Here is a 72,089-nt window from a genome sequence, read left to right as displayed (position 1 = left end):
GGAATATGTACCATACTCTTTAGGGAGTTCGGCCTCTGTCCATTCGGTGACGAAGTCAGCCAATACTTGTGATTTAATGGCTCGGCGTGGTTTGTATATTATATCAAATGGCAAGAGCTCAATGGCCCACTTGGCAATCTGGCATGTAGCTTCGCGGTTGTTTATTATGTCATTGAGTGGTACTTCGGAAGCCACCGTGATCGAGTACTCTTGGAAGTAGTGTCGTAGCTTCTGGGATGCCATGAAGACCGCATATGCTATCTTTTGGTAATGAGGGTACCGGGATTTGCATGGTGTGAGGACAGTGGATACATAATATACCGGTTTCTGAAGTGGGAATTTATGTCCGTCCTCTTCTCGTTCGACGACGAGCACCGCACTCACCACTTGGTGTGTTGCAGAGATGTATAATAACATGGGTTCGCCGACGTTCAGTGCGGCCAGGATTGGGTTGCTCGCTAAAAGAGCTTTTATTTATTCCAGTCCGGCTGTTGCCGCGTCCGTCCACTCGAAGTGGTCGGTGCGTCAGAGCAGGTGATATAGTGGCAATGCTTTTTCTCTTAATCTGGAGATAAAATGTCTTATAGTTGCCATGCATCCGACTAGTTTTTGGACCTGTTTGAGGTCTGTTGGTGTAGCCAATTGTGACAAAGCTCGGATTTTGGCTGGGTTTGCCTCAATTCCTCTATTGGAAATGATGAAGCCCAGCAGTTTCCCGATGGGGACGCCGAAGACACACTTTTCTGGATTGAGCTTGATGTCATATGTATGGAGGTTGTTGAATGAGAGACACGGGTCGTCTACTAGAGACTCGACGTGCTTAGTTTTGATGACGATGTCATCCACATATGCTTCGACCGTCTTGCCGATTTGTTTCTCCAGGCATGTTTGAATCGTGCGTTGGTAGGTGGCGCCGGCGTTTTTCAGCCCGAAGGGCATAGTGTTAAAGCAGAAAGGCCCATACGGGGTGATGAATGCCGGTGCGGCTTGGTCGGATTCCTTCATCTTAATTTGATGGTATCTGGAGTATGCATCAAGGAAACACAGTGAATCATGTCCCGCGGTTGCATCGATGATCTGGTCGATGCGAGGTAGTGGGAAGGGGTGTTGGAAATATGCCCTAGAGGCAATAATAAAAGCATTATTATTATATTTCCTTATTCATGATAATTGTCTTTATTCATGCTATAATTGTGTTATCCGGAAATCGTAATACATGTGTGAATAATAGACACCAACATGTCCCTAGTAAGCCTCTAGGTGACTAGCTCGTTGATCAACAGATAGTCATGGTTTCCTGACTATGGACATTGGATGTCATTGATAACGAGATCACATCATTAGGAGAATGATGTGATGGACAAGACCCAATCCTAAACATAGCACAAGATCGTATAGTTCGTTTGCTAGAGTTTTCCAATGTCAAGTATCTTTTCCTTAGATCATGAGATCGTGTAACTCTCGGATACCGTAGGAGTGCTTTGGGTGTACCAAACGTCACAACGTAACTGGGTGACTATAAAGGTATACTACGGGTATCTCCGAAAGTGTCTGTTGGGTTGACACGGATCAAGACTGGGATTTGTCACTCCGTGTGACGGAGAGGTATCACTGGGCCCACTCGGTAATGCATCATCATAATGTGCTCAAAGTGACCAAGTGTCTGGTCACGGGATCATGCATTACAATACGAGTAAAGTGACTTGCCAGTAACGAGATTGAACGAGGTATTGGGATACCGACGATCGAATCTCGGGCAAGTAACATATCGATTGACGAAGGGAATTGTATACGGGGTTGCTTGAATCCTCGACATCGTGGTTCATCCGATGAGATCATCGAGGAGCATGTGGGAGCCAACATGGGTATCCAGATCCCGCTGTTGGTTATTGACCGGAGAGCGATCTCGGTCATGTCTACATGTCTCCCGAACCCGTATGGTCTACACACTTAAGGTTCGGTGACGCTAGGGTTGTAGGGATATGTATATGCAGTAACCCGAATGTTGTTCGGAGTCCCGGATGAGATCCCGGATGTCACGAGGAGTTTCGGAATGGTCCGGAGGTAAAGAATTATATATGGGAAGTCTTGTTTTGGTCACCGGAAAGGTTTCGCGCATTATCGGTATTGTACCAGGAGTGCCGAAAGGGGCCCGGGGGTCCACCAAGGGGGTCCACCTGCCCCGGGGGGCCACATGGGCTGTAGGGGTGTGCGCCTTGGCCTATATGGGCCAAGGGCACCAGCCCCAAGAGGCCCATGCGCCAAGAGATGAGGGAAAGGAAGAGTCCTAAAGGGGGAAGGCACCTCCTAGGTGCCTTGGGGAGGATGGACTCCTCCCTGGCCGCACCCTTCCTTGGAGGAAGGGCCAAGGCTGCGCCCCCCCCCCTCTCCCTTGGCCCTATATATAGTGGGGGGAAGGGAGGGCAGCCACACCTAAGCCCTGGCGCCTCCCTCTCCCTCTCCAACACCTCCTCCTCCTCCTCCGTAGAGCTTGGCGAAGCCCTGACGGAGTACTGCAGCTCCACCACCACCACGCCGTCGTGCTGCTGCTGGAGCCATCTTCCTCAACCTCTCCTTCCCCTTGCTGGATCAAGAAGGAGGATACGTCACGCTGACCGTACGTGTGTTGAACACGGAGGTGCCGCCCGTTCGGCGCTAGGATCTCCGGTGATTTGGATCACGTCGAGTACGCCTTCCTCATCCCCGTTCTTTGAACGCTTCCGCACGTGATCTACAAAGGTATGTAGATGCAATCCGATCACTCATTGCTAGATGAACTCCTAGATGGATCTTGGTGAAACCGTAGGAATTTTTTTTTTGTTTTCTGCAACGTTCCCCAATAGTGGCATCATGAGCTAGGTCTATGCGTAGTTCTCTTGGACGAGTAGAACACAATTTGTTGTGGGCGTTGATGTTGTCAACTTTCTTGCCGCTACTAGTCTTATCTTGCTTCAACGGTATTGTGGGATGAAGCGGCCCGGACCAACCTTACACGTACGCTTACGTGAGACCGGTTCCACCGACTAACATGCACAAGTTGCATAAGGTGGCTGGCGGGTGTCTGTCTCTCCCACTTTAGTTGGAGCGGATTCGATGAAAAGGGTCCTTATGAAGGGTAAATAGAAGTTGACAAATCATGTTGTGGCTTTCACGTAGGTAAGAAAACGTTCTTGCTAGAACCCTTTTGCAGCCACGTAAAACTTGCAACAACAATTAGAGGACATCTAACTTGTTTTTGCAGCAAGTGTTCTATGATGTGATATGGCCAAAGTTGTGATGAATGATGAATGATATATATGTGATGTATGAGATGTTCATGCTATTCTAATAAGAATCACGACTTGCATGTCGATGAGTATGACAACCGGCAGGAGCCATAGGAGTTGTCTTTATTTTTTGTATGACCTGCGTGTCATTGAGGAACGCCATGTAAATTACTTTACTTTATTGCTAAACGCGTTAGCCATAGTAGTAGAAGTAATAGTTGGCGAGCAACTTCATGGAGACACGATGATGGAGATCATGATGATGGAGATCATGGTGTCATGCCGGTGACAAGATGATCATGGAGCCCCAAGATGGAGATCAAAGGAGCTATGTGATATTGGCCATATCATGTCACTATTATTGTTTGATTGCATGTGATGTTTATCATGTTTCTGCATCTTGTTTACTTAGAACGACGGTAGTAAATAAGATGATCCCTCATAATAATTTCAAGAAAGTGTTCCCCCTAACTGTGCACCGTTGCGACAGTTCGTTGTTTCGAAGCACCACGTGATGATCGGGTGTTAGATTCTAACGTTCACATACAACGGGTGTAAGACAGATTTACACATGCAAACACTTAGGTTGACTTGACGAGCCTAGCATGTACAGACATGGCCTCGGAACACAGAAGACCGAAAGGTCGAGCATGAGTCATATAGAAGATACGATCAACATGAAGATGTTCACCGATGTTGACTACTCCGTCTCACGTGATGATCGGACACGGCCTAGTTAACTCGGATCATGTTATACTTAGATTACTGGAGGGATGTCTATCTAAGTGGGAGTTCATTGAATAATTTGATTAGATGAACTTAATTATCATGAACTTAGTCTAAAAATTTTACAATATGTCTTGTAGATCAAATGGCCAACGTAGTCCTCAACTTCAACGCGTTCCTAGAGAAAACCAAGCTGAAAGACGATAGTAGCAACTACACGGACTGGGTCCGGAACCTGAGGATCATCCTCATAGCTGCCAAGAAAGATTATGTCCTACAAGCACCGCTAGGTGACACACCTGTTCTCCCTGCAGAACAAGACGTTATGAACGCTTGGCAGGCACGTACCGATGACTACTCCCTCGTTCAGTGCGGCATGCTTTACAGCTTAGAGCCGGGGCTCCAAAAGCGTTTTGAGAGACACGGAGCATATGAGATGTTCGAAGAGCTGAAAATGGTTTTCCAAGCTCATGCCCGGGTCGAGAGATATCAAGTCTCCGACAAGTTTTTCAGCTGTAAGATGGAGGAAAACAGTTCTGTCAGTGAGCACATACTCACTATGTCTGGGTTGCATAACCGCTTGACTCAGCTGGGAGTTAATCTCCCGGATGACGCGGTCATTGACAGAATCCTTCAGTCGCTTCCACCGAGCTACAAGAGCTTTGTGATGAACTTCAATATGCAGGGGATGGAAAAGACCATTCCTGAAGTATTTGCAATGCTGAAATCAGCAGAGGTAGAAGTCAAAAAGGAACATCAAGTGTTGATGGTGAATAAAACCACTAAGTTCAAGAAGGGCAAGGGAAAGAAAGCTTTCAAGAAGGACGGCAAGGGAGTTGCCGCGCCCGGCAAGCAAGCTGCCGGGAAGAAGCCAAAGAATGGACCCAAACCCGAGACTGAGTGCTTTTATTGCAAGGAAAGTGGTCACTAGAAGCGGAACTGCCCCAAATACTTAGCGGACAAGAAGGCCGGCAAAACGAAAGGTATATGTGATATACATGTAATTGATGTGTACCTTACCAGTACTCGTAGTAGCTCCTGAGTATTTGATACCGGTGCGGTTGCTCACATTTGTAACTCAAAACAGGAGCTGCGGAATAAGCGGAGACTGGCGAAGGACGAGGTGACGATGCGCGTCGGGAATGGTTCCAAGGTCAATGTGATCACCGTCGGCACGCTACCTCTACATTTACCTTCGGGATTAGTTTTAAACCTTAATAATTGTTATTTAGTGCCAGCTTTGAGCATGAACATTGTATCAGGATCTTGTTTAATTCGAGATGGCTACTCATTTAAATCCGAGAATAATGGTTGTTCTATTTATATGAGAGATATGTTTTATGGTCATGCTCCGATGGTGAATGGTTTATTCTTAATGAATCTCGAGCGTAATTCTACACATGTTCATAGTGTGAGTACCAAAAGATGTAAGATTGATAATGATAGTCCCACATACTTGTGGCACTGCTGCCTTGGTCACATAGGTGTCAAACGCATGAAGAAGCTCCATGCTGATGGACTTTTAGAGTCTCTTGATTATGAATCATTTGACACGTGCGAACCATGCCTCATGGGTAAAATGACCAAGACTCCGTTCTTAGGAACAATGGAGCGAGCAACCAACTTATTGGAAATCATACATACTGATGTGTGCGGTCCAATGAATGTTGAGGCTCGTGGTGGCTATCGTTATGTTCTCACCCTCACTGATGACTTGAGTAGATATGGGTATGTCTACTTAATGAAACACAAGTCTGAGACCTTTGAAAAGTTCAAGGAATTTCAGAGTGAGGTTGAGAATCAATGTGACAGGAAAATCAAGTTCCTGCGATCAGATCGTGGAGGAGAATACTTGAGTCACGAGTTTGGAACACACTTAAGAAAATGTGGAATAGTTTCACAACTCACGCCGCCTGGAACACCTTAGCCTAATGGTCTGTCCGAACGTCGTAATCGCACTCTATTAGATATGGTGTGATCTATGATGTCTCTTACCGATTTACCGCTATCTTTTTGGGGCTATGCTTTAGAGACTGCCGCATTCACTTTAAATAGGGCTCCGTCGAAATCCGTTGAGACGACACCGTATGAATTATGGTTTGGGAAGAAACCTAAGCTATCGTTTCTAAAAGTTTGGGGATGCGATGCTTATGTCAAGAAACTTCAACCTGAAAAGCTCGAACCCAAGTCGGAAAAATGCGTCTTCATAGGATACCCTAAAGAAACTATTGGGTATACCTTCTACCTCAGATCCGAAGGCAAGATCTTTGTTGCCAAGAATGGATTCTTTCTAGAGAAGGAGTTTCTCTCGAAAGAAGTAAGTGGGAGGAAAGTAGAACTTGATGAAGTATTACCTCTTGAACCGGAAAATGGCGCAACTCAAGAAAATGTTCCTGAGGTGCCTGCACCGACTAGAGAGGAAGTTAATGATGATGATCAGGATACTTCTGATCAAGCTCCTACTGAAATTCGAAGGTCCACAAGGACACGTTCCGCACCAGATTGGTACGGCAACCCTATCTTGGAAATCATGTTGTTAGACAACGGTGAACCTTCGAACTATGAAGAAGCGATGGCGGGCCCAGATTCCGACAAATGGCTGGAAGCCATGAAATCCGAGATAGGATCCATGTATGAGAACGAAGTATGGACTTTGACTGACTTGCCCGTAGAGCGGCGAGCCATAGAAAATAAATGGATCTTTAAGAAGAAGACAGACGCGGATGGTAATGTGACCATCTATAAAGCTCGGCTTGTCGCTAAGGGTTATCGACAAGTTCAAGGGGTTGACTACGATGAGACTTTCTCACCGGTAGCGAAGCTAAAGTCCGTCCGAATCATGTTAGCAATTGCCGCATTCTACGATTATGAGATATGGCAAATGGACGTCAAAACGACATTCCTTAATGGTTTCCTTAAGGAAGAATTGTATATGATGCAGCCGGAAGGTTTTGTCGATCCTAAATATGCTGACAAGGTGTGCAAGCTCCAACGCTCGATTTATGGGCTGGTGCAAGCATCTCGGAGTTGGAACATTCGCTTTGGTGAGATGATCAAAGCGTTTGGGTTTATGCAGACTTATGGAGAAGCCTGCGTTTACAAGAAAGTGAGTGGGAGCTCTGTAGCATTTCTCATATTATATGTAGATGACATACTTTTGATGGGAAATGATATAGAGCTTTTGGACAGCATTAAGGCCTACTTGAATAAGAGTTTTTCAATGAAGGACCTTGGAGAAGCTGCTTATATATTAGGCATCAAGATCTACAGAGATAGATCAAGACGCCTCATAGGTCTTTCACAAAGCACATACCTTGACAAGATATTGAAGAAGTTCAATATGGATCAGTCTAAGAAGGGGTTCTTGCCTGTATTGCAAGGTGTGAAATTGAGCTCAGCTCAATGTCCGACCACGGCAGAAGATATAGAAGAGATGAGTGTCATCCCCTATGCCTCAGCCATAGGGTCTATTATGTATGCCATGCTGTGTACCAGACCTGATGTAAACCTCGCCGTAAGTTTGGTAGGAAGGTACCAAAGTAATCCTGGCAAGGAACACTGGACAGCGGTCAAGAATAGCCTGAAGTGCCTGAAAAGGACTAAGGAAATGTTTCTCGTTTATGGAGGTGACGAAGAGCTCGTTGTAAAAGGTTACGTCGACGCTAGCTTCGACACAGATCTGGATGACTCTAAGTCACAAACCGGATACGTGTATATTTTGAATGGTGGGGCAGTAAGCTGGTGCAGTTGCAAGCAGAGCGTCGTGGCGGGATCTACATGTGAAGCGGAGTACATGGCAGCCTCGGAGGCAGCGCATGAAGCAATTTGGGTGAAGGAGTTCATCACCGACCTAGGAGTCATACCCAATGCGTCGGGGCCAATCAAACTCTTCTGTGACAACACTGGAGCTATTGCACTTGCCAAGGAGCCCAGGTTTCACAAGAAGACCAGGCACATCAAGCGTTGCTTCAACTCCATTCGTGAAAATGTTCAAGATGGAGACATAGATATTTGTAAAGTACATACGGACCTGAATGTAGCAGATCCATTGACTAAACCTCTCCCTAGAGCAAAACATGATCAACACCAGAATTCCATGGGTGTTCGATTCATCACAATGTAACTAGATTATTGACTCTAGTGCAAGTGGGAGACTATTGGAAATATGCCCTAGAGGCAATAATAAAAGCATTATTATTATATTTCCTTATTCATGATAATTGTCTTTATTCATGCTATAATTGTGTTATCCGGAAATCGTAATACATGTGTGAATAATAGACACCAACATGTCCCTAGTAAGCCTCTAGGTGACTAGCTCGTTGATCAACAGATAGTCATGGTTTCCTGGCTATGGACATTGGATGTCATTGATAACGAGATCACATCATTAGGAGAATGATGTGATGGATAAGACCCAATCCTAAACATAGCACAAGATTGTATAGTTTGTTTGCTAAAGTTTTCCAATGTCAAGTATCTTTTCCTTAGACCATGAGATCGTGTAACTCCTGGATACCGTAGGAGTGCTTTGGGTGTACCAAACGTCACAACGTAACTGGGTGACTATAAAGGTATACTACGGGTATCTCCGAAAGTGTCTGTTGGGTTGACACGGATCAAGACTGGGATTTGTCACTCCGTGTGACGGAGAGGTATCACTGGGCCCACTCGGTAATGCATCATCATAATGAGCTCAAAGTGACCAAGTGTCTGGTCACGGGATCATGCATTATGGTACGAGTAAAGTGACTTGCCGGTAACGAGATTGAACGAGGTATTGGGATACCGACGATCGAATCTCGGGCAAGTAACATACCGATTGACGAAGGGAATTGTATACGGGGTTGCTTGAATCCTCGACATCGTGGTTCATCCGATGAGATCATCGAGGAGCATGTGGGAGCCAACATGGGTATCCAGAACCCGCTGTTGGTTATTGACTGGAGAGCGATCTCGATCATGTCTACATGTCTCCCGAACCCGTATGGTCTACACACTTAAGGTTCGGTGACGCTAGGGTTGTAGGGATATGTATATGCAGTAACCCGAATGTTGTTCGGAGTCCCGGATGAGATCCCGGACGTCACGAGGAGTTCCGGAATGGTCCGGAGGTAAAGAATTATATATGGGAAGTCTTGTTTTGGTCGCCGGAAAGGTTTCGCGCATTATCGGTATTGTACCGGGAGTGCCGAAAGGGGTCCGGGGGTCCACCAAGGGGGTCCACCTGCCCCGGGGGGCCACATGGGCTGTAGGGGTGTGCGCCTTGGCCTATATGGGCCAAGGGCACCAGCCCCAAGAGGCCCATGCGCCAAGAGATGAGGGAAAGGAAGAGTCCTAAAGGGGGAAGGCACCTCCTAGGTGCCTTGGGGAGGATGGACTCCTCCCTGGCCGCACCCTTCCTTGGAGGAAGGGCCAAGGCTGTGCCCCCCCTCTCCCTTGGCCCTATATATAGTGGGGGGAAGGGAGGGCAGCCACACCTAAGCCCTGGCGCCTCCCTCTCCCTCTCCAACACCTCCTCCTCCTCCTCCGTAGAGCTTGGCGAAGCCCTGACGGAGTACTGCAGCTCCACCACCACCACGCCGTCGTGCTGCTGCTGGAGCCATCTTCCTCAACCTCTCCTTCCCCTTGCTGGATCAAGAAGGAGGAGACGTTACGCTGACCGTACGTGTGTTGAACACGGAGGTGCCGCCCGTTCGGCGCTAGGATCTCCGGTGATTTGGATCACGTCGAGTACGCCTTCCTCATCCCCGTTCTTTGAACGCTTCCGCGCGTGATCTACAAAGGTATGTAGATGCAATCCGATCACTCATTGCTAGATGAACTCCTAGATGGATCTTGGTGAAAACGTAGGAATTTTTTTTTGTTTTCTGCAACGTTCCCCAACAAGGGGTCCTTAGGGCAAGCCTTGTTAAGGTCTTTGAAATCGACACACAGGCGCCAGGATTTATCCTTCTTTGGCACCATGACCAGGTTTGCTAGCCAGTCTGGGTGTTTTATCTCTTTGATAAACCCGGCCTCGAGTAGTTTGGCCAGCTCCTCCCCCGTAGCTTGTCGTTTGGGTTCGGAAAATCACCGGAGCGTTTGCTTGACCGGCTTGTATCCCTTCAATATATTGAGACTATGTTCGGCTAGGGCGCATGGGATTCCTGACATATCTAAGGGGTTCCAGGCGAAGATGTCCCAATTCTCATGCAAGAACGCGCGTAATGCAGCGTCGACCGTCGGGTCCAGCTGCACCCCAATGGAAGCTGTTTTCTTGGGATCTGTCGGGTGGACTTGAAATTTGACTATCTCGTCAGCTGGCTTGAAAGAGATGGATTTGAGCCTTTTGTCAAGAATTACGTCGTCTCTATCTACTATGGAACGCAGTGTGATGAGTTCCTCGGCCGCTAGGGCTTTGGACAATGCCTCAAGGGCCAGGGACGCGGTTTTGTTTTTGGTGCGGAGTGCTATGTCCGGATCACTAGAGATAGTGATAACACCATTGGGCCCGGGCATTTTGAGCTTCATATACCCGTAATGAGGTATAGCTTGAAAGCGTGTGAATGCATCTCGCCCTAATAGGGCATGATATCCGTTGTTAAAAGGAGCCACCTGGAAGATTATCTCTTCAGACCTATAGTTTTCTGGTGTGCCAAATACCACGTCTAGCTTAATTTTCCCCGAGCTTCTTGCTTCCCTGCTGGAAAAGATTCCCCTAAAGGATGTATTACTCTGCTCAATGCGGCTCTGGTCCATTTGCATTCTATTGAGCGTGTCCTCGTAGATGATGTTCAGTCTGCTGCCACCATCCATTAGCACTTTAGTAAGCCGAAATCTGTCCACAATGGGGTTGAGGACCAGAGCGGCTGGTGCCCGGACTGAGCGGGATCTTGGTTCGTCATTGGCATTAAAAGTAATTGCCGTATCATTCCAAGGGTTTATTGCTGCTACATGGCACACTTCGGCAAGGTCGCGAAGCACCCGTTTGCGCCGATTATTTGATGAGAGGGTCTCAAAGACTGTGAGTACTTCGGGATCGTGTTCCGAAGAGTATTTTTCTGGTGTAGTATTGGTGAGGATACCCTCACCCTCTTGGCCACCTGCCGGAGTATCCAACATGCCCGCAGGCAGTGAGTTGGTTCGGTATTCGGCGTCGTATGTATTTGACAGGGCCTGTCGAGCCATTCCTCGAAGACAGTTCTATGTCCCGTGAAGGGCTTGAATTTCTTGTCCATGGGATGATGATTAGGTGCCCTGTGAGGGTGCACCCTTTTTGCCCGTCCGGGGGATGGCTTAAAGGCCTGCTATTCCCAGCGGGCTGTCTGAGTTTTCCAGGTGCTTTCCATTGTGTAGTACTTTTGTACTATGCATGCCAAATCTGCGAAGTGCAGGATACGACGGTGATTGAGGGCATTAAGAATTCCCTCGTTTGCATAGTTGTTGCGGAATACTGAAATTGCGTCGTTGTCGCGGTAGTCCTTTATCTTGTTTTTAACATGGAGGAATCTAGCCCAAAAATGGTGGACTGTTTCTCGAGGTTGCTGCCGCACTTGCATTAGGTCGCATATGTCCGGAGAGCTGGAGTTGCTTGGAGAATATTGCTTGTGGTGGGTGGCGGGTTAAAATTTGCACCTTGACCCACCATGGAGTCCAGAGGTTGAAGAATTTCCGAGGTTACCAGCCTAGGATCCAGAGTGTCCCGGGAATTCTCAGCCTCAACGCCCGATTTTATGTTCGGAGGACGGGGAGTGTCCTCTCGGGGGTGGGTATCCGGTTCTCCGGGTTCGGAAATCCGAACATAGTTGGTTCTCAATGTAGGAGAGGAGTTATTGCCAGCCTGTTCCTCCACAACCGCTGCCTGATGGGTGACCGGTAGAGATTTAATTTCTCTCTGATCGAGTTTAAGCCTGATCCAATCATAGTCAGTTGAGACTCCCAGGGCAGCAATGCGATCTAGCAGTTCGTTCAAACACGACAGATCTGCCGGGTCCATCTGGTCGGAATATTTGGAGCTGATGCGAAGGGGATTTTCGATGACTTGGGGGGTTGCCTTCGGCTTAATGGCCGGACGGGCACCCACAGTGAAGTCGCCGAGCCGGAGGATTTTCCCTGGAATTAGGGCTCCTTCAGAAGTGATACTGTCATTAATGACAAGGCGAGCCATCAGTCCTTCAGTTGACGCTACAGAGGAACTCTCAATGAAAGCACCAATGTCGGTGTCAAAACCGGCAGATCTTGGGTAGGGGGTCCCGAACTGTGCGTTTAAGGTTCGATGGTAACAGGAGACATGGACACAATGTTTACCCAGGTTCGGGCCCTCTTGATGGAGGTAATACCCTACGTCCTGCTTGATTGACTTTGATGAATATAGGGGTTACAAGAGTTGATGTACCACGAGATCGTAATGGCTAAACCCTAATTGTCTAGCATGTATGATTATGACTGCCTCTACGGACTAAACCCTCCGGTTTATATAGACACTGGAGGGGGCTAGGGTTGTACATAGTCGGTTTACAGAGAAAGGAATATTCATATCCGCACGCCAAGCTTGTCTTCCATGCAAAGGAGAGTCTCATCCGGACACGAGGGAAGGCCTTCTATCTTGTATCTTCACGGCCCATTAGTCCGGCCCATGTTGCATAGCCCGGACGCCCGAGGACCCCGTAATCCAGGACTCCCTCAGTGAGGCGTAAGACCCTACTCCTGCTTTAGTGGATTGATGGTGGAATGAATGATATGGTGCATAGTACACTTGCCCGGCAAGGTTTGCCTCAGGGCCGCAACGACTACACCCGTATGGTGGCTTGGGGTTGTCAACTTTCCAACCTTCTAACCCCTCCTACGGGTGCCATGGGCCTCCTTTTATAGATTAAGGGGTCACCACAGTGGCAAAGTGGCCATTATCCACTGATATGATAGCGAATAGTGCTATCATACCTAACTCTGGGGGCTGACAGGGGTGCCTTTAATGCGCCGCTGAGTGTCACATCACTAGACACCCGGCAAGGCCTGCCGGGCTATCTTGCCAGCTCCGCACCTGTTCTCTTGACACATCACAGGACGGGTGTCATCTGTAGGTTTCTCCTGTAGGAAATGGCCGCCATGTGGTGAATGGCTGCCACTTAATCATCTTACGGCTTGACACCGCACCGATTGATGACGTGAGTCGTGCTTGAGTGGTTGGTGGGGTGGTTCTGCCCCCACGAGCCCCGGCAGGCTTTGCCAGGGTGCCTCGGTTGCATGCTTCTGGTGGTGGCCTCGCCCCTTGCCGGGCTCGCCTGCCTGGAAAGGGAGGCCCTTCTCTTGCCGATATCTTGCTCCTTAGGTTTGATGTTGGTCCTGCTGAGCTGCATGTTGGTTCTTCAAATCTCTTGGTTCTTCAATCTCTAATTTGTCCCTGGCTTGCCCGTGCACGAGTCAGGGGAAAATGTCTACCCCTATATATTTCCCCCGACATAAGCCCCGGGGCCTGAGCCATACGCGTCGCGTGACACGTTGGGTTAGGTCCCTAACAGTGCGCGGACATGTGGCAGGAGAGGGCTGTGCGCGACGGTTTGCCACAATGACTAGTCAATCGAACGTCACTTTGCACAATTACTGCGCGTCGTGGGGTGCTCGCAGTTATGGTAAAACGGTAACTTTTTGAAGTGTCGTGCCTCTGTCCCACTTTCCCCCTCTTAAGAGTAAGGTAAATCGGAGCGGCACAATTCATCTGTCTCTTGCCCCGCTCCCCCATCTTCTTCCTCCGCAAGCCAAGCGACGGTTCCCCATCTCGCTTCTCTTTCCACTGTCATCCTCTCCAACGAATCATTCTCGTGTTGCCGTAGCAATGGGGAAGAGACCCGCTGACAATAAGAAGTCGACGACCGCGGTGAAGGAACCCTCCGCCGAAGGGAACAAAAGGTCGGGAGAGCTGAACAAGAAGCGGAGCGAGGACGTCGTCTTCGTTCCGTCCACCTTGAGCGGCCCTGTCCTTCAGGCGAACTACGGGTATCTGTGGGGGCGGCCCGTTGAGAAAGGGCACGGAGTGCCTGTGGTCTATGAAGCGGGCGAGGTGAATGCCCCCGATTCTTATTGGTTCTTCTCTGCTTATTTCATCTGTGGTCTGTGTCTGCCCTTTTGTGAGTTCTTTGAGGCAATCATGAACATCTATGGATTTCACCTCCTTGATTTCACGCCGAGTGCAATGGCGACCATGGCCATCTTCGCGCATTTAAGAATTTCGTTGGGGTGAAGCCCAATTTGGATTTATTCCGGCATTACTTCGTCCCGCGAGTGGAGAGCAGAGTTAACCGCTCTGGGATCATCAGCTGGATACCACGGTCGAAGAAGAATTACCTCCCGGGGTACCAACGTGAGAGATGGGATGAATGGAGAGGGGATTGGTGTTGGCTCTAGGACAAAGAAGCCCCCGAGTTCTGTGAGGCGCGGGAGGAGTGCATCAAGCGCGGCAAGGATTGGAGCGCCAAGGGCCTTTCTGATGAAAGGTTGCGCCTGACAATTAATAGGATCATCCGACTCGCGGGTGCCGGGTTAACCATCGAGCATGCGGGAGCAGATTTTCTCCTCCACCATATCTCACTGCTGTAGGAAAGGGATAGGCCTGCGTGGCTGTATGGCGATGCTGCGGATAGGATGAGGCTACCGTTGGGGCTGTCCAATAACTTGTCAATTTATGGCCATGCTTGGTTGTGCGACCAGCTATTTGGTCGCTTCGAGATGTTCAAGCTCTCGGCAACCGTCGTTCCCCTGAACATCCACTCTGCCCGGGATCAGATACTGAAGTGGATGCCAGATTGCAACACTGAGGGAGTATCGGGCACTTGGCAGCTCCCTTCTCTTGATGAAGAGCTCCAGTGGTTGAGCACCTTGGTGGAGAAGGCCACCAGGGCCGAAGAGGGAATGTATAAACGTACCTCTGTTGCGGAGGTAGTGTATATTCTAAAGAGAGTCGCGAAGGACAAGGATGCCCGCCGCGCAAAAATGGGGAAGGCTGCGAAAGCCGAGAAAGGCAAAGGGAAGTTAAGGAATGGGAGCTCTTCCGAGGGCGGCAGCGAGGCACGAGCCACAGAGGATTCTGCCGGGGGAGAGCTTCCCGGGGATAACTTCGCCGAGCTAGATGCTCTAGCCACGACAGCTGATACGTCTCCAACATATCTACTTTTCCAAACACTTTTGCCCTTATTTTGGACTCTAACTTGCATGATTTGAATGGAACTAACCCGGACTGACGTTGTTTTCAGCAGAATTGCCATGGCGTTATTTTTGTGCAGAAATAAAAGTTCTTGGAATGACCTGAAACTTCACAGAGAATATTTTTGGAATATATAAAAAATACTGGCGAAAGAATGAAGACCAGGGGGTCCACACCCTGTCCACGAGGGTGGGGGCATGCCTACACCCCTGGGCGCGCCCCCTGCCTCGTGGGCCCCTGGAGCTCCACCGACCTCAACTCCAACTCTATATATTCACGTTCGGGGAGAAAAAATAAGAGAGAAGGAGTCATCGCATTTTACGATACGGAGCCGCCGCCAAGCCCTAATTTCTCTCGGGAGGGCTGATCTGGAGTCCGTTCGGGGCTCCGGAGAGGGGAATCTGTCGCCATCATCGTCATCAACCTTCCTCCACGGCAATTTCATGATGCTCACCGCCGTGCGTGAGTAATTCCATCATAGGCTTGCTGGACGGTGATGAGTTGGATGAGATTTATCATGTAATCGAGTTAGTTTTGTTAGGGTTTAATCCCTAGTATATATCCATTATGTTCTGAGATTGATGTTGCTATGACTTTGCTATGCTTAATGCTTGTCACTAGGGCCCGAGTGCCATGATTTCAGATCTGAACCTATTATGTTTTTATGAATATATGTGAGTTCTTGATCCTATTTTGCAAGTCAATAGTCACCTACTATGTGTTATGATCCGGTAACCCCGAAGTGACAATAATAGGGACCACTCCCGGTGATGACCGTAGTTTGAGGAGTTCATGTATTCACTAAGTGTTAATGCTTTGGTCCGGTACTCTATTGAAAGGAGACCTTAATGTCCCTTAGTTTCCAATAGGACCCCGCTGCCACGGGAGGGTAGGACAAAAGATGTCATGCAAGTTCTTTTGCATAAGCACGTATGACTATATTCAGAATACATGCCTACATTACATTGATGAACTGGAGCTAGTTCTATGTCACCCTATGTTATAACTGTTGCATGAGGAATCACATCCGACATAATTATCCATCATTGATCCAATGCCTACGAGTTTTTCACATATTGATATTTGCTTAGTTACTTTTCCGTTGCCACTGTTACAATCACTACAAAACCAATACTATTACTTTTGCCACCATTACCGTTACATCCATATTACTTTGCTGCATATATTAAGTTTTCCAGGTGTGGTTGAATTGACAACTCAACTGCTAATACTTGACAATATTCTTTGGTTCCCCTTGTGTCGAATCAATAAATTTGGGTTGAATACTCTACCCTCAAAAACTATTGCGATCCCCTATACTTGTGGGTTATCAAGACTATTTTCTGGTGCCGTTGCTGGGGAGCATAGCTCTATTCTTTGAGTCACTTGGGATTTATATCTGTTGATTACTATGAAGAACTTGAAAGATGAAAGAACCAAGATCTTTTCCTCAACTACGAGGGGAGGTAAGGAATTGCCATCTAGCTCTGCACTTTATTCACCTTCTGTTATGAGTAAACTTGAGACACCTACTCTTGCTATTCATTCTGATATGTCGCATGTTATTGATGATGCCACTTCTGATTTGCATGATGCTTATGATGAAACTACTTCTATGCTTGATAATACTGTACCACTAGGTGAATTTCTTGATGAAAAACTTGCTAGGGTTAGAGAGAATGAAATTATTGAAACTGATAATATTGATGAAAGTGATGATGAAGATTCCCCCCCTAGATATGAATTGCCTATTGTGCCTGAGGGTTATGTTATGGATGAAGAAACCTCTAGATATTTTTTAGCTTGCAATTATAGATATGATCTTAAGAAACTGTTAGCTAAGCTGAAATAAAAATCTTTGAATGCTAGAATGAAATATGACCCTGCTTTTGCTACTTCACCTATTTGTATTCCCGATAAGGATTATGATTTCTCTGTCGATCCTGAGTTAATTACTTTGGTCGAATCTGATCCTTTTTATGGCTATGAATCTGAAACTTTTGTGGCACATCTTACTAAATTAAATGATATAGCCACCCTGTTCACTGATGATGAGAAAACTCGCGATTACTTTATCCTTAAGTTGTTTCCGTTTTTATTAAAGGGTGATGCTAAAACATGGTTTAATTCTCTTGATCCTGGTTGTGTGGGTAGTCCCCAGGATATGATTTATTACTTCTCTGCTAAATATTTCCCCGCTCATAAGAAACAAGCTGCCTTAAGGGAAATATATAATTTTGTGCAAATTGAAGAAGAGAGTCTCCCATAAGCTTGGGGGAGGCTTCTCCAATTATTTAATGCTTTGCCTGATCATCCTCTCAAGAAAAATGAAATACTTGATATCTTTTATAATGGACTAACCGATGCTTCCAGAGACCACCTGGATAGTTGTGCTGATTGTGTTTTCAGGGAAAGAACTGTTGATCAAGCTGAATTACTATTGAATAATATGTTGAGTAATGAAAATGATTGGACACTTCCTGAACCAACTCCTAAGCTGACTCCAAAGAAAAGGGGTATTCTATTTCTCAGTCCTGAAGATATGCAAGAGGTAAAGAAATCTATGAAAGAAAAGGGTATTAAAGCTGAAGACGTTAAGAATTTACCACATATTGAAGAAATACATGGTCTTGATAACCCGACACGGGTAGTAAAGTTAAATTCTCTCTATAGATTTAATGAAGGTGATATTCCTCGTAATAAGTCTGCTAGCCAATGCTTGGATGAGTTTGATAATTTTATTGTTAAACAAGAAAACTTCAATGCTTATGTTGGTAGACAATTGAAACATAATGCTTGTATGATTGAACACTTGAGTGATTATATGTCTAGAGTTAAAGGTGAGCTTAAACTTATTAGTAAACATGCTTCTATGGTTATCACTCAAGTAGAACAAGTGCTTAAAACTCAGAATGATTTGCTTAATGAATAAAATAGTAAGAAAAATGATAATGCTATTAGAGTTGTGACTAGAGGGGGTAAAATGACTCAGGAACCTTTGTATCCTGAGGGCCACCCTAAGAGAATTGAGCAAGATTCTCATAGAACTAATGTTGATGCACCTAGTCCTTCTAAGAAGAAGAAAAAGAAAAATGATAGGACTTTGCATGCTTCTAGTGAACCTGTTGTTGACACACCTGAGAATCCCAATGATATTTCTATTTCTGATGCTGAAACACAATCTGGTAATGAAAATGAACCTGGTGATAATGTTAATGATGATGTTCATGTTGATGCTCAACCTAGCAATGACAATGATGTAGAGATTGAACCTGTTGTTGATCTTGATACCCCACAATCAAAGAATCAACGTTATGATAAAAGAGAGTTTGTTGCTAGGAAGCACGGTAAAGAAAAAGAACCATGGGTTCAGATACCCATGCCTTTTCCTCCTAAACCATCCAAGAAAAAGAATGTTGAAGATTTTGAGCGCTTTGCTGAAATGATTAGACCTGTCTTTTTGAGTATGTGTTTGAGTGATATGCTTAAAATGAATCCTTATACTAAGTACATGAAAGATATTGTCACAAATAAAAGAAAGATATAGGAAACCGAAATTTCCACCATACTTGCCAATTGTACTTTTAAAGATGAAATACCAAAGAAACTAGGAGATCTAGGAGTACCAACTATACCATGCTCCATTAAAAGAATCTATGTTAAAACTGCTTTATGTAATCTTGGAGCCGGTGTTAGTGTTATGCCTCTCTCTTTATATCGTAGACTTGATTTGAATAAGTTGACATCTACTGAAATATCTTTGCAAATGGCTGGTAAATCAACTACTATACATGTCGGTATTTGTGAGGATGTGCCTGTTGTGGTTGCAAACGTTACTATTTTAACGGACTTTGTTATTCTTAATATTCCTGAGGACGATAGTATGTCTATTATTCTTGGTAGATCCTTTTTAAATACTATAGGGGATGTTATTGATATGCAAAAAAGGCAATGTCACTTTTCATGTTAATGGTAATGAGTATACGGTACACTTTTCGAGGAAACAACCTCAAATCCACAGTATCAATTCTATTGAAAAAATTTCGACGATTACTATTGGTGGTTTTAAATTCCCTCTTCCTACTGTTAAAAAGAAATATGATATTCTTATTGTTGGGGATGTGCATATCCCTGTTGAGGTAACTTAGTGTTATTCGAAAATTCTCCAATTTCATATTATTCGAAAAGAGTTTATTAACAAGACTTGATCAACCTTGTTAGTGGATTCTTTTTGATGAGCATGAGATGGATGAAGTTAGAAAGCAAAACTCTCTGTACCCTCCTTTTACTTTCTATTATTTAGATTAAATAAAACAAAAATAGTATTTTTTGTCTGTTTTCTGAATTATCCTTGCAATAAAAAAATACTCCAAAAATAAAAGTTCTCCAAATGTCCCGAAAATTTTATATGATTTTTTCTAGAATATTTAAGAATTATTGGCACTGAGAACACACTAGGGGGCCTCACCACCTGGCCACGAGGGTCCAGGGCGCGCCCACCTCTTGAAGCACGCCCCCTACCTCGTGGACCCCACGTGGTCCCCCTCCACCTATGTGACGCCCCCGATTTGACCGTACACTAATTATACACGCAAACATGTATGATCAAGATCAAGGACTCACGGGAAGATATCACAACACAACTCTACAAATAAAATAAGTCATACAAGCATCATATTACAAGCCAGGGGCCTCGAGGGCTCGAATACAAGAGCTCGATCATAGACGAGTCAGCGGAAGCAACAATATCTGAGTACAGACATAAGTTAAACAAGTTTGCCTTAAAAAGGCTAGCACAAACTGGGATACAGATCGAAAGAGGCGCAGGCCTCCTGCCTGGGATCCTCCTAAACTACTCCTGGAAGTCGAACTCCACGTAGAATCATCCTCGGGATCCTCTGGCTCCTGGACTCCATCATCTGGTCGCAACAACCGGGTACAGAAAGGGGGGAAAGGGGGAGCAAAGCAACCGTGAGTACTCATCCAAAGTACTCGCAAGCAAGGAGCTACACTACATATGTATGCATTGGTATCAAATGGAAAAAGGGGTATCATACGTGGACTGAACTGCATAATGCCAGAATAAGAGGGGGATAGCTAGTCCTATCAAAGACTACGCTTCTGGTAACCTCCATCTTGCAGCAGGAGAAGAGAGTAGATGGTAAGTTCACCAAGTAGCATCGCATAGCATAATCCTAACCGATGACCCTCCCTTCGCCGCCCTGTGAGAGCGATCACCGGTTGTATCTGGCACTTGGAAGGATGTGTTTTATTAAGTATCCGGTTCTAGTTGTCATAAGGTTAAGGTACAACTCCAAGTCGTCCTGTTACCGAAGATCACGGCTATTCGAATAAATTAACTTCCCTGTAGGGGTGCACCACATAACCCAACACGCTCGATCCCATTTGGCCGGACACACTTTTTTGGGTCATGCCCGGCCTCGAAAGATCAACACGTCGCAACCCTACCTAGGCACAACAGAGAGGTCAACACGCCGGTCTAAATCCTATGGCGCAGGGGTTTGGGCCCATCGCCCATTGCACACCTGCACGTTGCGAACGCGGCCGGAAGCAGACCTAGCCTAGCAGGCTTTCCAGTCCAATCCGGCGCGCGCCGCTCAGTCGTTGACGTCACGAAGGCTTCGGCTGATACCACGACGTCCAGTGCCCATAACTGCCTCCGCGTAGATGGTTAGTGCGTATAGGCCAGTGGCCAGACTCAGATCAAATACCAAGATCTCGTTAAATGTGTTATCTTGAAATAACCGCGAACGCCGACCAGGGTCAGGCCCACCTCTCTCCTAGGTGGTCTCAACCTTCCCTGTCGCTCCGCCACAAAGTAACAGCCGGGGCCGTCGGGAACCCAGGCCCACCTCTATCGGGATGGAGCCACCTGCCCCTTCAGCCCCCAACTCCGAACAGTATCATAAGTAATGTAACAGTATGAAGTATATCGAATATGCCCGTGATCACCTCCCGAAGTGATCACAGCCCAGTAGTATAGCATGGCAAACGGACAAGAGTGTAGGGCCATTGATGGAACACTAGCATCCTATATTAAGCATTAGGATAGCAGGTAAAGGTAACAACAGTCGTAGCAAGGACAGGCTATGAATCAGAATAGGATTAACGGAAAGCAATAACATGCTACACTACTCTAATGCAAGCAGTAGAGAGAAGAGTAGGCGATATCTGGTGATCAAATGGGGGCTTGCCTGGTTGCTCTGGCAAGAGAGAGGGGTCGTCGTCGATGTAGCCAATCACAGGGGTATCGGCAACGGTCTCGAAGCCTACCGGAAAGAAGTAACGAAGGGGGAACACAATAAATAATAGAGCAATCAAATGTAACACAAAGCAAAACGCGATAATACGTTGTGCTAAGGGTGACGTAACGCAGGGATATGTGATACCAGCGAAGGGGGGAAACATTCGAAAAAGTATCCTCGGTGTTTCGTGTTTTCGGGCAGATGAACCGAAAGGGGAAAGGTGCATGTTCGCTATGCTAGAGATGTGTGGCGGACGAACGGACTGCGTATTTGAATTCATCTCGTCGTTCTCAGCAACTTTCATGTACATGATATTTTCATCCAAGTTACGGATTATTTTATACTGATTTTTAAAGTTTAATTTATTTTCTAAAATTAACATATTATTCTAATTCGAGTTGACTAAGTCAATTTGACTAGTCAAAAGGGGATGTGTGGCCCACATGTCATAGACTCTAAACCTAACTTATTTAAAAAGAGGGCCTACATGTCATCTACTACTAGAGTAACTTAGCACTAATAAAACTAGCTAAGAAGCAAAAATAATCCTAAAACTAATCCATCTAATTAAACTAGACCTAAACTAATTTTGGGGCAGCCCCACACACATGGCACATCGGCCACACACACTTACACGCTGCACAAATATCACACACACACACGTACACAGCACACGCACACACACATGCTGCTTTGGGGCAGCCCTACACACATGGGCACACCGGCCACACACACGCTGTACACACATCACACACACCTACAGAATACACACACAGAGCACCTAGCTAGGAGTTCTGTTTCCTTTTAACAAAAAAGAGTATTTTGCGATTTTGATAGGATTTAATCCAGGCATCGAAGGAATTTGGTCCGGTGGAATAAAATGGAGTTCGTCATGCAAACTTTCTACTCATATTATTTTTGCCCAAGTTAGTAGTTGGTTAGCCACCGTTTAGGAACTGTCTAAAGTGTTAGTCATTGTAAAACTAGAGAAGCTAGCTAGTAACTACAAAGTACAGTAAGCAGCGACAGTAGTAGGATGCAGCAGCCGAGCTAGTAGCAACGCATAGCAACAACAAGTAGAGAAGTAAGTAGCAGCAGCAGCGCAGGAGCAGGCTGCGGCGGCTCGCAGGGGCGGCCGGGAGCACGGCAACACGGGGGCGGACGCGTGCGTGGAGGCGCAGCCGGGCGCAAGGCAAGGCGCGACGAGGAGCTGCTATGGGCGCACTGCGAGGAGCAAAGGCGCGGGGATGGGCAGGCGGGCTTGCTCTCGGACGCAAAGCGTCGGCCATGGCGGCCAGGCTTGCGAGGACGACAATACGGTGACGGATCGAGCAAGTAAAAGAGGGGGATGGGGAGAGGAGCTCACCAGGGGGCGGATGGTATTCTCGGGGAGGCCGGGGACAGGCCGGAGAGGCTCGGGGAGGACCGGAGGAGCTGAACGACGCGGCGAGACGGCAGCGACCGAAACAGGGGAAGATGCCCGATCGGGCGATGACGACCTCCGCGGCTCGAGCTTGCGGGCGAGGACGGTGTGGACGAACGACGCGGGGCTCCTGGTAGGTTCTCCCGCGGCGGAGAGCTCGTTGGTCGTGGTGACGACGACGCAGCGGTGGTGACGCGGCGATCCCGCGCGGGGCGAAGAGAGCGGGCGAGGGAGAGGGAGATGGGGGATTTGGGGGCTAGGGTTCCAGAGGGGACGGAGCCTGCTGGGGGCGCCCTTAACCAACAGGGGGAGCCGCGGGATAGCCGACACCTGGCTGGGGCGCCATGGATGCCCGCCACGGCTCCCTGCTCCTATAGCGAGATTGGGGATGACCCCAGTTGGACTGGGCCTGCTCCTGCACACTTGAGGTCCAGCCCAACAGTAGTTAGGTTTTGTATTCTATTTTTCTATTTTATTCTTTACTTTTATTAAATTTAGCAACTAAGTGATTTTTGTTAAATGTTACAAATTGGCACCTAAATTCTATGCAATATTTTGAAGAGACTCACAAAGTTTGAGGTCAACTTGAATTGTATGAATAATCGTTTATTTTGAAAAGACCATTTTATTTGCTGCTGGACCACTTATTAATTTCCTAAGAATTTATTTGTGACCCAGATGAAGTTGGTTTCAACATTTCAATGATCAGAGGAATTTATAGAATAACGCGAACATTTTTGTTTTGACATTTGGAAAATATTTATTGTTTGACTTTACTTTAAATTTGAATTTGGTTTGAAATATTTCTGAATTGTTTTTCTTAGGGCATAGTAGTGATGACTTGGCATCATTAGTGGAGGGTCACTGTAGCTAAATTATCCGGGCGTCACAATTCTCCTCCACTACAAGAAATCTCGTCCCGAGATTTAAGAGGTTGAGAAGGGGGGGGGGGAAGGTCTAGTTACGAAATGCTAACAGATCTTCTCGGTCTTGGTTGCTCTTCTCGAAGTGGTCGATCCATAGTGCTGATGTCTTCATTCCTATGCATCAATGCATCATGATGAGGTTGTCGTCCTTTCTTCAGGAACTCCGCCGTACTTACGATAATGCTAAGGGGTAACTTCGGAAGAACATGCCTCTACAAGGTTGCTTAGCCGGTAGATAACACCAGGGAAGGTGGCGGAAAGTAACTCTCGAATTGCAACTTAAGAAAACATCGAGAGCAAGTAAGACGGTGCAATAAGAAGTTTCGAGCGGATAGGCAATCGTTTATTGCCTGAATCAGAGTGTGAAAGGGGTTCAGAGCAACGAGAATAAGTATTGTGTCCGATACCAGAATTGATCACTAGGAGGGTGGCTCGCGAATTACATACGAAACGAAGTGCAAGGGATAACTTCGAAACAGGGATGTACATGAGAGTTAGGTTTCGATCATGTGGAACTATGGGTTATGGGCCCACCATGTGGTTAAAAGTAGGAAGGATATTGACATCTTGCACGGTCATGATAGCAAGACATGTCAGAGGGTAGCCTATCAGTTATGTTGGCAACAATGTCGATACCAAGGGCGAGGGACGAAGAGAACCATTTTCCTGCTCATTGAACGAGGCGGACCATTAGGCAAAGTTCTCGTCCATCGGTGGTTACCGGAATGCTATCAACAAAAGCAACAGGGTCTTACTGACACGGTTGTACACCAAGGTGTTTACATAAACAAAAGAACATTACTGCTTAGATCATATAGGTCATCAGAAAGGGTAAACAAAACAATGGAAAGGAAAAGGTGATCCTCATATTAAACAGAACAATGGAAAGGAAAATGTGTTTAAACACAAATTTCAGGGGGTATATCCTTCCCAAGGACAAACAGAGCATGATAGCCATGACAGGATATAACGTAGAAAACCCTTTAGGAAAGGGGAGAGAAATTTCATGAGATTACCCATACAACGGTGTTTGGATAATTGATAAAGAGAATTTAGCATTGTGCTTAAAATGCTCTTATTGAAAATCGGAGTACCACAGACATGCTTCGAGATAGCATGGACATGGTCAACAGGCAAAGGTCGGATTTTGGATACTCAAGGGATCCATCAGGAACAACTTGTAGAATAAGCCTTACAATTTCCTCAGGGAAGAATGGATAACCTTGCTAAAAAGGATGAACTATAACCATAAGTCCTCCGGCCAGGTGTGCTAGGCATGACATCACCTTACCGGGTCATATAAAGATGTTATAACTCCTGGAAATATGTTCCAACCATCATATCTGACCGAGATTCAGATCTGATTGGTGTCAGGATAACTCAGACTTAGGATGCTTGAGAAGAAAGATGCAACACAAATTGTCGAGATGACATTGTAAGGTTGTCGGGAAATGAACTATGGAAGCGAGTTCCGAACAAGGGTTCACCATTAAATCAAGGAGAGGTGAGGAGGTGACTGATTGACTCAGCGACAATCCATTGAGATTTCCAAAAAGATGGATTTCCACAACTATGTGAACAAGGAGATAACATAAGCTAGATCAAATGACTTAATGATGTATGCTCAAGGAAAACATACACAGTTAAACATTGGTTGAAATGCGCACCCGAAATATGGGCTAGGTAGCACGATCAATGTTCGAATGATGATTCAATAAGCCATAGACGTAGCATGAAACTATAGACCAATAACTTCAAAGCAATAGGGTTGCTAGAAGTTTAGAATTTACACATCACAGACCATTTGTCGGTATTCTGATTAGAAACAACACGGGGACCAAGAAAAGAATGGTGATGATGATCATGAAAAATTCTGTCGAGAGGTTTCATGGAGATGTAATCGGTCGGCGATGACATCAAGTCAAAGGAATGATGAAGCAAAAAGTTATTGGAACCACGAGTACGCCACAAACTCGGAATCCAGCTTGTTGTTCAAGGCAAAAAGATCTAACGTGGAAAGTCGACGTAAGCTTAGCTCATATCGAAAGTTGTGCTCCGGGATTAAGGACCGGGTAGCACAGTTAAAATTTAGCACGATAATGATATAGCCGATCAGGCTTGGAATGACTTGAAGGATTATTAAACTCATAAGCAATGAAGCTTACTTAGAGTTATCGAACCAGAGTGCGGAATCGGTTCACTTACCGGTGTTCTTGAACGACTAACAACTCAGAACCTATGAAAAATTGGAATCAATGAGAATGTAGCACTTGATGAAGAACTCATAAGAAGTTATGCAGTTCCATAATAATCTTGAGATACCAGGGGGGTAATACTCGACGACAAATCAAAGTAGAGGTTGGACTAGGGTATTACTCCGCAGAAGACAAGTGCTTAAATTTGCACGAGAAATGGTATTTAAAGGAGAACATGGTCGAAACCACGATTGCAAAAGGTCAGATCCCAGATATAAGATGAACTTATACCAAAGGAATAATTAATTTAAGAGAAGCTTTAATGATAAGATCTACATCGTGTCCATGGGCATGAACGCAAGGTTCAAGATCGACTCCCACTCCTTCAATGCAATAACTTTCATTCACTGCTCTAGTTAAAAATGATTTCAGTGTCAAAAACCTACCTGGTGAATTACCAGAGGAGCATGACCCGTGAAAAACTTTCGGGTTCACACAGATTAAGAAACGCATAGGTTCAACCCGTCAGGGTATCGTGGAATCATATACCACAAGCTTCAATCGTAAATACCACCAGCTCGAAAACAGAGCATGGTTAAGAAAACAGAGGATACAATTCACCAAAAGCATTATGTATCCGAGGAAAGGCTCACAAGCTTATTGAATAAGGATGACACTTTTGAATGGTAAACCAATAAAGGATCTGACGGTCCATAGCAGAGCTGATGTGAGCATCGGCACACAATCAGTTGAAGATAGGATGCAAGGGCCTCAGATTATAGAACACCTGAATGATTTGATGCTTAGTTATCAAAGGAATTATGATTCCCAAATAGAAGGATCAGAAGTAGACGCTCTGATCAAGGGTGGATAAGTTCAATAGACCTAAGGGTACAATTGACGGCAAACAGATTGGTCAAGAACAAGCTCATGTTCAAAAACGATGTCTGAGCCAGAAAGATAATTTAAAAGGATCAACTGATAATTGCGTGCATTCGCACTCATGTTGAATCATTAGGATCAAAATTACGGTGTCTAAGGATACTAACAAATATTGCCAGACATATGGAAAGCATCCAAAATGCAAGCAGACAAGTATTGCAGAGCAATAAGCTACTAAGGATTCTTGGAGGACCGAATAGTATTTCGAAGACCATTGTGAAACACATGAACAACTGGGGGTGAGCGGATACTCGATAAGTGCGAGAATTATCCATAGGGTTATTCAGGTGACAAAGAACAGCAAGGCAGTAAGCTCAAAGGATTATCAAAACAACGACGAGTATTTCGGGGTATCTTGTAATAACAAGACCAACTGGGGATGAATGTAAGAATAACAACTGCAAGTAGTTATCCATAAGGGTTGACGGTGAAAGGGGAATTGCAAACGCGATGAACACAAGTTCTCGGGTTAACAGCGAAGCGTATCTTCAGGGTCTTCACGTGCAGCAGACGATCATCAGTAATAAAAGGCTCTCCGGGTGAAAGTGATGACGAGCTCCTAATGTTAGATTTAGCAAAATTCATTTAACCCGAATAGAAGAGAGATCAGAGTCCCAGAGTATAGACAAGGAGTAAAAGATCCTAATACCACCCAATGGCGACGTGGGCCCGTAAGGCGCACAGCCATGTTAGTAAAAGTTTTGTAACGACTAGACTCAACTTTCGCAAAGGAGTGTGGAAGAGGGATTCGTACAGGCAGTCGGCTCTGATACCAACTTGTGACGCCCCCGATTTGACCATACACTAATCATACACGCAAACATGTACGATCAAGATCAAGGACTCACGAGAAGATATCACAACACAACTCTACAAATAAAATAAGTTATACAAGCATCATATTACAAGCCAGGGGCCTCGAGGGCTCGAATACAAGAGCTCGATCATAGACGAGTCAGCGGAAGCAACAATATCTGAGTACAGACATAAGTTAAACAAGTTTGCCTTAAAAAGGCTAGCACAAACTGGGATACAGATCGAAAGAGGCGCAGGCCTCCTGCCTGGGATCCTCCTAAACTACTCCTGGAAGTCGAACTCCACGTAGAATCATCCTCGGGATCCTCTGGCTCCTGGACTCCATCATCTGGTCGCAACAACCGGGTACAGAAAGGGGGGAAAGGGGGAGCAAAGCAACCGTGAGTACTCATCCAAAGTACTCACAAGCAAGGAGCTACACTACATATGTATGCATTGGTATCAAATGGAAAAAGGGGTATCATATGTGGACTGAACTGCATAATGCCGGAATAAGAGGGGGATAGCTAGTCCTATCAAAGACTACGCTTCTGGTAACCTCCATCTTGTAGCAGGAGAAGAGAGTAGATGGTAAGTTCACCAAGTAGCATCGCATAGCATAATCCTAACCGATGACCCTCCCTTCGCCGCCCTGTGAGAGCGATCACCGGTTGTATCTGGCACTTGGAAGGATGTGTTTTATTAAGTATCTGGTTCTAGTTGTCATAAGGTCAAGGTACAACTTCAAGTCGTCCTGTTACCGAAGATCACGGCTATTCGAATAGATTAACTTCCCTGTAGGGGTGCACCACATAACCCGACACGCTCGATCCCATTTGGCCGGACACACTTTTCTGGGTCATGCCTGGCCTCGGAAGATCAACACGTCGCAACTCTACCTAGGCACAACAGAGAGGTCAACATGCCGGTCTAAATCCTATGGCGCATGGGTCTGGGCCCATCGCCCATTGCACACCTGCACGTTGCGAACGCGGCGGAAGCAGACCTAGCCTAGCAGGCGTTCCAGTTCAATCCGGCGCGCGCCGCTCAGTCGCTGACGTCACGAAGGCTTCGGCTGATACCACGACGTCGAGTGCCCATAATTGTTCCCGCGTAGATGGTTAGTGCGTATAGGCCAGTGGACAGACTCAGATCAAATACCAAGATCTCGTTAAATGTGTTATCTTGAAATAACCGCGAACGCCGACCAGGGTCAGGCCCACCTCTCTCCTAGGTGGTCTCAACTTCCCTGTCGCTCCGCCACAAAGTAACAGTCGGGGCCGTCGGGAACTCAGGCCCACCTCTACCGGGATGGAGCCACCTGCCCCTTCAGCCCCTAACTCCGAACAGTATCATAAGTAATTTAACAGTATAAAGTATATCGAATATGCCCGTGATCACCTCCCGAAGTGATCACGACCCAGTAGTATAGCATGGCAGACGAGCAAGAATGTAGGGCCACTGATGGAACACTAGCATCCTATACTAAGCATTAGGATAGCAGGTAAAGGTAACAACAGTAGTAGTAAAGACATGCTATGCATCAGAATAGGATTAACGGAAAGCAATAACATGCTACACTACTCTAATGCAAGTAGTAGAGAGAAGAGTAGGCGATATCTGGTGATCAAAGAGGGGGCTTGCCTGGTTGCTCTGACAAGAGAGAGGGGTCATCGTCGATGTAGCCGATCACAGGGGTATCGGCAACGGTCTCGAAGCCTACCGAAAAGAAGTAACGGAGGGGGAACACAATAAATAACAGAGCAATCAAATGTAACACAAAGCAAGACGCGGCAATACGTTGTGCTAAGGGTGACGTAACGCAAGGATATGTGATACCAGCGAAGGGGGGAAACATCCGGGAAAGTATCCTCGGTGTTTCGCGTTTTCGGGCAGATGAACCGGAGGGAGAAAGTTGCGTGTTCGCTATGCTAGGGATGTGTGGCGAACGAACGGACTGCGTATTTGAATTCGTCTCGTCGTTCTCAGCAACTTTCATGTACATGGTATTTTCATCCGAGTTACGGATTATTTTATATTGATTTTTAAAGTTTAATTTATTTTCTAGAATTAACATATTATTCTAATTCGGGTTGACTAAGTCAATTTGACTAGTCAAAAGGGGATGTGTGGCCCACATGTCATAGACTCTAAACCTAACTTATTTAAAAAGAGGGCCTACATGTCATCTACTACTAGAGTAACTTAGCACTAATAAAACTAGCTAAGAAGCAAAAATAATCCTGAAACTAATCCATCTAATTAAACTAGACCTAAACTAATTTTGGGGCAGCCCCACACACATGGCACATCGGCCACACACACTCACACGCTGCACAAATATCACACACACACACACCTACACAGCACACACACACACGCTGCTTTGGGGCAGCCCTACACACATGGGCACACCGGCCACACACACGCTGTACATACATCACACACACCTACAAAATACACACACAGAGCACCTAGCTAGGAGTTACTTCTATTTCCTTTTAACAAAAAAGAGCATTTTGCGATTTTGATAGGATTTAATCCAGGCATCGAAGGGATTTGGTCCAGTGGAATAAAATGGAGTTCGTCATGCAAACTTTCTACTCATATTATTTTTGCCCAAGTTAGTAGTTGGTTAGCCATCGTTTAGGAACTGTCTAAAGTGTTAGTCATTGTAAAACTAGAGAAGCTAGCTAGTAACTACAAAGTACAGTAAGCAGCGACAGTAGTAGGATGCAGCAGCCGAGCTAGTAGCAACGCATAGCAACAACAAGTAGAGAAGTAAGTAGCAGCAGCAGCGCAGGAGCAGGCTGTGGCGGCTCGCAGGGGCGGCCGGGAGCACGGCAACACGGGGGCGGACGCGTGCGTGGAGGCACAGCCGAGCGCAAGGCAAGGCGCGATGAGGAGCTGCTATGGGCGCACTGCGAGGAGCAAAGGCGCGGGGATGGGCAGGCGGGCTTGCTCTCGGACGCAAAGCGTCGGCCATGGCGGCCAGGCTTGCGAGGACGACGATACGGTGACGGATCGAGCAAGTAAAAGAGGGGGATGGGGAGAGGAGCTCACCAGGGGGCGGATGGTATTCTCGGGGAGGCTCCACGCGGCGGGACGGCGGCGACCGAAACAGGGGAAGATGCCCGATCGGGCGATGACGACCTCCGCGGCTCGGGCTTGCGAGCGAGGACGGTGTGGACGAACGACGCGGGGCTCCTGGTAGGTTCTCCCGCGGCGGAGAGCTCGTTGGTCGTGGTGACGACGACGCAGCGGTGGTGACGCGGCGATCCCGCGCGGGGCGAAGAGAGTGGGCGAGGGAGAGGGAGATGTGGGATTTGGGGGCTAGGGTTCCAGAGGGGACGGAGGCTGCTGGGGGCGCCCTTAACCAACAGGGGGAGCCGCGGGATAGCCGGCACCTGGCTGGGGCGCCATGGATGCCCGCCACGGCTCCCTGCTCCTGTAGCGAGATTGGGGATGACCCCAGTTGGACTGGGCCTGCTCCTGCACACTTGAGGTCCAGCCCAACAGTAGTTAGGTTTTGTTTTCTATTTTTCTATTTTATTCTTTACTTTTATTAAATTTAGCAGCTAAGTGATTTTTGTTAAATGTTACAAATTGGCACCTAAATTCTATGCAATATTTTGAAGAGACTCACAAAGTTTGAGGTCAACTTGAATTGTATGAATAATCGTTTATTTTGAAAAGACCATTTTATTTGCTGCTGGACCACTTATTAATTTCCTAAGAATTTATTTGTGACCCAGATGAAGTTGGTTTCAACATTCCAATGATCAGAGGAATTTATAGAATAACGCGTACATTTTTGTTTTGACATTTAGAAAATATTTATTGTTTGACTTTACTTTAAATTTGAATTTTGGTTTGAAATATTTTTGAATTGTTTTTCTTAGGGCATAGTAGTGATGACTTGGCATCATTAGTGGAGGGTTACTGTAGCTAAATTATCCAGGCGTCACAACTTATTCTTGCACCCACACACTTCATCTTCCTCCAAAAAAATCCTCCACCAGCTCAGACCCGAGTTCTAGCTCATCTTGCTGCCATTTTTTGATCTCCTTGCTTAAAGCTCCACTCACAAAACTACTTTGGGGGGTTGTTCTTCGGTATGTGACTCCTCAAATGGTCCAATTTGTTTTTGTTCTAGTGCATTATATATTGCATTTTTTTGCTGCTTAGGTCACCCTGTTCTTGAGTTTGCATGTCAAATTTATGTGGTCAAAAGTAGTTTTAATGCATGATATGGCCTCTAGGCACTTGTAGGAGTGGCTGCTATCAATTTTGTTGAGTTTGGTTCACTTTTATTTTGAGTCACTAAAAATTTCAGAAATTTTTCAGAGGAAGAAATATGTTTAGGAAAATGTGCCAAGGTGGTTCCTCAAAGAAGCAGGCACCTGGGCTCGCGATACGTGAGCCGGACTATGAACTATCAAGAGAAGCTCAAGTGCGGCCTTATGAATGGCCGTTAGAAGATTTTATGGTCCAAGCAGGAATTAAGGAGGAATTTGACGCGTATGTGCGTAATGTTGAACTTGAGGGCTTCGTGTCAGATAAGTGCCCCCAATATTATTACCTAACTGATTCCTTTGTGAGAAGGTTTAAATTTACATCATCACGCAATTCTCACACTGTCCTATTTGATCTTTATGATAAATCTTACACCATGGACTTAGAAGATTTTAATACGGCTTGTAAACTCCTGCAGTGGGGTAATGTTAGTGAACCTCGCAAATATGAATTTAAAGATTTTCTTGCTAGTATCACTGTGGGGGAATCTAGAGAAATAACACAAGCTACCATAGGGAGCCTTCACTTTCTGCCATACATTATTTTGCTATCTTTATTGGTAGATATATTAATGGTAAAGATGAAGCATGTCACATGTGCGTTCCAGATCTTAGTGTCCTCAAGAGTGCAGTATTAGGAGATAAACAATATAACTTGGGGGCTATTGTTGCACGAAGGTTGCACCTTAATAGTTTAAGTGGAGACTTGTTTGGTGGAATTTATGCAACCCGTGTAGCCAATTATCTTGAGATACCCATACATGAGAATGATATGAAATTGCCTCCTGCTTATCTATATTATAATGCTATGGTTCGTCATCAGTTTGTTGAGACGAATGAACAACCTCTCCAGTACCGACTAATCTTTGACAGGTGTCGCACTGTCCATGTTGCTCTCCCTGCTCCTACTTTCTTTGATTTTCAGGCAAAAAGGAGATATGTTATAACCAGGGAGGAGGCGAACGAGTACGAGAGGAGGACGGAGGCAGCTCGCCTCCAAGCTGCAGCTCGTCAGGCAGTAGCTGCTGCATCATAGTACGACCCCAGTTACAACTTTGGATATCTACTAGGTCAGCCGTGGCCATAGACCAACTTAGGCCAAAAGCCTAAGCTTGGGGGAGTACGTACTTCTCACCGACATTACATTCATATTCACACACTCATGCCAATTGTCGGTGCTCATACTTTTTCATTGTAATATCCATGCTAGTTTATTTTCTTTTTTAGTCTTCTTCTTGTGTGTTTGAAAAACCTGAGAAAAATCAAAAAAATTTGTTGTATCTTTTAGCTAGTTTACTTTCCATGCATGTAGTAGTAATAATAAAAAGAAAACCCAAAAGATTTCTCGTTCTTATTTTGCTTGTTGGGAGCTTTCCCGTGTAAATAGTTTTGTTTCTTTTTTTTCTTTGGGGGTCGAGAGGAGAAGACCATGATGAAAATGTTGAGTGGCTCTCATATGCATTATTGTTGATCTAACCAAGAGCCCACATTACCTTGTCTTCTCCTGTATATTGAATGCTTGCAGATTCCAGCTTAGTCCAATGCGCGTGCACTATTATTATTATCCACACCATTTGGTCGTGCAAGTGAAAGGCAATAATGACGATATATGATGGACTGATTGAGATGAGAAAAGCTGGTATGAACTCGACCTATCTTGTTTTTGTAAATATAATTAGTTCATCGTTCCTAATTCAGCCTATTATGAATGAAACATGTTTGAATGACAATTAGAGATTATAATTGCTCATGCCATACTTAATTAGCTAGGAGTTTATAATGGTTTACCTTGCATGCCAACATGCTATTAAAATGGTTGTGATGTGGTATGATAGGGTGGTATCATCCTTTGGACGATTTGAGTGGCTTGACTTGGCACATGTTCACGCATGTAGTTGAAACAAAATCAACATAGCCTCCACGATATTTATGTTCATGGTGAATTATATCCTACTCATGCTTGCATTCAGTGTTGATTAATTTTAATACATGTTCATGATTGTTGTCGCTCTCTAGTTGGTCGCTTCCCAGTCTCTTTCTAGCCTTCACTTCTACTAAGCGAGAATACTGCTTGTGCACCCACTTCCATAAACCCCAAAAGTTATTCCATATGAGTCCACCATACCTTCCTATATGAGGTATCTACCTACCGTTCCAGGTAAATTTGTATGTGCCAAACTCTAAACCTTCAAATGAAATTTTATTTTGTATACTCGAATAGCTCATGTATCAACTAGGGCTGTCTATATCTTCCATGCTAGGCGGGTTATTCTCAAGAGGAGTGGACTCCGCTCCTCACTCACGAAAAAATGGCTGGTAACCGGGATGCCCAGTCCCATGTTCAAATCAAATCAAAATAATTGCAAACAAAACTCCCCCGGGATTGTTGTTAGTTGGAGGCACCCATCGTTTCGGACAAGCCATGGATTGATGTTTGTTGGTGGTAGGGGGAGTATAAACTTTACCATTCTGTTTGGGAATCGCCTATAATGTGTGTAGCATGGAAGATGTCGAGATCTCTCGGTTGTTATGTTGACAATGAAAGTATACCACGCTCAAAATATTTTTCATCTCTATTTCAAAAATCGAGCTCTGGCACCTCTACAAATCCCTGCTTCCCTCGGCGAAGGGCCTATCTATTTACTTTTATGTTGAGTTATCATCCTCTTATTAAAAAGCACCAGTTGGAGAGCACCGTTGTCATTTTGCATGCATTACTATTAGTTTATATTGAGTATGATTGGATCTCTTTTACCATGAATTACAATTTCCAGTCAGTCCTTAATCTTCAGAGGTGCTCTGCATTTATGTTTTACGGTCTCAGAAAGGGCTAGCGAGATACCATCTTATTATATTATATTATGATTGTTTTGAGAAAGTGTTGTCATCCGATATTTATTATTATTGCTCGCTAGTTGATTATGCCATAGATATGAGTAGACATGAGACCTAAGTGTTATTGTGAATATGGTTAGATCATAATCTTTGCTGAAAACTTGAATGCTGGCTTTACATATCTACAACAACAAGAGCAAACAGAGTTTGTAAAAGTTTTTCTTTATCACTTTCAGTTTGTCAACTGAATTGCTTGAGGACAAGCAAAGGTTTAAGCTTGGGGGAGTTGATACGTCTCCAACATATCTACTTTTTCAAACACTTTTGCCCTTGTTTTGGACTCTAACTTGCATGATTTGAATGGAACTAACCCGGATTGAAGCTGTTTTCAACACAATTGCCATGGCGTTATTTTTGTGCAGAAATAAAAGTTCTCGGAATGACCTGAAACTTCACGGAGAATATTTTTGGAATATATAAAAAATACTGGCGAAAGAATCAAGACCAGGGGGCCCACACCCTGTCCACGAGGGTGGGGGCGCGCCTACCCCCCTGGGTGCGCCCCCTGCCTCGTGGCCCCCCTGGAGCTCCAGCGACCTCAACTCCAACTCTATATATTCATGTTCGGGGAGAAAAAAAAATCAGAGAGAGGATTCATCACGTTTTACGATACGGAGCCGCCGCCAAGCCCTAATCTCTCTCGGGAGGGCTGATCTGCAGTCCGTTCGGGGCTCCGAAGAGGGGAATCCGTCGCCATCATCACCATCAACCTTCCTCCATGACCAATTACATGATGCTCACCGCCGTGCGTGAGTAATTCCATCATAGGCTTGCTGGACGGTGATGGGTTGGATAAGATTTATCATGTAATCGAGTTAGTTTTGTTAGGGTTTGATCCCTAGTATCCATTATGTTCTGAGATTGATGTTGCTATGACTTTGCTATGCTTAATGCTTGTCACTAGGGCCCGAGTGCCATGATTTCAGATCTGAACCTATTATGTTTTCATGAATATATGTGAGTTCTTGATCCTATTTTGCAAGTCAATAGTCACCTACTATGTGTTATGATCCGGTAACCCCGAAGTGACAATAATCGGGACCACTCCCAGTGATGACCGTAGTTTGAGGAGTTCATGTATTCACTAAGTGTTAATGCTTTGGTCCGGTACTCTATTAAAAGGAGGCCTTAATATCCCTTAGTTTCCAATAGGACCCCGCTTCCACGGGAGGGTAGGACAAAAGATGTCATGCAAGTTCTTTTCCATAAGCACGTATGACTATATTCGGATACATGCCTACATTACATTGATGAACTGGAGCTAGTTTTGTGTCACCCTATGTTATAACTGTTGCATGAGGAATCACATCCGACATAATTATCCATCACTGATCCAATGCCTATGAGCTTTTCACATATTGATCTTTGCTTAGTTACTTTTCGGTTGCCACTGTTACGATCACTACAAAACCAATACTGTTACTTTTGTCACCGTTACCATTACTTTCATATTACTTTGCTACTAAATACTTTGGTGCAGATATTAAGTTTTCCAGGTGTGGTTGAATTGACAACTCAACTGCTAATACTTGAGAATATTCTTTGGCTCCCCTTGTGTCGAATCAATAAAATTGGGTTGAATACTCTACCCTTAAAAACTGTTGTGATCCCCTATACTTGTGGGTTATCAACAGTATAGGAGCTCCAGGAGGGAGAGGAGGCAGAGAGGGATGGGGGCACGGCAGTGGCTGTCGGTGTCAAAACCGGCGGATCTCGGGTAGGGGGTCCCGAACTGTGCGTCTGAGGATTGAAGGTAACAGGAGACAGGGACACGATGTTTACTCAGGTTTAGGCCCTCTTGATGGAGGCAATACCCTACTTCCTGCTTGATTATCTTGGATGAATATGGGGTTTACAAGAGTTGATCTACCTCGAGATCGTAATGCTAAACCCTAGTCGTCTAGCCTGTATGATTATGATTGCCTCTACGGACTAAACCCTCTGGTTTATATAGACACTGGAGGGACCTAGGGTTGTACTAAGTAGGTTTACAAAGGAAGGAATCTTCGTATCTGAACGCCAAGCTTACCTTCCACGTAAAGGAGAGTCCCATCTGGACACGCGAGGAAGTCTTCTGTCTTGTATCTTCATGGCCCATTAGTCCGGCCCACGTCACATAGCCCGGACGCCCGAGGACCCCTTAATCCAGGACTCCCTCGGTGGCCCTTGAACCAAGCTTCAATGACGATATGTCCGGCACACAGATTGTCTTCGACATTGCAAGGCGGGTTCCTCCTCCGAATACTTCAAAGTAGTCCTCGAACATAGAAAACGTGTCCAGTTCTGCGAAATAGACACCACATACAACCACAACAGGGTATAATAGTTAACAAGTCCCACCTACTGACGGCTTTCGTGGCGAGATGCTACATCCCTTGCCTGGTTATTATTTCGAACCGTCTTTCAGCCTCTCGCTCCATGTTACGAGACGCGGTCTTTATTGGCACATCTTGTTAAAGTAGAGATCATGCCCCGTTATCATAGGATTCTTATCAATATGGGCGTGGGTAATCCAACCGTGTCGTTTGCACGATCCCTTGGGAATAGGCGAGCTTTAAGGCCCGTGAGGAGGCATTCGATATTCATCGCCTTTATAAAGGGGTACAAACCCGTCTTTCTTCCCCACACCTACCTCTTCCTCAGCCCTCCTAGCCCCAAGCTCCAGCGCTCAGGTCTTGATTTCTTTCATTGCTACCAAGCCTTCTAGTCATGTCCAGATCCAGCTCCCAAGGCAGGTGGACGGCCTCCTCGGTCATTGAGGAAGATATCGTGAAGCTCCGGGAGGCTAGGTACCTGACTGCAGAAATCCCCCGCAGGCTCCCTGTCAAGGGGCAGGTTATCCCCACGCCTAAATCCGGCGAGAGGGTTGTATTCATCTCTCACTTCCTCCATGGGCTAGGGTTCGCTCTCCACCCCTTCGTTCGTGGCCTTATGTTCTATTATGGGCTAGATTTTCACGATCTAGCTCCGGACTCCTTTCTCCACATTTCGGCATTTATCGTTATGTGTGAAGCTTTTCTCCGCATCCCCCCACACTTCGGCCTATGGCTCAAGACCTTTAATGTGAAGCCGAAAATAGTCGATGGGGATCAGGCAGAGTGCGGTGGTGCTATGGTGAGAAAGCTCGCCAATACTATCTAGCCAAACGGCAGCTTCATGGAAACCTCCAACTTATGGCAGCGAGAGTGGTTCTATATCACCGAACCCCGTGGTACCAAATGGGCAGCCACGCCTGCATTCCGATCTGGCCCTCCATTGCGATTCGCATCATGGATTAATAAGGGGCTTGACTGGGGATCAACTGATGAAGTGCAGATGCTGCAAAGTCGTATCCAGGGCATCCTCCAAAAGGACACCGGCCTCATTAACGTGATCCAGGTGATGCTAGTCCGTCGGATACTCCTGTGTCAGCGACGGCCTCTCCGCATGTGGGAGTTCAATCCGGAAGGACTGCGGACCCTTCAACAATTCTTAGACACAATGCACAGAGGGATGTGGAAACTATTCTTCAAGACCTGAAAGCAGTGGCCGGACACATCCGAGGACATTGGCCTCGACTGCAACCATCCGGATACCTCGGTAAGCACCCAACTTCTGAACGCAACTCAGTTGATTATCCCATAGCGATGTACTAAGAAACCTATCTTTGACCAGGGCTGGATAAAGAAGGCAGAACGAATTAGGTGTTTGGCTCCACTTCCCGAAGACTCAGCTGATCCTGTGTTAATGAGGATGCTGGCCCCGGTGCCGTATCAAATGCCAGCGAGGGAGGACAAGGAGAAGAACAAGAGGGCTGAATGAGGCCTCCGCTCTAAAGGTATACTGGATTCTACGTCCAGGGAGACTGAAGCTCCCTCTTCTGAAGATCAAGACAAAGGGGAAGAAGAAGAAGGGGATATCCCTTCCCCCCATGGAAAGAAAAGGACTGCCTCCAAAGACTTGGAGGTGGAGGCACCCAATAGAGGGAAGATATCCATGTCATATGGTTCGGGTTCAGAAGCCGATGTTGACGCAGAGCTCCTCTCTAGGGACAAGCCCTTTGCCGAATCGTAAGTGAACAAGGATGCTCTTGACATATCCCATTCTTTTCGGTTTGCAAGGGTAACATCTAAACCATATGTTTGCAGTTCGGCCCGCTATCTACCTCAACAGTCCTCATCGGAGGACTTGCCTCTGGAGATGATGGAAAGCAGGACGCCTCCACAAGCTTCATCGCCCCTAAGGTCAGACGAATTCGAGGTGTCGTCCCGGAGGATCTCCCCTGACCATCCAGCGGTGCGGGCGACAATGGAGACAGTGCCCGAAGGTGATACTTCGACCGTCAAGGGTCTTGGGGAGGCAGCCCCCACGGGGACCAACAATGAGGGCCCTGAACTATCCGATTTACAACCGAAGACGATTCTAGGGTCGAGTAAGCGTACCCTTTTGAAGGGAGTCCGTACTCCCGCAGCAGCCTCCAGGAATCCGGAGGTGCCAGATACACTGATGGGCACATTGCAACGTGCGTCCATCTTAGAGGAACATCGTACCTTAATGGGTACGATTGTTGAGAGGATTATGTCCGTGAGAAGCGGATTGAATGAAGCCTTCACGAGCCTGCTGAGAGGTTTTGAGGTATGCAATGTAATATCTTTAACCGCTCTTTTCATGCAAAAATGCGCCTGTGTATAGAGAGTAGCCCCTCAGACTCTGGTCGGTTTCCACAGGGAGGCGATCAGAGGATCAAAAAAATATATGCTCAGGAAGTAACATAATTAATTTGAAAATAGGATGTTATGTCAAAGGCGACTGCCCAAGTTGCGGAAGTTGCATATTTAAAGCATAAACTTGAGTTAGCTGATGAGGACATTACCATCATTAACAGGCGGCTCGACGAGGCACAGGGTATGTTTTGGGACACCCGCTTATGCATGTATAATAGTATGAGCACGAAGCTGAAAATTATACACTGTGACATGCATAACTGTAGATGGTGCTACCACGGTTGAGACCCTTCGGGCCGAGCTTGCCCAGGCCAAGGAGTAGGCCAGAGTGATTAATGCGGCTGCCAAGAAGGCGGTTGCTGATTTAAAGGCCGAACATGCCACTCGGCGCTAGTGCGAGGAGAGAATATCTACCATGGAGCGAGAGCTGAAGGATGCCACTGGCAAATGCAAATCACTCGAGGAGGATAACAAAGCCAAGGCAGCCAAACTCGACAAGGCCTTACAAGAGGCGAGAGAAGCACGGTCCGAGTCTAGAGCGGCTCGGGAGGAGATCCGGCAAGCTGGGAAGATAGCGGCTGGTAAGCCCTTTATTTTACATACTAAGTTCAGCGACCCGAAGTATGCTCTGCTTAACCAATTGTGGAGTTCTCTAGACGCGTTCTTGGACCTGTCGAAGAGTGTCTCTGACGCGGCCTAGTTCTTCCAAGTGCAGGAAGGACATGCCGCGGAGAAGATTTTTTGGTCACAATTCAACATGCCACGGCGTCCGGCGTTGCTGAATGAACAGATGGCGCATTGGGCCAAGCTCCACAAGATGTCCAGAACTGCCATGAAGGACGTCGTGGTCCGGCTATGGCCAGCTGAACCCATTCCGAACAGCTATTTTGGTTTGGTGGAGCGACTTGTCGATGCAGTGCCGCGTATCGATGCTGTCAAGCGGTCGCTGAGCTCCACAAGATGTCCAGAACTGCCATGAAGGACGTCGTGGTCCGGCTATGGCCGGCTGAACCCATTCCAAATAGCTATTTTGGTTTGCTGCAGCGACTTGTTGATGCAGTGCCGCATATAGACGCCATCAAGCGGTCGGTGTGCATAGAAGGTGCCTGGATGGCCTTCGCCTGTGTCAAGATGTACTGGGCAAAGATGAAGGCCACCGATGTTGCAGCTAAGGGCCTGCCCGGAGGCAAGGACCATCGCACACCGAAGCAGTATTTGGAGGACGTCCTAGAGGGCGCCCGCTTGATAGAGGGTCAGTGCTCGAAGGATATTATGTTCGAATAAATGCACCGGAATTGTGAGAACAATATTATGATACATTAAGGCTGTGTTATATTCATATCTTTGCCTGAAAGTTATTTCCTCCTGTGCAGCCATCTTTTGTAATCTGAAAGTTTGCCAGTCATCAGCTTCGGCCCCCTTGCATATAATACGGGGGTGTTTGAAATAGCACCTGATCACTCTTGACCCAATGTGTTCGTCCGTAACGGAGGTGACAGTGCGGTGAACTAGGCAATCGGACTATAGGGCTTGAACACTTTCACTTAGCCATAGGAGTTTTACGGTGGGTATACTATGTAGCCTCTGGTATGTACGCGGTTATATGAATACGCTTGCGTTACATAGGTGACCAAAAATAAAGAACGGTCATTCGTGTAGTACGGAAGAAATCACAAAAGATTATAATAAGTCTCCGAGTGGTTGACCAGCTCTCGCCGCATCATGACAGTCACTTTTCGGCTTTCTCTACTGAGGTGTTTAACTAGGTGAACCGGAAACACAATCGCATTAGTTATCCCTTTACTACCCTACCTGATAAGATGGAACATAAGGTAGTAAGCACAGGAGCCGGGCAACCCAACTATTGACCAAAGACATGATTTGGAGCTAATGCATATAATGCCAAACTCGTGACGCCGAAGTATGCTATAGAGCTATTCGGACTTTTCGACAACCCATATGTTGCCGTATCGAGCCCCTGGTTATTTGTGCCGAGGTGTGTGCGTGAAACAACCGAAAAATGCAGTTCTATGAGGAAAAGCAAATACTGAAGACGGATTATGTTCATTGGAATCTGATTGATACGTCGAACGCAATCTTACAGATTAGAACACCACTACCCAGGCCATTTTACATGCCAGGGGTCGAAGGCTGAGCAAAAAGGCTCTATACAGGTTTCAAATATAGTGTTTGGTCTATAGAAAATCTTTTGGACCTCCTGTCGCACGTCTGCGTTGTCGTTGCCTCGGCGAAAAGTATTCCTTAAAAGGAGTAATCTTTGGTTATTTGTACGAAACCGGGCTGAGAAAGAGTCCTTGTAGGTCCGTAGGATGAACCATTTTTGATTCACCTGTGGCAAAAGATAAGATATAGTTTGAAAAGAGAAAAAAGGTTGTAGGAGGGCGAACCGTATTGTAGGCTTGCTCGTATTGTGCCTCCACCGATTACCAATGTATTTTAAGTGCATAATTATGCATGTGTGATACGAACTTCGCGGGTATATGTGGTGAACGAGGGAGGCGGAACTGCTAATCCAGCTTTAGAATTGGCCGGTCCTGTGTAATAAAGGCTGGCGGCTTAATGGCTGATGAGATATGCGGCTTGACGGGGCCGCTTTGTACTTCGGCTGTGATGGCCGCGGTATGCTCCTCGGTATGGAGGGAGCGTTCCATGTTTCCGTTGATTGTGATGACGCCGCGTGGATAGGGCATCTTAAGTTTTAGATAGGCGTAGTGTGGGACCGCATTGAAACAAGCAAAAGCAGTCCGCTCGAGCAGTGCATGGTAGCCATTGCGGAACGAGACAATATTGAAGATCAAGTCTTCGCTTTGAAATTTGTCCGGCGAACCGAAGACGACTTCCAATGTGATTGAACCAGTGTACTGAGCTTCGGCGCCAGGTATTACTCCCTTGAAGGTAGTAGTGATGGGCTTGATACTTGAGGGGTCAATGCCCATCTTGCGGACAGTGTATTGATAAAGTAAATTAAGGCTACCGCCGCCGTCCATAAGGACCCGTATGATATGGAATCCATCGATAATTGGATCGAGGACCAGAGCTGCCGAACCTCCGTGACAGATATTGGCTGCCCATGGGTTAAATTTTGGGGTGACCGGTCTTATGGCGTAGAAGTCTCGTAGTGCGTGCTTGCACTCCCATGTAGGGATATGCGTCACATATAGCATGTTTACTGTTTTGACTTCGGGGGGAAATTTCTTCTGTCCCCCGTTGTTTGGTTGGCGAGTGTCGGTGTCAAAACCGGCGGATCTCGGGTAGGGGGTCCCGAACTGTGCGTCTAGGCCGGATGGTAACAGGAGGCAAGGAACACGATGTTTTACCCAGGTTTAGGCCCTCTTGATGGAGGTAAAACCCTACGTCCTGCTTGATCAGTATTGATGATATGGGTAGTACAAGAGTAGATCTACCACGAGATCAAGGAGGCTAAACCCTAGAAGCTAGCCTACGGTATGATTGTTGTATGATGAAGTTGTCCTACAGACTAAAACCCTCCGGTTTATATAGACATCGGAGAGGGTTAGGGTTACACAAAGTCGGTTACAATGGTAGGAGATCTTGAATATCCGCATCGCCAAGCTTGCCTTCCACGCCAAGGAAAGTCCCATCCGGACACGGGACAAAGTCTTCAATCTTGTATCTTCATAGTCCTGGAGGCCGGCTGAAGGTATAGTCTAGCTACCCGAACACCCCCTAATCCAGGACTCCCTTAGTAGCCCCTGAACCAGGCTTCAATGACGACGAGTCCGGCCGTAGATTGTCTTCGGCATTGCAAGGCGGGTTCCTCCTCCAAATTCTTCATAAAAGTTTGTAAACACCAAGAGTAGTGTCCGGCTCTACAAAATAAGTTTCCTCGTATTGCCACAGAGAGAATAATATTAACACAAATCTAATCCGCTGATGTATTCCGCAGCGTGACATCACACTACGGCCAAGCCTTTATTCGAATCGTTTTCACTTTTCCACCTCAGCGTGTTTTGCGAGGCGGTCTCCTTGGCACGTCTTGTCAAAGCAGAGATTGTGTCCCCTTTATTTACGGGATTCTCATCAATACGGACGTGGGTAACCCAATCGTGCTTGTTAGCATGTCTTCTCGATTAAAGGCGAGTCCCAAACGGTTACGGGGAGGGCTCCTGGTATTCAGCCTCTTATAAAGAGACCAGGGCCTTACTCCTTTTCTCCAATCTCAAAACAAGTTCGCCCGCCGCCTCGAGTTCCAACACCCTAGGCTCCAGATTCCAGGCGCTTCGGACCTTCGACAATGTCCGGTTCCGACCTTCAAGGCCGATGGATGCCCTCCTCCGTCACGGAGGAGGACGTGCTAAAGTTGAGAGAGGCTAAGTTCTTGACCGCCGAAATTTCGCATAGGTTGCCTGCTCAAAGGCAGGCTATTCCCAGTCCCCAGCCCGGTGAGAGTGTAGTGTTCATGTCTCACTTCCTTCGGGGGTTAGGCTTCCCGATGGTTCCCTTCGTGAGGGGGTTAATGTTCTATTATGGGCTGGAATTTCATGACTTAGCTCTGGATTCCATCCTCCACATTTCCTCATTCATCATTGTGTGCGAAGCGTTCCTCTGTGTTACTCCTCACTTCGGATTATGGCTCAAGACTTTTGGAGTGGAGCCGAAGATGATCAAGGGACGGCACGTAGAGTGTGGAGGCGCTGTCATAAGTAAGAATGCTGATGCTCCATGGCCCGAGGGCTCCTTTCAAGAGGAGCTCGGCTTGTCGCAACGAGAGTGGTTCTATATCACCGCTCCTAGGAGCACCAAGTGGGTGGCGCCTCCTGCCTTTCACTCGGGTCCCCCACCACGGCTAGCGTCATGGGTCAACAAAGGATTAGATTGGGGGTTATCCAAAGATGTGCCCTTGTTGCAGGGCCGCATTAGGGATCTCTTAGAAAGAGACCTCAACCTGGTCAAGGTGACGCAGGTCATGCTGATTCGCCAAACACTGCCTGGCAAATGTCGCTCCCTTCGTCTGTGGGAGTTTAATCCGAAGGGACCATGAGCTCTCCAGCATTTTATGGGTGCAACGCCCGTGGAGATGTATAAAATGTTCTTAGGATCACAAGCAATGTGTCCGGATTTGACCGAGGACGCAGGTTTAAGCTGCAATCGCCCGGATACTCAAGTAAGTAACCTTGTGCCCGGACTCTCTATCCGTAAAATTGTCATAAATTCGCCCCTAAAAGAGCTGTCCTTTTAAACAGGAGTGGATAGCGAAGGCAAAGCTGATCAGGTGTCCGGCTCCCCTTCCTGAGACCAGGCCGGATCCCGTGCTAGTCAGGATGTTGAAGATCGTGCCTTTGGAGGGAAGTGAGGGGGAGGACAAGGAAACTATGGCCTCCTCGAAGGAGGCTGCTCCGAAGGGAGGAACCGACAATTCCTCTCCTAAGGGGAAGAAGAGGGCTGCCTCTGACGACCCGAAGACCATGGCCTCAAAGCGGGGGGAAAAGTCCTCGTCAGAGGGTCCGACGACGGGGAGATCCTCGGCCGAACTATGCCCTCAAAGGGATCAGCCCTCCAGCGAACCGTAAGTAGAGAAATATTTTCCTTTAGAGGGATGAGAGAAATCCTTGCTTTTTATCTGAGAAGATTAACCGAAATTTTACTTTGTAGCTTGGACCTCGGCCCTTCTCAGCAGAGCTCATCTTCGGGGGATCTTCTTCCGGAGATGATGGAGAGTGGAACGCCTCCCCCTGCCGTACCGCCTGGTGAGGCGGGCGACCCTGAGGTGTCGTCGCGGAGGGTTTCTACGAATCCGGCAGGGGTGGAAGGTAGCCATATGTCCCCCCAAGGTTCTCCGCGTTCGGCCTTCGATGGAGGTCATAGGACGAGTCCGGCACCGTCCGATGCACGGTCGGAGGAGCTGATGATTCTGCTGGGGCGAGCTTCTATCTCAGAGGAGCACCGTGCATTGATGGGTATGGTGATTGGAAGGATTTCGTCCGCGGAAAGCGGATTGCATGAGGCCGTCAGAAGTTTGCTGACGGGTTTTGAGGTACGTTTGATAATGTACTTCTTTGTCAGTTGCGCATAAACAAGATGCGCCCTGTGTAGATAGTAGCCCCTGAGACTCTGTGCGTTGTCAAAATTGACGGCGCGCAGAGGATCATAATCCCAGGTCTAAAATGTCGCCTTTGTATACAGGTGGCGAAGTGTCCGGAATCGAACCGAACTGATGATTTTGCCGAACTAAAGCGGCAGCTTGACGTGGCAGATGCCGACATCGCGCTCGTTAACGAGCAGCTTGATGAGGCTCAAGGTATGCAATTCCTCGGGCGGCATCTGGTAAGAGGATCTTTATGCTAGTATCTTACAATGTGTGTGCTTGACACAGATGGTGCAGCCGCCATGGAGAGTCTTCGAGCGGAACTTGCCCGAGCTAAGGAACAAGCCAGGAAAAGTGATGTGGCTGCCGAGAAGGCCCTTGAAGAGCTGAGAGCCGAACAGGTTGCTCACTGCCGAAGCAAGAAGGAGATGGCCGTGAAGTTAAAAAGTGCTACTGACCGTTGCAAGTTTCTTGAGAAAGAAGACCGGGCGAGACAGACGGACTTAGAGAAGGCCATTGCTGATGCCAAGGACGCTCGCTCTATGATGAGAGCTGCAAAGGAGGAGCTGCGTCAGGCCGGACAGATTGCGGCTGGAAAGCCCTTTATGCTGCGGAGGAAGTTTTGCGATCCGAAGTTTGCTCCGTTGGACCGGATGTGGAGTGCGGAGGACACCTATCTGGATTTGGCAGCGAGTGCTGCTGATGCGACTGAATACTTTCGAGATCAAGAAGATCGCGAAGTGGAAAGGCTTTTTTGGTCGCAGTTCTAGAATCCAGAGCGTCCACTGGCAGTGGACGATCGTCTGGCTCAATGGGCCGAACTAAATAGATTGTCCAGACTCGCCATGAAGTACGTCATGGGTCATCTGTGGCCAGGGAGATCGGAGCCGAAAAGTTATTTCAGCTTGGTGCAGCAATTCCTTGACGTGGTGCCACGTATCAATGCGATGAAGAGGTCAGCATGCATAGAGGGTGCACGGATGGCTCTTGCCCGTGTCAAGACATACTGGGCAGAGATGGAGACCACCGTTATTGCATCCCGAGATTCGGACAAAAGCCGAGTACCCTCTGAGCACTATTTTCAGGAAGTCCTTGAAGGCGCTCGTGTAATAGAGGCGCAGTGCTCGAAGGATGCTATGTTCTGATAGCATATGTAATTATAAAGCAATATTTTGATGAATTGTAGTAGCCTTTTATACTTGTGCCTTCAAGTATTTGGAACACCTCCTGTGCAGCCATTTTAAGATATATATATATACAAAATCTGAAAGATTGCAGTCGTTGGCTTCAGCCCCCACGCACATAGTGCGGGGGTGCTCGCAGAAGGCGCATTTTCACACTTAGTCCAACGTCTTGGTCCTACAAAGGAGGTGATAGCGCAGCGAGCTAGGCAACCGGACTATAATGCTTTAACACTTTCACTTAGCCATAGGAGCTTGACAATGGGACTATTTAGGTAGCCCCTGGTGGCGACTGCGCTCGCCCGAATTCGGGGCGCGTATGTGCCTGGCCGAGAAGGCCCTTCGTTAATGCGGAGGAATCCTACAGATTCAGGAGAGTCATCGAGTGGTTGACCAGTCTCACGCCATATCATGACAGTCGGTTTTCGGCTTTCTCTACTGAGGTGCTCGCCTGGCCGAACCAGGGCACAATCGCAGTAGTTCTCCTGGTGCCGCCTTAGCCGATAGAGCGGAACGTAAGGCGGCCAAACATAGGAGCCGGGCAACCCAACATTTGACCAAAATCATGACTCGAAGTTGATGCATATAAGGCCAAACTCGCGACGCCGAACACTCCCTAAGGTATTCGGTCTTTATGAGAGCGGGCGAGGTAACGCTCTGAGGTATAAGCCCCTAGTGTCCAGGTATGCGCAAGAATTCTGACGTGGCCACATGCCAAGATGCCAGCCTCCTCCTTGGTCATAGAACCAGGGGATGTGTATCAACAAGAGACAGTAAAAAAGGTTTACACAGGGTCTTAATCTGAAAAGAATCCTTGGAACGGGTCCCTACTGCACGTCTGCGCCCGTGTCTCCGTTGTGCCGTATCCTGGACGGGTGCAGCACGACGTTCATCTGTAAAAAGAGAGCAACTAAGTTGAAAAAGGGGCGTGCCGAACAAAAGTTATATGAAATAAACAAAGTGTAAAGTAAAATATGAAAAATTGAGCTTTATTGTCTCTTATTTTATATGTGTGAAGCCCCTAGTGCAGGGGTATATGGCCACTAAGCCTTTATCAACGATACTTTTGTGCCGGACTTGTCTATCCGTGTCCGTGGTCTTAATGACCTGTTCTGATGTTCTGGCTGGTGAAGCCATTGTATTGTGGGGCTGTTAAAGTGGCCGCACAATCCTCCGCTTGGGGGAGGTGTTCTCACTGCTTCCCCTTTAAGGAGATGATGCCGCGTGGACCGGGCATCTTAAGTGTAAGAGATGCATAATGCGGTATTGCGTTAAAGCGGGCGAAAGCTTCGCGTCCCAGTAGTGCTTGGTAGCGACTTGAGAATGGGACGATGTGGAAAGTCAGCTTTTCGCGACGGAAGCTATAGGCAGAGCCGAAAATAACCTTGAGCCGGAGAAAACCCATGCAATGGGTGTCCGGACCTGGCGTTACTCCTTGAAAGGAGGTTTTGTTGTGGCGAATTCTTTTTGGGTCGATCCCCATGTGGCAGATTGAGTCCTGATATATCAGGTTGAGTCCGCTGCCACCGTCCATAAGGACATTTGAAAACTGGAGTCCGCCAATTATTGGATCGAGTACCAGGGCAGTCCCGCCTGGGTTCCTGATACTTCTAGAATAATCCAGATGATCAAAGATGATTGGTTTTGACAACCAGTGGCGGGATTCCTTTGGGATAGGCCGTGGGGCGCGTACCTTTATGGGTGCCGCATGTTTTTTTATGTTGAGTAAGTTTACTCTTTTTACTTCTTGTGGGAAATTCTTTTGTTTCCTGGTACTCTGCTTTTGGGGTTCGTCCTCGTCTTCCCTTCGTGTGTCGAGCCCCTTGTGTTCGGTGTTGAGTCTGCCGGATTGTTTGAAAACCCAACAATCTCTATGGGTATGGTTAGCAGGCTTTCCGGGAGTGCTGTGTATTTGACATATCCTATCCAAGATTTTATTTAGGTTGGATAGGTCGTCCCTGTTATCTTGGAGGGGCGGCTTTTTCTGATTCTTTCGTGAGCTTTTGAATCCGGCATTGACTGTCGTGCTCTTCGGATTTTTTTCCTTAGTCCGGCGACGGTCTTTATTGCGTCGCGGTTTTCCGTTTCCATCCCTAGTTTCAGATGTACTTGGGTCACTGGTGCTGCATCTTGCCAGCCAGCTGTCCTCTCCTGCGCAAAAGCGGGTCATGAGGCTTGTTAGTGCGGCCATTGTTCTCGGCTTTTCTTGGCCGAGGTGTCTGGCGAGCCATTCGTCTCGGACATTATGCCTGAAAGCCGCTAAGGCTTCAGCGTCTGGACAGTCGACTATCTGATTCTTTTTAGTAAGAAATCTATTTCTAGAATTGCCGAGCTGACTCTCCGGGCTATTGAGTTATGTGACTAAGATCGTCTGCATCCGGAGGGCGGACATAGGTCCCTTGAAAATTTGCTCGGAAAGCGTCCTCGAGCTCTTCCCAACTTGCGATTGTGTTTTCAGGAAGGCTTTTGAGCCAATGCCGGGCTGGCCCTTTAAGCTTGAGAGGTAAGTATTTTATGGCGTGGAGGTCATCTCCTCTAGCCATATGTATGTGGAGGACATAATCCTCGATCCAGACTCCAGGGTCTGTTGTTCCATCATATGCCTCTATGTTTACGGGTTTGAATCCCGCTGGAAATTCATAATCCAGGACCTCATCGGTGAAACATAGGGGGTGTGCGGCACCCCTGTATTTGGGTGTGCCGGATTCTGATAATGGCTTTATTGCATTGCTTACGAGAGCTTGCTTTCTTGGCCCGTAAATGGACCTGGCTGGGCCATGATGCGAATCCTTAAGTGGGTCGCATGCCGGCTTAAGTGCGGTGCTGCTTGCTGCTTTATGCTGGCCATGGGGTCGTCTATCCGACCATGTGGCTTTCTCACTTTTGGAATGCGAGGGCTCTAAGGCCTCCTCGTCGAATTCAGGCAGTAGCTTTCTCTTCAGATAGCTTTTAGTGCGGCGACTATCACCGTATTTGTCTGCGGTATTGATTACTTTACTCCATCTGATCCTGAGTGCATCTTCCGCAGTTTTTAGCTTCCGCTTCTGCTTTTTCAGGCTGCGTGCGGTTGCAACGAGCCGTTTGTGGAGTTTCTTCTGCTTCGTGGGCTTGTCCGGCGTAGGGTCGTCCGGAATGCCATTTTCGCTGGGGGAGGGATGTTCGGTTTCTCTATCCGGGTTGTCTTGTTGGGACGGTTGCTCTAAGGCATGCTCGTCGTCTACCGGCTCATCCTGCTCTATGGCTGGGTCTTTATCGAGGCGGGGCTTGGGTCGGCGTTTACGCTGATGCTTTGATTGTTTTTTAAGAGATCGATCCCTCTTTCCATCCCCGTTTTCCTCGTTGTTGCTTCCTTTAGGGGTATCCACCATGTACACATCGTGAGATGAGGTGGCTGCCCAATGCCCTATAGGCGTTGGTTCTTGGTTGTCTCCTGCATCGTCGTCCATACCGTCGATGTCTTCGGAGTCGAAGTCGAGCATGTCGGTTAAGTTGTCGACAGTGGCTACGAAGTGGGTGGTGGGTGGGTTTTGAATTTCTTCATCATCCGAATCCCATCCTTGCTGACCGTAGTCCGACCAGGGCTCTCCTGATAAAGAGAGAGACTTTAGCGAATTCAGGATGTCGCCGAAGGGCGAGTGCTGAAAGATGTCTGCGGCGGTGAACTCCATTATCGGCGCCCAATCGGATTCGATCGGCAGGGGCGTGGGGGGCTCGGAGTTCGGAAAGGAATCCGGCTCCTCGGAGTCACGGGCCATGCGGAGTGTGGGGCTGGAGTTCGGCTCGATCGCCTCTGAGATCGCAGCCCCTGAGGCAGCGTCCAACCGCTGATCCTCGATCGGCGCAGTAGGCTCCGAATCAATGGTCGGAACCGATGCGTGTGCGGCCTCCAAGGCACTGTTCGGCGGCAGAGCTATATCATGCCCATCGAGACAGTGCGGCGCGCTTGGCTGTGGCTCGAATCCGTCGAAGATCAAGTCCCCGCGGATGTTAGCCGTGTAGTTTAGGCTTCCAAACCTGACCTGATGGCCAGGGACGTAGCTTTCGATCTGCTCAAGGTGGCCAAGCGAATTGGCCCGCAGTGCGAAGCCGCCGAAGACGAAGATCTGTCCGGGGAGAAAAGTCTCACCCTGGACTACATCGTTGTTGATGATCGAAGGAGCCATCGGGCCTAAAAGCGACGACACAGATGAACTCTCAATGAAAGCACCAATGTCGGTGTCAAAACCGGCAGATCTCGGGTAGGGGGTCCCGAACTGTGCATCTAGGCCGGATGGTAACAGGAGGCAAGGAACACGATGTTTTACCCAGGTTCGGGCCCTCTATATGGAGGTAAAACCCTACGACCTGCTTGATTAGTATTGATGATATGGGTAGTTCAAGAGTAGATCTACCACGAGATCAAGGAGGCTAAACCCTAGAAGCTAGCCTACGGTATGATTGTTGTATGATGAAGTTGTCCTACGGACTAAAACCCTCCGGTTTATATAGACACCGGAGAGGGTTAGGGTTACACAAAGTCGGTTACAATGGTAGGAGATCTTGAATATCCGCATCGCCAAGCTTGCCTTCCACGCCAAGGAAAGTCCCATCCGGACAAGGGACGAAGTCTTCAATCTTGTATCTTCATAGTCCTGGAGTCCGGCTGAAGGTATAGTCCGGCTACCCGAACACCCCCTAATCTAGGACTCCCTCAGCGAGTCTCTTCGTCTTTGCTGTCACTGGGCGGCCCCTTCCCATTGTGTTCGGCATTGAGCTTGCCGGCTTGTTTGAAAACCAAGCAATTTCTGTTGGTATGGTTAGCGGGTTTGTCAGGGCTGCCATGAATCTGACAGGGCTGATCTAGTATCCTGTCTAAACTGGATGGACCATCTTTGTTTGCCTTGAATGGCTTCTTCCATTGACCGGATTTGGGGCCACTGAATCCGGCGTTGACCGCCATGTCTTGGGTTCCTGCGTTATTGTTTTGACGCTTGTTTTTATTGCGTTGTGGCTTGCCATTGTCGTCCCTGGCTTCGGAGGTGCCAGGATCGCTGGTGCTATTGCTTCTACGAGCAAGCCAGCTATCTTCTCCCGTGCAAAAGTGGGTCATCAGTGAGGTAAGAGCTGCCATGGACTTAGGTTTTTCTTGGCTGAGGTGACGGGAGAGCCACTCATCTCGGACGCTATGTTTAAAGGCCGCGAGGGCTTCAGCGTCCGGACAGTCGACAATTTGGTTCTTTTTAATTAGGAACCTAGTCCAGAGTTTCCTGGCTGACTCTCTGGGTTGCTGGATGATGTGACTGAGGTCATCGGCGTCCGGGGGCCGGACATCTATACCTTGGAAGTTGTCACGAAAGGCGTCTTCCAAGTCTTCCCAGTTGCCAATGGAGTTCTTTGGGAGGGTGTTCAGCAAGTGTCGGGCTGGTCCCTTTAATTTTAGTGGGAGGTATTTGATGGCATGGAGATCATCACCGCGAGCCATGTGGATATGGAGAAGAAAATCCTCAAATCATACTGTAGGGTCGGTTGTTCCATCATATGATTCGATATTCATAGGTTTAAACCCTTCTGGGAAATCGTGCTCCATTACTTCCTCGGTGAAGCACAGGGGGTGTGCGGCACCTCTATAACGGGCAACGTCACGACGGTGTTTGGAGGACGTCCCTATGCGGTTTTCACCCTGAGTGAGGTTGTGTTGATCACACCGGGCCTGTTAGCCGTCCTCTCGTGTTGGGGCACGTCCCCTTGACCCGTAGATTGATCTGGCTAGGCCTGCCCTAGTGTCCAGGTTTTGTCATAGGTCGTAGGTGTAATCCTGGGCCACTGTCTCCCTGCCTTTATGGCGGGGTAATGTGGGCTGGTGTTTGGCTTGGGTAGCCGTTCTGTCTCGGCCACGCGGTGGCCGGTCTAGTTTATTGGTTGTGTTACACGCTGATGTTAGGGGCTCCCGCGCCTCAACGTCGAATTGGGGTAACAACTTGCGCTTCGGGTAGCTTTTGGTTGGCCGTGCGAGGCCGTATTCCTCGGCTGCCAGGACATTAGTCCATCTATCATTGAACGTATCCTGTTCGGCTTGAAGCCATTGTTGTTTCCTTTTCAGGCTCCTCATGGTTGCGATGAGCTATTTCTTAAAGCGTTCTTGCTTGAGGGGTTCCTCTAGCACGATGAATTCTTCGTCGCCGGGGCTTATTTCGTCTTTGGAGGGTGGCATATAATTGCTGTCCTCCGAGTCCTCATTTCCGACTGGCTCATCAGGGTTATTCTGCCCCTCCTCCCTATCGTCCTGTCCGGATGTTGGTTCGGCGGGGGCGTTTGGGTCCTCGGCATTCTCCGGAGTGTTATCGTTTCCGTTGTCGGTATTGCTTTCTTTGTCGCGGCGTGATTTTGAATGGCGTCACTGGTGCCACCGCTTTGGTGGTTTATCAGTGTTATTGTCCTTGATTGGATCCTTACTACCTTCATTGCCATCCTATTTTGGCGTATCCACCATGTATACGTCGTATGTGGAGGTGGCCGCCCAACATCGGGTATGTGGCGGGTTTTGGCTTTGTTGGTCTGTGGCATCGACGTCCATACCATAGATGTCTTCGGAGGTATGGTCAAGCATGTCGGTTAGGTCATCGACAGTGGCTATGAAGTGGGTGGTGGGTGGGACGTAAAATTTCCCGCTCTCAACCCCTAGTCTAGGCTGGGCGTAGTTCGGACGTTGCCCCTCTGTAATGACGAGGGATCGCGATAAGTCCAGAGCCTCGCTTAAAGGAGAGGTTTGGACAGGGAGAAGAGAGTCCATGGAGTACGGCAGGAAGGAGACTCCTTAACCGAGCTCACACGATGCTGACCCGAGGGTCCACAGCCAGTGTTCGGAGAAGAGTCCGGCTTCATGATATTTCCTGGTGACACTACTTCCTCCGGCTCTCCCGTACTAGGCTCAATAGCCGCAGGGAGTCCGGCGGGCTCGGACATCCTGTCTTCGGACCTGGTAATGCGCTCCGAATCTAAGGCCAGAGCGGAGGTTGTGATGTAGGGTAGGAACCCTAGGGGCCGATCTTTCATGATAGGAGCGGATCCCGCGATGAACACGAAGAACACAAGGGGAAAACGAGGGGAACACAAAGGAAAACACGGGAGAAACACTAAACCAACACAAGATAGTCACACATGTGCTAGATCCTCGGATACATAGAGTTCACATGGTACACGATCAACTAAGGACGATACAAAGGTAACGGTCTTCTCCGTGAGGAGGTCTTGATGTTCTTCTCCGCAAGGAGGTCTTGAATCCAAAGGGATCTTCTCCGAAGAGGATGCGGTCTCTCACAAGGAGTAGATCCAATGTGGATGAGCGTAGCTCGATCTCTGAAATGAGCTAAACCAACACTAACCCTAGCTAGGATGAATAGGGGGTCTATTTATAGTCTAAGTGCAAATGGGGGCGAAAGTAGGGGTACATGGGCCTCGGGCCCGAATCTGGACACAGCCAGGTACCGGACGTCCGCTGGGGACTGGGCGTCCGGTGTCTCAAGAGCGGCTGGATGTCCGGTGGCTGCCGGTCATCCGCTCATTCTGGCTCGGATGCTGGTGTAGCGGATTTCCGGTGGCTGCCGGTCGTCAGGTCGTCGGTCGTCTGCTGGCACCGGTCGTCCGCTCGTTTGGCTCTGGTGCAGGGGCACTGGTCGTCCGGTCTGGGCCGGACGTCCGCTCGCTGGGATGCAGCTGGAGCATCAGGCGTCGGACGTCCGGTCCCAGCCGGTCGTTCGGTGGCTGGGACTTTTCCTGCAGCCCTCCTTCTTCTCCGTCTTCTCGTCCATCCTCTTCTTCTTCTTGTCCTTGCTCCTTAGCTTCTCCATGATACGTGAGTATGCACAAAGTGTCCATATGAGGTAGTAGCCACATCTCATGTGCATCGAAGTGGAATTGTGAGAGGAGAGATGTCGCCTCGGTTTCAAGAGCTCTTGCACGTGCTCGTGTCATGGGTCCAAGAGGTGTCGTAGGAGATGTAGTTGGGTCCATGGGGATGGCCTTGGGATGCTCTGCATCATCTCCTCTCCCTTGGGGAAGACCCGTCCTCGGATCAAATTCTTCATCACCATGGAAGGGAGAGAGATCTTTGACGTTGAAGATGTCGCTCACGTTGTACTTGTCGCATGGAAGGTCGATCTTGTAAGCGTTGTCGTTGTAGCGTGCGAGCACCTTGAAGGATCCATCCGCTCGTGGTCGAAGCTTGGACTTGCGTTCTTGTGGAAAACGGTCTTTGCGAAGGTGTAGCCACACGAGATCACCAATGTTGAACACCATAGGGCGCTTGTTGAAGTTGAGCTTGGTCGCAAGGCGTTGAACTTGGCGCTCAATGGTGTTTCTTGTATCTTCATGCACCTTCTTGATATGTGTCTCTCGTGCACTAGCGTCCAAATTGATGCGCTCTTGGAGGGGTAGAGGGAGAAGGGTTGAAGCCGTAGACGACCTCGAAGGGGGACTTGCCGGTTGTTGAATGTCTTGCTCGGTTGTAGGCGAACTCGGCGATAGGTATGCACTCCTCCCACTCCTTGATGTTCTTCTTGATGAGTACTCGAAGTAGAGCAGAGAGTGTGCGGTTGGTAACTTCTGTTTAGCCGTCGGTTTGTGGATGATATGCCGTAGACAAGAGTAGCTTGATTCTGAGCTTGGCGCATAGGGTCTTCCAAAAGTAGCTAAGGAACTTAACGTCGTGGTCCGAGACGATAGTCTTTGGCACTCCATGTAGACGCAATATTTCCCTACAAAAGGGATTAGCAACATGTGAAGCATCGTCTATCTTGTTGCAAGGAATGAAATGTGCCATTTTTGAGAAACGGTCCACAACGACAAATACCGAATCCTTCCCATTTCTAGTCCTGGGAAAACCTAGTACAAAGTCCATGCTAATGTCTTCCCATGGTTGATATGGAATTGGTAGAGGCATATAAAGGCCATGGGATTGAGCTTTGGACTTAGCTTTGCGACATGTAGAGCATCGGTTGGTGAAGCGGTTGACGTCGCGGTACATCTTGGGCCAAACATAGTTCTTGGAGAGCGTGGTGAATGTCTTGTCACGTCCAAAATGTCCCATTAAGCCTCCTCCATGAGATTCCTACAAAAGCAACAAACAAAGAGAAGACTCGGGGATGCAAAGTTTGTTAGCTCTCATAAGATATCCATTTTTGATGTAATAGTGTTCCCAAGAGGTGTGCGTCAAACACTTGGCATAAGGAGTAGCAAAAGTAGGATCATGCTCATACAAGTCTTTTATATGCTCAAAGCCAATGACATCCAATTCAAGTTGAGTAACAAGCATGCACATGCGAGAAAGGGCATCCGCCACAATGTTTTCCTTACCCTTAATGTACTTGATGACTTAAGGAAAAGAATCAATAAATTCACTCCATTTAGCATGACGCTTTTTCAACTTGGTTTGGCCATTAAGGTATTTGAGCGTTTCATGATCGGTATGAGTGATAAACTCATGAGGGTGAAGATAGTGTTCCCATTCATGCAAAACGCGGACTAAAGCATATAGCTCTTTGTCATAGATGGGGTAATTGAGTTGCGCGCCGGAGAGTTTCTCACTAAAGTAAGCTATGGGACGCTTCTCTTGCGTTAACACACCTCCTATGCCATTACCACTAGCATCGCAATGAATCTCAAAGGGTTTGTCAAAGTTGGGTAAAGCAAGCACGGGAGCACGAGTAAGCAAATTCTTAAGCTCATTGAATGTGGTATCTTGGGATGGTCCCCAAACAAAAGGCGCATTCTTCTTGCTCAAAGCATGCAAAGGCGAAGCAATGGTGCTAAAATCTTTCACAAAGCAATGATAGAAACCCGCAAGGCCAAGAAAGCTACGCACTTGTTGCAAATTGGTTGGTTGTGGCCAAGTCTTAATAGCATTGATCTTGGACTCGTCAACATGAACACCCTTAGAGGAAACAACAAAACCCAAGAAAATGAGCTTGTCAACGCCAAAAAGGCATTTCTCCATATTAGCATAGAGATGCTCTTTTCGAAGAGTTTGCAAATCGGTTCGGACATGGGTGACATGCTCTTTGAGAGACTTGCTAAAAACAAGTATATCATCGATGTAGACCACAACAAATACACCAATGTAAGGGCGAAAGACATGATTCATAAGATGCATGAAAGTACCCAGTGCTTCCGATAGACCCATAGGCATGACTAACCACTCATACAAGCCAAACTTGGTTTTGAAGGCGGTTTTCCATTCATCACCCTCTTGTATGCGGATTTGATAGTAACCACTCTTAAGATCAATTTTGGAAAATATAGTGGCACCGCTAAGTTCATCAAGCATATCATCTAGGCGTGGAATGGGATACCTATAGCGAACGGTGATAGCATTGATAGGTCTACAATCGGAGCACATGCGAAAGCTACCGTCTCGTTTTGGCACAAGAATGACTGGGACGACACAAGGGCTCAAACTTTCACGCACATGTCCATGGTCTATGAGATACTTTACTTGCCTTTGTATTTCTTTAATTTCTTCGGGGTTGACGCGGTAGGGAGCTTTGTTCGGAAGCGGTGCTCCGGGGATGAGGTCGATGCAGTGCTCAATGCCTCGTAGTGGAGGTAGTCCCGGAGGTAGCTCGTCGGGGAAAACATCGTGAAATTCCTGCAAAAGAGAAGACAACACTAGAGGAAGAGTGTGAGAAGTGTTAGTTTGTGGTGCATTGTCCTTGCACACAAGGACATAGTGTAGGACACTAGATGGGTTCTCACACACTCCTCTTATCTCACTTTTGGTAGAAATTATGACTAAGTTCTTCTTTTCGCTCATCGTGAAGGTGTTCGATTTGGGCTTGTGGCGCTCACTCTCTTTTCGGTGGCTCGCTCTCTCACTATGATCTCCACGGTGGGTGGCTTGCTTGTCGGCGATCACTTGGCTTGGTGACATTGGACGAAGGACGTACTCCTTGCCCTTCATCTTGAAGATGTAGTGGTTCGTTCAGCCGTTGTGGATGACTCCTCTATCAAATTGCCATGGGCGTCCAAGGAGAAGGTGGCAAATGGTCATTGGAACGATGTCACACTCCAAGGTGTCTTCGTAGGCGCCAATTTTGAATGAGACTTGTAGTAGGTGCTCGACTTGGATAGTGCCGGAGTTGCTAAGTCATTGCACTTTGTATGGATGTGGGTGCTTCGTCTTGGGCAATTGGAGCTTGGAGAAAAGTTCTTCACTTGCGAGGTTATGACAACTCCCTCCATCGATGATGACCTTGACGGATCGTCCATTGATGCCAACCTTGGTGTGGAATATGTGGCATTGTTGGTCTTCTTCTTGGTGATGTTGGAGAGTCAAGACTTTGGAGACAACAAGAGCGGGACTTGAATCTTCATCGCAAAAGACTTGTTCTTCTTCATCGTTCACTTGCCGGTGCATGGCAACTTGCTCAAGAGCGCCCATTTCTCCTTCACTCATTGAATCTTAGGTTCTGTCGTCGTTGAGGATCATGGTCCGCTTGTTGGTGCACTCATAGGACTTGTGGCCTCGGCCTCCGCATGTGAAGCATTTGAAGGAACTCGTCTTGATGGTCTCATCGGTTGTGGTTGATGATGATGAAGCTCTCGGCTTGAAGTTGCTTGTAGTAGGAGGATGACTTGGAGTAGATGAAGCTTTCTTGGAACTTGACTTGTCGATGTTGCTAGTAGAAGGCTTGGTAGACGGTGTTGGAGTCGTTGAAGCTTGGGTGTTGGAGAAGCCGTATGACTTGGATGAGAACTTGGCATACTTGAAATCATTTTGCACTTGGCGTTCCGCTTTGGTAGCTTGATGCACTAGCTCGATGAGGTTCGAGTATGGTTGGAAGTCGGCGATCTTCTTGATAGGATGGTTGAGTCCATTCAAGAAACGTGCCATAGTTTTCTCATCATCTTCCGTGAAATTGGCTCGTATCATGGCAATCTCCATCTCCTTGTAGTACTCTTCAACGCTCTTGGTTCCTTGCTTGAGTAGTTGGAGTTTCTTGAACAGGTCGCGGTTGTAGTAGGTAGGCACGAAGCGTGCTCTCATGACATCCATCATTTGTGCCCAAGTGGTGATGAGTGGTTCACCTCTTGCCTCACGGCGCTCGATGACTTGTTCCCACCAAATGAGGACATAGTCTTGGAACTCAAGGGATGCCATCGCGATCTTCTTCTCTTCATCGTAGTTGTGCAAACGGAAGATCTTGTTAACTTTCAATGCCCATGAAAGGTACTCTTTGGGATCGTTGCTTCCGTTGAACTTGGGCATGGTGAACTTGAGCTTGCCATAGCGTTGCTCTTCATTGTGTTTGGGTCGGGGATGATGACGCCCATGTTGTTGATAATTGTCCAACTTGTGTTGCTCATGGCGCGGAGGGTTGTCGACCTCATGTTGGACTTGTCATGGAGGATGTCCATTCTCTTCATGCTCTTGATGAACTTGATGTTCTTGGCGAGCTTGTAGAGGAGCTTGTCGAGCTTGACGTTGCACGCGAGCTTGATGTCGTCGTTCATGGATTTGTTCACAAAGTGCTTCCTCTTGTTCATGCGCTTGTCGGCCTCGGTTCGCCACGGCTCGACTTGAATCTTGGAGGACTTGTTGCACCTCAAGTGCTTGAGCTTCACGGAGTTGTTGTTCTTGTCGTTGTGCTTCAGCATCTTGTGCTACTTGGTGTAGGCGCGCTCGCTCTTCCTCTTCAAGTTGGATTTGTCGTTGCCATTCTCGGGCTAGCGCAAAAGCCTCTTGGGTTTGACGTCGTCGATGCTCTTGAGAGTCGGTGTCGCATAGAGGATTGAGGCTTGCTTGACGATCATTGCACGCGACACGATGTAGAGTGTTCGATGTCGGTGTACTTGAGCCGGAGAGGGTGAAGTCGGAGTGGCGACTTGAACGACTCCTTCTTGTCGAGGACGAAGTGGAAGAAGAGCGGTTGATCAACAAAGCGCGAATCTCATCCATCCTCGCGTCATTCTCTTGTTTGTGATCGTCGAGCTTGTGGTCGAAGTAGTCCCTTGTGTGTTGCTCGGAGAGTCGCAAGTCAGCGGCGAGGTTGTCGATGCGTTCACTCATAGCTTGTTGCTCTTGATGCAAAGCACGTTGTGCACCAAAGAGGTGACTCTTGGTGACGTAGGAGTTCATGTCGTCGTCGTGCTCAATGAAGAGTGGGTTGGTAGAAGTACTCGGCCTATCCATCATTCCAAGAAAAATGTGAGTGGTAGAAAGAGAAGAACTAATACCAAATGTACCTTGACCGAAGTTGAAAGTGGATCGATGATCACTCCAATGTAGGACAAGAAAATAGCACAATTGGTACTAGCTCTTATCGGTTTCTCACACCTACACAAGTAAAAGGTTATGGTGGAGCTTGGTTAGGATGGTGGCACAATATTTGATGCAATTGTAAGTGAGCTTCAATAATGTTGGAAAAGATTCGCAAGATGCAATGTAATAAGTAGACCAAGCATATAAGGTACACGGAAACACACACGCAAAAAGATAAGTGGGGTCGTGCAACCAAGGGTGAGCCAAAATGTGGAATCCACAAAAATGCTCTTGTTGCACAACGCTAGAGAGATGCTAGCACAATTGCACAATAGGCGGATACAAAGAACTTGTGCACAACCTACTTAGCAAAAATGCAACGACTTCTATCCCAAGTATGCTCTATGCAAGGTGTTTCTATGATATGATCCAAGATGATCTAGTATGACAATCTTAATGTTGTATGATGCTATGGTTCTTGCTTAAAATCTCTTTGCTTATCTTTCCTTTTTGCTTAAAAGCTTGTTTGGCTCTTTGTTGTTTGAGCTCTTTTCTCATGCAATGCTTGACGAACCAAGATAGCAATTGTGTATGCGATGACAACTTTGTGACACAAGAGATGATACCAAGATATGCAACAATGATGTATGTATGCTATGGGAAGTATGATCACTAATGTGCACAAGTCTCATTGCCGACAATAAACAAAGGCTAGTCTCGATGGGTAAGAAATGCAAAGAAGTAAGGCTATGATGATTATCAATGTAATGGCAAGAATGATATTCCCAATACCAAGGTGAGGTTACCGTTTCTTGCTTACGGTATGGTGTCAAAATGATGGCACGAATACGAAGGTGTAGTCGAGGTTGTCGTTGTTGATGACGCGTCCGTGGAGAAGATGAGCGGTGGTGATGTTGATGTCGAACCATACCTAGATAGCCGAAACACAAATAGGACATGGTACCGCAACTCAAATTCTCAAAGCTCGAAGTAGCAAACGTGTCGGAGAGCGAAATGGGTAAGCAATGGTGGTGGTATGCGGAAGTGGTGATGGTGTATATTGGTAGGAGTGCGTATGCGGAAATGTGGGGCGGTGGTGGTGACTAGGCTGAACAAAATTCAATTTCGTCAGGGAACTCCGGACGTCCGGTGGGTGAGCGGTCGTCCGGTCGTCGGACGGCCGGTGGCAAGCGGACGTCCGGTGCCTAGGCACTGTTCGGGCACGGGATGAACTTCACGTGGGCGGAGCGTATGAGGTGAAATTCGTCGATTGCGGGCGATTTCGTGGATGGAAAGGGTGGATACAAGGGGGAAAAGCTAGATCTACTCAAAACAAAGCAAATCCACGGATCAAAACCAACAAAATTTCAACACACCAACAAATTACAAAAAAAATTGGGGCTATTTTTGTGGGGAATTTTTGAATTAGGACGAAAAACAACAAAAACAAGGGTAGAAACACAACAGGGAGGCTCCGAAATCGTGATCAACGTGGCTCTAGATACCAAGATGATGTAGGGTAGGAACCCTAGGGGCCGATCTTTCATGATAGGAGCGGATCCCACGATGAACACAAAGAACACAAGGGGAAAAACGAGGGGAAACAAAGGAAAACACGGGAGAAACACTAAACCAACACAAGATAGTCACACATGTACTAGATCCTCGGATACATAGAGTTCACATGGTACACGATCAACTAAGGACGATACAAGGGTAACGGTCTTCTCCAAGAGGAGGTCTTGATGTTCTTCTCCGCAAGGAGGTCTTGAATCCAAAGGGATCTTCTCCGAAGAGGCCGCGGTCTCTCATGAGGAGTAGATCCGATGTGGATGAGCGTAGCTCGATCTCTGAAATGAGCTAAACCAACACTAACCCTAGCTAGGATGAATAGGGGGTCTATTTATAGTCTAAGTGCAAATAGGGGCGAAAGTAGGGGTACATGGGCCTCGGGCCCGAATCTGGACACAACTAGGTACCGGACGTCCGCTAGGGACCGGGCGTCCGGTGTCTCAGGAGCGGTCGGACGTCCGGTGGCTGCCGGTCGTCCGCTCATTCTGGCTCGGATGCTGGTGTAGCGAATTTGCGGTGGCTGCCGGTCGTCCGTTGGCACCGGTCGTCCGCTCGTTTGGCTCGGGTGCAGGGGCACCGGTCGTCCGGTCTGGGCTGGACGTCTGCTCACTGGGATGCGGCTGGAGCATCAGGCGCCAGACGTCCGGTCCCAGCCGGTCGTCCAGTGGCTAGGACTTTTCCTGCAGCCCTCCTTCTTCTCGTCCATCCTCTTCTTCTTCTTCTTGTCCTTGCTCCTTAGCTTCTCCATGATACCTCAGTATGCACAAAGTGTCCATATGAGGTAGTAGCCACGTCTCATGTGCATTGAAGTGGAATTGTGAGAGGAGAGATGTCACCTCGGTTTCAAGAGCTCTTGCACGTGCTCATGTCATGGGTCCAAGAGGTGTCGTAGGAGATGTAGTTGGGTCCATGGGGATGGCCTTGGGATGCTCCGCATCAGGTTGGGGTCGTGAACCCTTGGAAGACCAAATCTCCTCGGATATTGGCGACATAATCCAGATTTCCAAAACTAATCTGGTGACCTGGGGCGTAGCTGTCGATTTGCTCTAGATGGCCAAGCGAGTTGGCCCGTAGTGCGAAGCTGCCGAACACAAAGATCCGGTCGGGGAGAAAGACCTCCCTCAGGGCTGCATTGTTGTAGATGACTGATGGAGCCATCGATCCTTCCGACGACGACACAACGAAACTCTCAATGAAAGCACCAATGTCGGTGTCAAAACCGGCAGATCTCGGGTAGGGGATCCCGAACTATGCATCTCATGATCGAAGGTAACAGGAGACAGGGACACGATGTTTACACAGGTTCGGGCCTCTTGATGGAGGTAATACCCTACTTCCTGCTTGATTATCTTGGATGAATATGGGGTTTACAAGAGTTAATCTACCTCGAGATCATAATGGCTAAACCCTAGTCGTCTAGCATGTATGATTATGATTGCCTCTATGGACTGAACCCCCCGGTTTATATAGATACCGGAGGGACCTAGGGTTGTACAGAGTCGGTTTACAGAGGAAGGAATCTTCATATCCGAATGCCAAGCTTGCCTTCCACGTAAAGGAGAGTCCCATCCGGACACGGGAGGAAGACTTCTGTCTTGTATCTTCATGGCCCATTAGTCCGGCCCACGTCACATAGCCCGAATGCCCGAGGACTCCTTAATCCAGGACTCCCTCAGCGGCCCCTGAAGAGGAATGGCTTGTGGCAGGACCGCAACCCCCGCACCGGACCCAGACCAGCGTACCCGTAGGCGTGCTGCCGCCCGAGGAGCAGCGACCTCCAACCCGGCACCACCCACCAAGAAGGTGAAGAAGATCTCCACCAAGTCTTCCAAGGCCGAGATGGTGTGTCGCCAATCTCCTCGCCTTGCTCAGGCCAAAGCAACTTCCGCCAGACGGCCGGTGGCCATGGAGGCGGAGTCCAGCTCCCATTCCGGGTCGAGCTCCTCACAGAGCTCATCTCCCTTGGAGCCCTTGATGTCGCAGCAGACACCGAAGCTGCCGGAGAGCTCCACCCTTCCGTCTCTGAAGAGAAGACGAGAGTCCCCTCCTCCCACGGAGTTCAACTTGAACTCCATGCTAATTGCGAAAGAGTAAGGAGGATTTCTCTTTGTGGTAAACATCTTCCTAAGCAGATTTGAATGCTTTTGCTGACTGACCTCTTGTTCTTGTTGTCGCCAGCAGGGAAGTGGAAGAGGAAATGGAGACCCTCATCCATCATTCCCAGAGGAAGATCCGTCGCCTCGGGTTGCTGGAGGGTGTCGTGGGATCGGCTTCGGCAGGGAAGGATGCGGAAAACCTCATGTTGAGCCCCTAACCCAGCCCCGGCCTGGGAGCAGAGACTTGACCCCGCCCGCCGGAGGTGATGGAGACAGCCTTTCCGCCCCGTCACACGGAGGAGGGGGCGAGGTAACATAGGACGAGCCCCTCCTGGAGGAGCATGCGTCCCTCGCCGCTCAAGCTGAAGATGTCGTCATGGAATCCTCCGCGACAGATACAATGCAGAAGGCTGTTGGGTCTTCCCCGACAGAGGGCGAGGCTCGTGACCCGGCAACGACTGTTGCCTGGGAAACAGAGACCCCTGTTCGGCAGACTTCCCTAGGTATCTAGCTTAACCCTTCTTCCCTTTCATACTCTGGCTGTCTCCACTGGTTTCTTTATTTGCTTCGAGACTTCCATTCCTTCGTTTGTTCACTGGCCCCTTCCATCTGTAGCCCCCCAGGCCGAAGAACCAGACTTGTTGGAAGTGGTGGCGGACATAGGAAGGTCTGCCGCAGAGGAAGCCATGAAGGTCGCGGCTACTGAGGGGCAGGATCTGGCTGCCGGGGGAGCATAAGGTTCCTTGGCAGTGGTGGAGCATCCCCTGGAAAGTGCCTCGATAGAGGAAGTGGTTATCGAGGAGAAGATTCCTCTTCAAACCATGGGTTTGCTCCCTTCTTCTGGGGGCGCTGCTGATGCCCCGCCGTCTTCTTCGAACACGCTGTCCGTGGTGCCATTGCTGCCTGATATCGGAGCCCCCAGCCAGTCCTTGATAGATGCAGAGCTTGATGAAGAGCTTCAACGTCTTCTGGCACCACTGCATCTGGGAGGTGGCGAGGTCGACGACTCAGCTGCCATCACCATGAATTTGTCCTTCATCAAGTCCATGGCGGTGGGCTTGAAGGAACTGCAGGCCCGGGACAACCAGAAGTGGCAGGAGGTCAAGGAGTGGTGTGAATCCGCCAGTAAAGTGGACCAGAAGCTGAAGGACAAGTGCCTGGAGTTGCGTGAATGGCACGACAAGCAATTCAAGGCGCTCATGAGGTAGCAAGAGATCCTTCATATGATGAGGGAAGATGTTGTGTCTCGGGAGGCCCGCTTGGCGGGCCACAAAGCATATTTGGATGCCAGGGAGCGAGAGATGTCCCTTCGGGAGGAGAATCTTGAAGCTACCCTCCGCACCAAGGATGAAAGTTTGGAGGACTTGGTGTAGCAACGCACCAAGGAATTGAAGGAAAAGCATGGGGCCGCTCCGGACACCGTTACTACTAACCATGCTGCCCAGCTGAAGAAGCTTGTTTAAGATCTGGATGCCGTGTCTTCTGCCAAGGCCGAGTTCGACTGGCAAGTGGCCAAACTGAATGAAGACCTTGCCGGGAGTGCCAAGGAGGTGGAGGCACTCAAAGAAGAGGCACGACAAGCAGAGCTTCACCTAACTGATGTGTAGCCACAGCTCTCCTCCAAGACCCAAAGCCTTGAGACCGTCAATGGCAACATCTCTGATATGAAGGCAAGGATCAGCTCGCTGGAGCGGTCGGCGGAATCCCTTGAATCCCGACATCAGGTGCGGTCCATGGACTTGGAAAACGCCAAGCGTCTCCAGCAAGATGCGGAGGAGGGGCTGAAGAACCGGGTCGACATGAACAGCCTCTGGATCAAGAGCCCGATTGACATTGCAGAATGTCTTGGTGCCCAAGCTGCGGCGATGGGCATGGACGACCCAGTATACTCAGCCAGCGAGCAGGAGGTCCCGAGTGTCAAGCTGGGGCTCTTCTTCGATGAGTTGGTCGACTAGTTAAAGGTGCATGAAGAGGGGAGGGCCGAGCGTTTCGCGACCGAGTCACAGAGGCTCACTCGCGACGCCCTCTTCATGGTCTTGAGCAACATCGCCTGTCGCCACCTAGGGCTCGACCTTGGTGACGGCTTCAAGAAGCCGCCAGCAGGCGCTGAAGTCACTGCCGCTGAGAAGAAGGCCGCTCCCCTCACCGACAAGGTTCTCCGTGTTAAATTATCCCTTCTGGTCCTGTAACAGAACATGGCGTATATTTTGTGTTTAGTCGTTTTATCTCTAGTGTTTGTGCGAGGCTGATACTTCTAGCTGGATCTTTAAATGCGTGTTTTATCCCTTTAAACCATATATGCTCGTGTTCGTATGATCAATTCCTATGTATGCTCAGGATGCCTGCCGATATCATATTGTCGCGATTGTCGTAAGGGTCCGGCCCTTAACAGTCATCTTGGTGTCGATGCGTCTCAGCAGGTTTTTCTCAGGTAGCTCTCAACGCAGCCTCTCGTCCTATGAGCATGGCTCTGGATATGACGATGGAGCGATCAAAGAAACTAGCCAAGGTTCCATCGCATGAGGGCTTTCACGATACGAACACTCACTGGAGTCAAGAGATAAACGACTGTAGAAATCTGAAATGCATCAAATAGAAGTGATAACCTGGACTTAGCTTTCGTTTCAAGCTTCTTTTTCTGTCTGTCGGGCCACGCGCGTTCGACGCGTCTGTGGCGCCTGCAGAAGCAGAAGGTGGTCCGGTCATTTCTTCCTTCCTGGCAAGGATCGTCGTGTATCTCTTGTAGCTGGCGGGCATAGGGGCATGGTGTCGGGCTTCGCCGGTCCTCTTTACTTTCGCTCCCCTCCCCCTCGAGTTAGTGTTGCGGCTGCCGTCGCATGGGCTATGCCAGTGCGGTAGCCTCGCCAAAGTGTGCTTGCTGGGGCATCAATCGATGGACTCATACCAGCATTCTGCTCAGGATCACCCACGGTGGGGAAAATACTAGACCGAGCGTCGCGTGGTAATCATCGACATTGATGACGCTGAAGCTAAAGCAACTCGATTGCTAACAAGGTGGGGGGAAACAGGAAGGAGGGAGCTTGCGTCTGCCCATCTCGTGCCCCTTCCTTCGGACAGCGTTCGGATGGCGATAACGCCATACGAGCCGCCGAAGTAAATCCATTACCATCAGCCATGGTCTTGGTCGTGACTGTTGCTATGGTAAATCTTGGAGGGCGGCAACATGGCGCGAGGGTGAATCTTCCCCCACTCCGCTTCTGCACCTCCGCGGGCGCCACGGTCGATGGCGCTGTCGAGGATGCATATGGCGATGAAGATGACGCGCGGCGTACACTTTCAAGTTCGCGCAAGCGCTCCCCCTACCTGGCACGCCAAAGATGTCATGGGATTTCTGCGGCCACCTATGGGACCGGGTGGCCCTTTGTTGGTTCGGCGGGGGGACGATGTTGCACAAAAAGCAGACCAGCGTACGGCAGCGCGGCAGAGAACACACAAGCGATTTACCTAGGTTCGGGCCATCGCTAGGCGTAAGATCCTACTCCTGCTTTAGTAGATTGATGGTGGAATGAATGAGGTGGTGCGTAGTACACTTGCCCGGCAAGGTTTGCCTCAGGGCCGCAGCGACTACACCCGTATGGTGGCTTGGGGTTGTCAACTTTCCAACCTTCTAACCCCTCCTATGAGTGCCATGGGCCTCCTTTTATAGATTAAGGGGTCACCATAGTGGCAAAGTGGTCATTATCCACTGATATGATAGCGAACAGTGCTATCATACCTAACTCTGCGGGCTGACAGGGGCGCATTTAATGCGTCACTGATACGTCCATTTTGCATCATGCTTTTATATCGATATTTATTGCATTATGGGCTGTTATTACACATTATGTCACAATACTTATGCCTATTCTCTCTTATTTTACAAGGTTTACATGAAGAGGGGGAATGCCGACAGCTGGAATTCTGGGCTAGAAAAGGAGCAAATATTAGAGACCTATTCTGCACAGCTTCAAAAGTCTTGACACTTCACGGAAGTTATTTCCAGAATATATAAAAAATACTGAGCGAAGAAAGTTCCAAAGGGGGCCCACACCCTAGCCATGAGGGTGGGGGCGTGCCTTACCCCCTAGGCGCGCCTCCTGACTCGTGGGCCCCCTGGTGGCCCTCTGATGCCCATCTTCTGCTATATGAGGTCTTTCATCAGAGAAAAAAAATCATAAGCAAGCTCACGGGACGAAACTCCTTCGCCACGAGGCGGAACCTTGGCGAAACCAATATAGGGCTCCGGCAGAGCTATTCTGCCGGGGAAACTTCCCTCCCGGAGGGGCAAATCATCACCAACGATCCTCTCATCGGGAGGGGGTCAATCTCCATCAACATCTTCACCATCACCATCTCATCTCAAACCCTAGTTCATCTCTTGTATCCAATCTTTGTATCCAAATCACAGATTGGTACCTGTGGGTTGCTATTGTGTTGATTACTCATTGTAGTTGATGCTAGTTGGTTTACTTGGTGCAAGATCATATGTTCAGATCCATTATGCATATTAATACCCCTCTGAATATGAACATGAATATGCTTTGTGAGTAGTTACGTTTGTTCCTGAGGACATGGGAGAAGTCTTGCTATAAGTAGTCATGTGAATTTGGTATTCGTTCAATATTTTGATGAGATGTATATTGTCATCTGTGACGCCCGGATAATTAAGCTACAGTGATCCCTCGCTAAGGATGCCACGTCACCTCGGTTAGTGTGGATAAACTCGTGTCTGTTCGAAACCCAGTTCAAATTTAAAACAAAGGTAAGCAAATAAAAGTTTTCAAATATTATAACCAAATTGTTATGGTAGTGGCAAATAATGCATAAGTAGTAATGGTGGAGAAACCAGCATCTTTAAAAGTGTTTGAATGCTCTAAAATAAATAAAACAACAGCAAACGAATTAATTGAATGCCTTTTATAATTATTAAAATGTTAAACTATTTTAATTGGAGGTCTAAACTTTTTGTAGTAGAGGTATAATTAGTGGTACTAATTTAGGTACAACCTTTATGATTTATAAAACTAAAATAAAATAAAACAAAAGGGTAATAATAAATAATAGGAAAAAGACAAAGCAGTAAACAAAAAGAAAAGGCTAAACAGAATTTTTTAAAAAAGAGAGAGAGAGCACCCCTCCCCCCCGGGCCTGGCCATTCGAACCGGCCCAGCTAAGCCGTCCCACTCACCCTTCCCGGTCGCTTCCTATTCCACCGACGGGGCAGGACTGTCTCAAAAAAAAACCGACGGGGCAGGACCGTGCGCGCCCGTCGCCGTCCAGCCACCTCGCCGGCGACGCCCGACGAGGGGATAAGAGCTGCGCTGGACCTCCCCTCTCACCAAAATATCTACCACTCCCCCCGCTTGCTCTCTTCTTCCCTCCCTGGTCCTCTCCGCCTCACCCCCCCTCGCTAGATCCATCCCCGCCGAGCGCCGCCATGGGCTCGCTCCGGTGAAGCTCGCGACCACCGGCCACTTCTCCCTCACCGTCGCGTCCACGACGACCGCCATAGTCCGCTGCGTCCACTACGGAGACGAAGACCTGCCGGAACCCCCACCTTCACCGGGTTCGCGTCGCCCTCGTCCGCTTCGGTCATCGACCATCTCCGTCAACTCCGACCGCCCTGCAGCTACTAATCCGTCACCGGGCCCCCATGCGCCCACACGGTGAGCTCCCGCGCCCCGCTCCCCTTTTCCTTCATTGCCGCAGGCCGCGTCCCGCCTCCCCTATCCGGAGCTGCGCCGTCGCGCCCGAGCATGCGCTTGGCCCGGCTCTGGCCGTCCTTGGTCGCGCCCACGCGCAACTGGCCCCTCCCCGCGCCCCCATGCACGCTTCTGCTGCCGCCCCTGTTGAACTGTTGCTGCGCACCCGCCTCGCCGCTGCCGACTGCCGCCCGGCCTCGCAGCCACCGGCTGCTGCGTTGTCCGCCGTGACCCCCGCCATGCCCGCGCGCCTCCGTGCCTGCCCGCCTGCACGTGGCCTCGCCCCCGTGCGTGCTCCCGCGCACCCCCTGGTCGCCCTGCCCCTGCGTGCCTGAGCTCCGGCCCTGCACAACGCGCGCCCGCGCCCAGCCGCGTTGTCCCCGCTGCCTGCTACCTTTACTGCTGATACCGTTGAAACTCTGCTGTTGTTGCTTGCTTCCTACTGCTGCTTCTTGTTACTACTACGGATGCATAGCTGCTGCCACCGCTGCTATTCCTTAACTCCTGCCGCTGCGTTCGCTGCTCTGCTGCCGCTGCTACAGTAACTGAATGTTACTGTAGCGCTGGCTAGCTTTTGCTATTTCCATCTTGTTAGCTCTCTGGATGGCAACAAAACTATGGTCAAACCAAGTCTAACTTCGTTGAAATTAATTTGTGTTGGGAGTACACATAGCAACCTCCAAATTATTCCATTGGACCAAATTCAAATATGGCATGGATTAAATTCTATAAAAATCGCAAAATGCTTTGTTGGAACAAAAGTAACCCCTAGCTATGTGTGTTGCGTGTGTGTACGCAGCCACGGCTGGCTATGCCACCGGCCGGCCCATGGTTTAATTAGGCTAGGATTAATTAGGGCTAGTTTAGGTAGGATGTAATTTAGTGCTAATTAGTCTATATAAACAATGCCATGTGCCCCCTAGTTTAAATTAATTTAGCCTAAGTAATCTACACCTATGACCATGACATGTGGGCCACCACCTCTCCTTTTGACTAGTCACATTGACTTGGTCAATTCGGATTTAAATTGAACACAAAATTCTAGAATATTGATAAAACTTTGGAAAATTATAGAAAATTAACCGTAACTCCGATGGAAAAACTTCGTACATGAAAGTTGCTCAGAACAACGAGACAAATCCGGATACGCGACTCGTTCGTCCGCCACGCATCCCTAGCATAGCGAACATGCAACTTTCCGCCTTCGGTTCATCTGTCCGAAAACGCGAAACACTGGGGATATTTTCCCGGATGTTTCCCCCCTCACCGGTACCACCTCATACCGCGTTAGCGCACACCTAGCATCACGCTTTGTCATGTCATGCATCGTCATGCATTTGTTTGCATTATATTTATTGTTTCTTCCCCCTCTTCTCTCGCTAGACACTGAGACCGACGCCGCTGCAACCCAGTACGACTACAGTGTTGACGACCCCTCTCTCTTGCCAGAGCAACCAGGCAAGCCCCCCCTTTGATCACCAGATATCGCCTACTCTTCTCTCTACTGCTTGCATTAGAGTAGTGTAGCATGTTACTGTTTTCCGTTAATCCTATTCTGATGCATAGCCTGTCCTTGCTACTACTGTTGTTACCTTTACCTGCAATCCTAATGCTTAGTATAGGATGCTAGTTTATCATCAGTGGCCATACATTCTTATCCGTCTGCCATGCTATATTATCGGGCCGTGATCACTCGGGAGGTGATCACGGGTATATACTATATACTTTATACATGATACATGTGGTGACTAAAGACGGGTCGGCTTGTGGAGCACCCGCGAGTGATTCACGGATTGGGGGCTGAAAGGACCTTTGTCCCAACAGCCCTCTGTGTGGATCTTTGTGGCGAAGCGACATGGCAGGTTGAGACCACCTAGGAGAGAGGTGGGCCTGGCCCTGGTCGGCGTTCGCGGTTATTTCAAAATAACACGCTTAACGAGATCTTGGTATTTGATCTGTGTCTGGCCACTGGCCTATACGCACTAACCATCTACGCGGGGATAGTTATGGGCTCTCGACGTCGTGGTATCAGCCGAAGCCTTCGTGACGTCAGCGACTGAGTGGCGCGCGAGGATTGGACCGTAAGCCTTCTCTTGTATTAAGGGGGCTAGTTCTGCTTCCGGCCGCGTTTGCAACGTGCAGGTGTGCAAAGGGCGATGGGCCCAGACCCCTGCGCCATAGGATTTAGACCGGCGTGCTGACCTCTCTATTGTGCCTAGGTAGGGCTGCGACGTGTTGATCTTCCGAGGCCGGGCATGACCCAGAAAAGTGTGTCCGGCCAAATGAGATCGAGCGTGTTGGGTTATGTGGTGCACCCCTGCAGGGAAGTTAATCTATTCGAATAGCCGTGATCTTCGGTAACAGGACGACTTGGAGTTGTACCTTGACCTTATGACAACTAGAATCGGATACTTAATAAAACACACCCTTCCAAGTGCCAGATACAACCCGGTGGTCGCTCTCTAATAGGCGGACGAGGAGAGGATCGCCGGGTAGGGTTATGCTATGCGATGCTACTTGGAGGACTTCAGTCTACTCTCTTCTACATGCTGCAAGACGGAGGTTGCCAGAAGCGTAGTCTTCGACAGGATTAGCTATACCTCTCTTATTCTGGCATTCTGCAGTT

The 72,089-nt window shown here is 48.1% G+C and overlaps 1 protein-coding gene across 1 annotated transcript; it reads right to left on the bottom strand.

Moving 5' to 3' along the window:
• Positions 1-19,987: 19,987 nt before the first annotated feature.
• LOC123191694 (translation initiation factor IF-2) lies at positions 19,988-26,450 on the bottom strand. Its single transcript, XM_044604338.1, has 3 exons — positions 26,440-26,450; positions 22,804-23,275; positions 19,988-20,090 (listed from the first exon to the last, which is right to left on the bottom strand). The coding sequence occupies exons 1-3, from the start codon at positions 26,448-26,450 to the stop codon at positions 20,019-20,021; spliced, it is 555 nt and encodes a 184-aa protein (XP_044460273.1). The 3' UTR covers positions 19,988-20,018.
• Positions 26,451-72,089: the final 45,639 nt, after the last annotated feature.

The sequence above is a fragment of the Triticum aestivum genome, chromosome 2A (genome assembly GCF_018294505.1).
Source record: "Triticum aestivum cultivar Chinese Spring chromosome 2A, IWGSC CS RefSeq v2.1, whole genome shotgun sequence".
Taxonomy (NCBI): domain Eukaryota; kingdom Viridiplantae; phylum Streptophyta; class Magnoliopsida; order Poales; family Poaceae; genus Triticum; species Triticum aestivum.
The sequence above is the reverse complement of the archived record's forward strand: the minus strand, read 5'-3'. Positions and strand labels throughout refer to the sequence as shown.

Excerpts from the sequence above, each read along its gene's own strand:
- LOC123191694 (XM_044604338.1), bottom strand. Across the intron at positions 20,091-22,803 it reads AGAATACCATCCGCCCCCTG|ATGATGGAGTCCAGGAGCCA; the intron begins GTGAGCTCCTCT and ends TGTTGCGACCAG.